At 37.1% G+C, this 72089-nt stretch overlaps 1 protein-coding gene and 1 long non-coding RNA gene across 3 annotated transcripts; one reads left to right on the forward strand and one right to left on the reverse strand.

The window, feature by feature from the left end:
- Positions 1–1736: 1736 nt before the first annotated feature.
- On the reverse strand, positions 1737–6682 carry LOC138921459 (uncharacterized). Its single transcript, XR_011434048.1, has 5 exons — positions 6460–6682; positions 5720–5796; positions 4085–4309; positions 3596–3832; positions 1737–2980 (listed from the first exon to the last, which is right to left on the reverse strand). It is a non-coding gene; the product is annotated as an uncharacterized lncRNA (long non-coding RNA).
- An 11867-nt stretch (positions 6683–18549) lies between these two features.
- AKR1C1 (aldo-keto reductase family 1, member C1) lies at positions 18550–57746 on the forward strand. Of its 2 annotated transcripts, NM_001081908.1 has the most exon segments (11): positions 18633–18738; positions 23255–23406; positions 37848–38023; positions 40020–40187; positions 40880–40996; positions 42295–42372; positions 42828–42950; positions 45623–45729; positions 46947–47112; positions 55722–55804; positions 57480–57746. In NM_001081908.1, coding segments are annotated over 9 exon segments (969 nt in total). In that variant the 5' UTR covers positions 18633–18738; positions 23255–23406; positions 37848–37939; the 3' UTR covers positions 57523–57746.
- Positions 57747–72089: the final 14343 nt, after the last annotated feature.

The following is a 72089-nucleotide window of genomic DNA, read 5'->3' on the forward strand; positions in this document are numbered from 1 at the left end:
TGTTCATGCATGTATGGATCTGCTGCCACCATTTCTTGAGATTGTGAATGCCACTGTGCTTGAAGAGTGGGACTTCTTCACAGAGTCCAAGGCTAGGCCACTCAATGAGACCCCAGCAAGATGGTGCTATCTCCCCCAGGCCAGGAAAGCATTTACATGTGTGCACAGGGCTGCCTGGTAATGGTAGAGGAGTGCTCACCTGTCTCAACCACTTCCCCAGGGGCACAGTCCATTCACTTTCAGATGAATAACCTTGTGAGTCTCTCAGGCATCCAGTTTTGCTGTGTGACTATCCTCAATTGGTCAATTAATTTACATTTAGTTGTTGCTCAAAGAGGGAGAGACAAAGGGAATATCTCAACCTGCCAAGTTGCTGACATTCTGCTATGTGTGTGTTTAAATGAGCATTTTAGAAAATATCCATGTAACCCAATCATTTCAGATTTATTCTGTGTCCTAACAATCCTTCACTCATTAGCTAGACATGCTCCAATCTTGGGATCAGGCCACCATGAAAGCTGAAGATACCTTCAATACTTTTCTTCCATGGCCTGTGTGTGGTTTTTTAACTCCCCTGAATAGATAGCTGCCTTTTGATTGCCTTAATATCCCCAAAACCTACACCCCAGCTTCTTCTCAGTGCTTTACTTGGACTATTCCATGTCTCCACCCTTAATCTCTTGCCACTGGCATCTGTGTGTCTATAGTTCTCCTGAAGCTGTAAGGAGCCATTCTAGTTGCTTTTTAGTTCAAGCTTAGAATTAGACAAAACAGTGATACTCTCTTTTAGGCAGGCTCAAAACAGGTTAGAACATTACAAATAAGAGGTGTTCCCTCTGGTTTGTGCAAGGTAACTAAGAACTGGGTTGATGCCTCTTGCAAACCATGCCTGCACTGTGAAAGACATGGGGAGGGGCAAGGTTGAGTAAAAGCATGGTGAAATTTCTTATCACTTTTAATCTAGCTTTTTCCTAAGAGGTTGTCTACTTTGTTGTTGTAGATCTTTGTTTGTCTGTTTTACAGATCACCTATAAAGTTATTTCAACTAGTCTCTCGTTCAATATTTATGTTTCCACAGGAGAACTCAGAGCTTCCTACTCCACCATTTGCTATTGTCACTATATGTGTTGAATTTTAAATCACTTCATAACATTCTACTCTACCTATGCTTCACATTTTCCCAAAGTCTTCCCAAATTAATGTAATTTAAGCTGTTTCTAGTTATTTCTTTAATGAATAATTTTGAGCAAGATAAAAACATTTCATAAAATGTTTATCAGCTTCTTGGTAGTTGCTTCATCATAGTTTTCTAAAAGTTGTATAAAAGTTCAGCACAAGATACACAAAGCCTAAGAATCTGTTTGCATAGTGCAAGTGATATCCAAAAACTGTTAATAATTAATACTACGCTAATCACTTTGGCAGAACTTTTTTTTTTTTTTTTTTTGCCTCCTTTCCAGGATTTCAGCAATGTTAGCATTGGCTATTCACTTAAAAAACAACGACAACAAAAACCAATTCTGTTGCTTGGAAAGGTATAAAGGCAAATTTTATTTCAACTTTAAGCTTTAACTCTTTATTAATGCTCAACTTTTTGAAAAATGTTCATTAATTATTCCTCTAAATTGTGCATGTTTTTGTGTGTGTATTTTCTGTAAGACAGTTTGTTGTTTCAAATGATATATGATCAAGAAGGGGATTCATCACGGCAAAAATAAGAGATTGGTATCTGCATGTTTCTTTTTTTAATTTTTTTTATTATTTTTTTTATTCCAGTAAGAGGGGTTTATAATGCAATATAAATTTCAGGTGTAAATCATTATATATTTCAATTTCTGTGTAGATTACAACATCTTCACCACCCAAAGACCAATTACAATCCAACACCACTCATATGTGTTTAACTATCCCTTTTGCTCTCCTGCCTCCCCCCTTTTCCTCTGGTAACCACCAACCAATCTCTGTTTCTAGAGGTTTGTCATTATTTTTAACTTCTACTTATGAGTGAGATCATACAGTATTTGTGTTTGCCCTCTGACCTATTTCACCTGGCATAATGCCCTCAAGTTTCATCCATGTTGTCACAAATTTTGTCACACCACACACAGCACCTTTGAGGTGTAGAATATATCTTCTCTTTTCATAGGACCATCTTCAGTTTTTCTTTGAATTGTCCATCCAACCTCCTTGTCATTATTATCCAAATGGATAGAATCAATATGGCAGAACACAGCATCTATAGCTAATTGGTGACCCCCACAGCTTTGCTTCTAGGAACCAAAATGGGCAGCTAGAGGTAGTAATTGGATATCCACATGACTCTGACTTCCCTAAGAGGTAGCTGTTCCTAATGTCTTAGGTTAGCTCTGTGTGTGTGCTGAAGATCCCATGGTAGTTTATCTGGGTCTTTCCTGGTAAGTAAAAAAATTGGGTCATCCCAGAAATCCCTTCAATCCTGGGCAATCACTGCTTCATCATTACCATCCAGGGTTTCCAAGACCACCCCCAGGTTCAGTGATTTGCTGAAATAATTCACAGGACTCAGCCTATAGTTGTACTCATGGATATGATTTATACTGTGAGAGATCACTAAGCAAAATCAACAAAAAGAAAAGGTACATGGAACATCTCACAAGAAATAAGCGGATTATTTCTAAGAGTCCTCTACCAGTGTAGTCATACAAAACATGCTAAATAAAAAGTACATAGAAATTTAAAAAGTCCATTATTATTAACTACAGTCACTATGCTGTACATTAGTTCTCCAGAATTTCTTCATCTCATGACCAAAAGTTTGTACCCTTTGACCAACATCCGCTCATTTTTCCCACTATCTACTCCCCCAGTCCCTGGTCACCACTCCTGTACTCTCTGCTTCCAAGTGTTTGAATTTTTTAGATGCCATATATAAGCGGGATCGTGCAAAGTTTGTCAATCTGTGTCTGTTGTATTTCACTCAGCATAATGTGCTCCAGGTTACCTATGAGGTTGCAAAAGGCAGGATTACATTCTGTTATAAGGCCAAATAATATACCATTTCTTTTTGAATATTTCAGAAGGTTTATTTTTTTCTTGATATTGCAAACAACTAGATAATTGTTCTAACTGCCCGTTCCTGGTCATGCACTTTCCTTAGATGTAGAGGAAAAGAGAGTTTTAACGAAGCTGAGGTTTCAATGGTATCCTTGACCCTTCTCTCACCTTCATCCCACTTTGCACTACAAAATAAATAAGTCCTGTGATCTATCCCTAAAACATCTCTTTGTATATTTCTTTCCATTTTATATATGAACAAATGAGACTCAAAGTTTAGGTGCTACTGCATTTTCATACAACTAAATAGTCTAAGTTCAAACTTTGAAAGCAATTGTGTGGCTTCAGTCTAGTATCTTGTCCTCTTTGCTCCCTCTTATGTCCAAGGTCCATCTATGCCTATTTGCTTCAATCAAAAGTACATTAACAAGGACCAAGAACTGAAACATTGCCCTGGAGGACAGTAGCTTATTATTTCAAATGGTATTATATTTTCCATCTGCGATAAATTCCCAAGCAGCAGGATAAGTATAAGGGAAACTACATGCGGAATCTTTATTACCCGGCACTTAGCAGTCTACCACACAGCAGAAGAGCAACTCTTTCCCACAATTTGTAATTCATCTCTTCACCATGATGTTTTATCAGAAATATTTCTCTGGATCACGTCTTCTTAAAAGAGAAAAGATTTCTTGAATTTCAGATATAGAAAGAGAAACTACTCCCATGAAATCATCCTCAAATTAAGTCAGCTGAAATTCAGTCTTCTTGACTGCTGATTTTCATCTCTTTTGCTAACCTAGAAAATAGATGGAAACTGTCAGGAAAACCCAGAATAATCTGTGGGTGAAAACATGGTCCGACCCTGATGCAGTGTGCACACTGACTACTTTGTCTCTTTGTATAAGGCATTACTCTAGCATGGTTACAAGAACCAAATGAGCCTCCTAGAATCACACAGGAAATCAATGACTTGACAATCCAGGTTAGTTTCCACTTATACCACATACATTTTATTTTGAATTCTCAACACCAAGACCACTATTGTTACCTTGTTGGGTGCATAGGTGTCAAATTCCAGTACAGGAATGAAGTAGCCAACATTTAGTTCCACACACCAATATTTGGGTTCCATTGCATCTTGCTCTTCTGTCTAAGCAGACTTTGTTTTATTCTCCTGCCTTTACAGATTGTGAACAGAAGGGAAGGGACACCCATATCTACTGTCCAACTATCAGCAAATGGATTACAGGAGGAGCAAGGTTAAAGTAGTTGCCTGTCAAATGAGAAGAGAATTGGAACCAGTTAACTTGCTTGTTTGTTTTTATCAAAAAGTAATCTCAATGAATTATTATATAAAAGTGATGAAATCATTAAACTCTTGCACAAGAAGTTTTATTCACGATTGCAAACATCAGTAAATGATTACAAGAGACTTACCAAAAAATTATTCACCATATGTTAGACTAGAAACCTCCAGATACCAATCTCTTATATTTTTGCCATGATGAAGCCCCTGCTTGACCATACATCATTTAACATACTTAATTATCTTATAGATCACACACATACACATATACACACAATTTAGAGGAATTAATAATGAACATTTTTCAAAAAGTTAATCCTCAATCAAATATTAAAACTTCAAATTGAAAGAAAATTTTCCGTTTACCTTTTCCATCAGCAAAATTACATTTCTTTTTTTTTTCCGTTGCTTTATAAAAAGAATATCCAGTACTAACAAGGGTGTAATCCTGGGAAGAGTGCCCAAAAGTGACATTCTGGCAAGACCTTTATTGGAGATTCAATTGTTAACAGTTTTTGGATATCATTTCCAGTATGCAAACAGGATCCTAGAGTGTTTACACATTTCATGCATTTATATAACCTTTAGAAAACTTTGATGATGTAACTACTAAGAAAACTGATGAAAATTTTATATAGTTTATCATACTCAACAGTATTCATGAAAGTGAAAACTGGAAAGAACAAATTACAATAATTGTGGGAGGATTTAGAGAAATTATGGTGCATTAATACAATATATTATTATGGCTTCCTTTAAAATCGAACATCTAGAGTGATGCCAACCAAATGATGGACTGTGAAGCTCTGGGTTCTACGATGGAAACATAAGAGGGCAACAACCAACCGGCTGAAATAACTTTGTAGGAGCTCTGGAAAATGGTCAAAGATCCACAGCAACAAAGTGAACAATTAGGGAAAAGCCAGATTCAAAGTGTTGGGAAATTTCATCATGTTTTTATTCACCCTTGATCCTACACCTACCTGGCACAGTGAAGGCTTGGTCTGTAAGATGTATCAGTTCAGTTCTCAGTTACCTCTCTCAAACCACACTGATTATGAAAGATCCTATTTACAATGTCCTAATCTATCTGGGGGCTGCCTGAATGACTGCTGTCTGTTTCACTTAACTCTAAGCCTGAATTGAAAATAATCTGGGAAGGCTCATCATGGCTACGGGGGATCTGTAGATGTACAGATGCCAGGGGCAAGAGATTAGAGTGTGAAGAGGTGGAATATACAATACAAATCCCCTGAGGAGAAGGTGGGCTGTGAATCTGAGGGATATCAAAGAATTCAAAAAGCATCCAGGGGAACTGAAAAAGCCAAACACAGACCAGATAAGACACCTGCTGAGCAAATCAATGAATACATTCACCTTTCATATTGTGCTGATCCCAAGACCAGGAGCATGCCAAGATAATAAGGGAAAGATTGTCAGGACATGGAACAAATCTGCAAAGAGTGGGAGAATTGGCTGTTTTTTTCAAATGCACAATTAAACACATACAAACGAACACATACAAAACACAAAAGAAAATAACAAGAAAATGTGATTCATTAAAAAGGAGAAAATACATTGAAAGAAACTGTTCCTGAAGAATCGCAGACATTGGACTTCTTAGATAAATAGTTTTTAAAAAGCTGTCTTATATATTATGAAATTGCTAAAGCATAAATTTGACAAAGAACTGAAAGAAATCAGGTAAATCATATAAGAATAAAATGATAATATTAAAAAAGTTATACAAACTGTGGAGCCTAAATAAAAGAAAAAGATGAAGAAATGTGAACAGACCTTAAAGGACTTATAAGATACCATCATGTGACCTATATACACATTATCAGAGTCCCAGAAGGAGTAGAGGGAAAAGAGTGGTACAGAGAGATTAATTGAAGAAATAATGAATAAAAACTCTCTATGCTGAATGTAAGACATGAATAATCAACAAATCCAAGAAGCTGATAGCTTTTCTAGGGCTATTCCCTAATGTAGTAGCTAATAGCCAGCAAAGTCAGATATTATGAGATTTGTCCCAGTTGTAGAGTCTGAAGGATGCTTGTAGCAGCATCACTCTCCTACTCAGGTCTCCAACTCCTCCAGGGAAGGCTGTGTACCTTACTGTTGCTTCCAGCTGGCTGGCCCTGAAGCTTCATGGCTCATGAAGGTGGCTTTTTTCTCTGCAGGGTGGAATTTCTGCCTTGTTGTAGGTGTTCTTTTAATCCAGTTTTCAGTTCTGTCTCAGGAGTAATTTTTCCAAAAATAGTTCTGACTTGGTTGTGTTCATGGGCAGAGGTGAGTTCAGAGTCTGCTGATGCCACCAACTTGTCTCCCTCTTCTGGATGTTTCTAGTCGAACAGATGGTCAATAATTGTTCAACAAATTTCTTGTAATAATTTCCCAACGTATGAGGATCCTGAATAAAATAATTACTTGTGCAATAAGTTAATGATTTCTTTATCATTATATAGAAATTGGTTAAGATTACACTTGAGAAAAAAATCAAAGTAAATGATTCTAATTCCCTTCTCATTCCGTCAGTTCATCCTTTATCCTTGGTCTTCCTAAAATCCATTTACTGACAGTTGAATAGTGGAATTGGGTGTTATCCTCCAGTAATTCACATAACCTGTGAAGGCGGAATAATTAAAAAAGTATCTACTGAGAAAGAGGAGCAACCAGTAATGTATTCCAAATGTTGATGTGTGGAACTGATGGCCACTTCACTCCTGGACTGGGATTCAGCACCCACGTACCTGAAGATGTACCGATTGTGGTCTTGGAGCAGAGGGTTCAAAAGAAAATAAACCTAGCATGAGTGGAATCCAGCTTGGTTTGTCATGACATTGAGTTCCTATGTGACTCTTGGAGTCTCACCTGGTACTTGTAACCAGGCTAGAAACATTCCTTATACAAAGATACGCAGTGGTTGGTATTCTTTCTGCATCAAGGTTTGTTGATGAGGTCACCTACAGATTATTGTGAGTTTCCATCCAGTTGCCATCTATTTTACAGGTTGTCAAAGAGATGAAACTCAGCAGTCAAAAACACTGACTATCAGCTCTCATGATTTGAGGATGATTGTCTTGGAGTAGTTTTCTCAGCATATTTCTGTAATTGAAAATCTTTTCTCCCACAAAGAAGACAGGATCCAGAGAAAAATTTGTGGTAAAAGGTCCTGGAGATAAGGGAATGACAAATGATGCAAGAAAGTTGCTGTTCTGCTGTGTGATAGCCTACTGAGTGGCGAGAAATAAATATTCCACCTGTAATCTCCCTCAAAACTCTCCTACTGCTTGAGAATTTGTACTTAATGGAAAATAATATATCATTTGAGGGAAAAAGCTACAATCTTCTTGGCCAAAGTTTCAATTCTTGGTTCTTGTTATTTCTTTTGATTGAAGAACATAGATAGAGTTGGAACTTGGACATAAGAGGAGCAAAGAATATAAGTCACTGGACTGGAAGCCAGAAGTTTGCCTTCCAATTTTGTCTTAGACTATTTAGTTGTGTGATAAGGGACTAGTACTTAAAATTTGAGCCCGAATTTCTCATCTATAAAACAGAAGGAAACATTCAGAGATTTTCTTGAGACTGTTTATAGGGCTTCTTTGTAGTGCAAAGTTGGATGAAGGAGGGGAAAGAGCCAAGAACACCACTGAAGTTTTAGCTTCAATAATCCTTTGGATACTCATACAACAAAGGTGAGGGCATGACCAGCAGAGGGCAGTCGACTGAATATCCCGGTCTTAGAAATATCACTGAGAAAAGAAAGTTTCTGAAATATTTAAAAAGAAATGGAATATTAGTGAACCTAAAAACAGAAGGAAATCATGCCAGTGGCAACCACATGGATGAACCTGGGGGACATTATGCTAAGTGAAATAAACCAGACACAGAAAGACAAATACTGAATGATCTCACTTTAATATGGAGCCTAACATATCAAACTTATGGAAGCAAAGAGTAGAGGAGTGGTGACCAGGGGCTTGGGGAAGGGGTAGTGGGAAAAATGGGGAGATGTTGGTCAAGGGTACAAGCTGTCAGTTATAAGATGAATAAGTTCTGGAGAAATGCAGAATAAGTTCTGGAGTGTACAGCATGGTGACTATAGTTAATAATAATGTATTATATTCTTGAGATTTGCTAAGGGAGTAGGGTTTTAAGTGTTCTCACCGCACACAAAAAGAGGTTAACTATGTGATGTACAGGATATGTTAATTATCTTAATTGTGGTAATCATTTCACAATGTATATGTATATGAAAACATCACATTGCGCCTCTTAAATACACACTTTTTAAATTTATATAGAATTTGTATTTAGGGTGTTCTCTGTGACTACACTGGTAGGAGATTCTTAAAAACTTTCACCTTGTTTCTTGAGACATTGTTACATGTACCTTTTCGCTTTGTTGATTTTCTTAGCAACCTCTCACAAAACAAATTGTATCCATTACTACAATTATATGCTGACTCCTGGGAGTTGTTTCTGCAAATCATAGAACCTGGGGATGGTCTTGGGTGGGTATTTTGTGAGTGGATTGTCATCATTATTAGCTGGTTATTTAACATATATTGCATGCCTACCACACATTTTAAGTAACTTCCATGCATTACTGTTAATTCCTAAACTCTCCTAGGTAAACTATTATTATTCTAATTTCTTACAGGTGTAAAATCTAAGCTCAGGCTGCTCTTCCTGCACTCATCTGCTGACTCAGTCAGAATCACTCTGCTTTTTGTTAGAAACTCCTGATTGGCAGTGGGCACAGGAGGAAAGGACAAGTAATGTGACTACTTTGTAGCAGCTTTGCTTTAGGTTTCTCAGGGCCAGAAGGATTTGCCAAAGAATTTACCAAATATTTCCATTATTGAAACCTTTTGTCATATCAAAAGCCACTATGATTCCAAGCATTAGGTGTTAGAAAGGAAGACATAGGAGACATAGGAGGCATGAAATAATAATGGAGAGAGAATTGTGCTTCTCATCAAATGTATTCTTCACACTTCTGTAACCCAAAGTTTGGTCCCTGAACCCGATGCCAATCCAAATAAGGAGAACGGAGTCTTGAGCGGAAGAGGAAAGGTTTTTTTACTCTGCCAGGCACAGGGAGCAAAGCAAGGGCTCATGCCTCAAAAATTGCTAGCTCCCCGATGAGGAACGGATAGGGATTTTTATTTGGGGTTTTGGGTTGGGGAGGAGGTGCATGTAGCTTCTGCAGGTCAGCTTTTTCCCACCAGCCTGTGTTGGGCCTTGAGAGGCTGCTTGCAGCAGGTCGGGGGGGATGGTGAGATAGGAGGATGGCAGGTGGGCATGATGCGGGGTCGGTGAGCCGAGGAGTCGAAAGAAAGATTTCTTAGACTCTCAAGATCTGGCAGTGGTGCTCTTTTATTTAGAGAATAGTGTGGAATAGCATGAGGACAGGGCCCATGGGCAGGCAGAGCTCCTGCTGCTGCCCCCACTGGCATGAGGACAGGATCCATGGGCAGGCAGAGCTGGTGCGTGGGGACAAGACCCACGGGCAGTCAGAGCTCCTGCTGCTGCCCCCACTGGCATGGGGACAGGACCCACGGGCAGTCAGAGCTCCTGCTGCTGCCGCTTCTGCTGCCCCCGCTGGCATGGGGACAGGACCCATGGGCAGGCAGAGCTGGTGCATGGGGACAAGACCCACGGGCGGTCAGCGCTCCTGCTGCTGCCCTGAGTTGAGGGTTAGGGCTAATTTTATAAGGCATGGGTACGTGACTTATTTTTACTGGAAAAAAAGAAAAGATGATGTAAAAAGTCATTAAATGATTTCAGTGCAGATGGGGTCTGGTTATTGTGCGGTCATATAACTTTAGATACGAATCTGGCCATATAGATCGGCATGTAGGTGAGGATGCCCTGGGCTTCTCTCCCTGGGGCGGTCCTAATTTATACCATAAAAAAAGTCCACTGGGTCGTATAGTTTGGCATGTAGGCCAGGTCACCTTGGGCTTCTCTAGTTGGGGCAGCCTTAATCCACATCAGGCATCTGTTGTCTCTTCTTCCTGTTTGAGGCGGGTTTGAGCACTGGGAGTCGAGGAGGAGTTGAGGTCTGGGAAGCCTCCGCTCCTTGATATTCTTGAGACAGCGGCTTTCCTGGCAAACTTCAAGGACACATATTAGCTGAACTTTAGTGTGCCTTCAACTCCAGGCCACCTGGGCTTTTAGTCAAAGGTTAAAGAAAAAGGTATTTACATATGAGTGGAGCTAGAGAAGCACGGAAAGGGCGTCCTGGGTTTTAGTTTTAACCCCATATACGCTGGGTTCAATGGGGGTGATCTGATATCAGGGCTGGTATTAAGAGCCTGTAACACTTCCACATGGTCGACTACAGTATATTTAAAGTGTCAACATCTAGTCACGGTGAGGTAGGGGCAACTTTGGGGTTGATTGGGAGGGATTGCCCCCATAAATGATGGTGACCAATATGTTCCATCTTGGCAGAGCTATGACATGAAGTAGCAATGGCTAATAGTTCTCAGAGAGGGCCAGTTTGTTTGCAATGACATAATTATGCATTGTATCCACCATTATATCTTAAGTGTAGAGTATGTTTTACCTATGTTATATCCTTTTTTATTACTGTTGTTAAAGACAGAAAAGGGCTACAGAAAATAGAACAAATAGTCCATGTTACATGGGTTCTTATAATGATAAAGTCAACTCTCTGCAGCCCTTACATGGTAATGCTATCTGAGGGACTGTGAAAAGAGATGGCAAGCTCATACAGAAAATTTATCAGTCTCAGTAAAGACAAATTGCTGTTCAAAGCTGAATAATATTCCATATATGTATATACCACATATTCTCTATCCATTCATAGATCAATGGAGACAGAGGTTATTTTCATATTTTGGCTATTGGGAATAGTGCTAAAATGAACATGAGAGTCCAGATGTCTCTTTGAGATAACGATTTTATTTCCTCTATAAAAATACTCAGAAGTGGAATTGCTGCATCATATGGTAATTCTAGCTTTAATTTCTTGAGGCACCTCCACTCTATTTTTCTTAGAGGCTGTACCACTTTAAATTCCCACTAACAGTGCACAAGGGTTCCCTTTTCTCTACATCCTTGTTAATATTTGTTATCTCTTTTCTTTTTGATGATAGGTATACTAACAAATGGAAGGTGATATCTCATTGTGGTATTGCTTTGTATTTCCCTGATGAATAGTGACAATGAGCAATTTTTTAGGTGCTCATTGGTGATTTATATGTCTTCTTTGGAAAAATGTCTATTCAAGTCCTTTGCCTATTTTTAAGTTGCTTTATTTACATAATTTTTGCTATTGAGTATTATGGGTTCCTTGTATATTTAGGATATTAACCCCTTTGTGGTTTGAAAATATTTTCTCCCATCCCTTTGGTTGCCATTTAATTTCTATGGTTATAAATAGGGATTTCTTTGCCCCACTGATCGGGTTGAATCTGGAAGCCCTGTAAGGGGATCATCAGAGCAAAGTCAAGAGGAGTTAGAGCTCCTTCTCAGGACAGCTACAGTTTGACCTCATTCTGTCTTTTGCATCCCTGTAAATTGGAGGTTCCATCTAAAGACTGGATCCCAAATATACGTCATTGTGAATTCACAAATTTTAATAAATATAATGTTTTCCTATCCAAAGTAGTTACTAGTCTTGTTGATGATCAAATTGTCACCATTTTATGGCCTCTTCCACTGAGCTCCTTAGTGCTTTAACATGACTTATTGTCCTTCATACCTTCTTTACTTTCTGGAGAGTAAGATGTTCTAGGCTCACTTTGTAGCATTTTTTCCCAGACATGGAATCAATAACTTTTCCAAGGAATCTTGGTTTCTTTCAGTAGGAAATGTCATTTAGAGGCCACAGCCTGGTTTTGAATGTCATTAGTCATTTTAAACATGGATAAAAATATAAGAAGAGAATCATTGTATCACTGTTGAAAACCAACAGTATTTGAAGGTATTTCAGAGGTCCATGGGTAAAAGTATCAACCTGAAACATAGTATATATGTTACTGTACTATTAGATAGTTCTTCAAAGGGCTGTTCAAATTACATGCTATGGCTCATGTATTGTGGTACCTTTTGGTCTTAGCAATTTACAGATGGAATGTCACCCTTACCTCAACCAGAAAAAACTGCTAGCGTTCTGCTAGTCCAATGACATTGTTGCAGTTGTTTACAGTGCTCTGGGTTCCCAAAGAGACCCAAACTGGTAATAAGAATATCAGAGTGAACCTATGTAAGCAACTCTATTGAAGAAATCCTTTTTGAAAATTGTTTTACATTTTATTATCTAAAATTTCAATCATAAAAAAGTGAACACAATTGTGTAATGATCAAAGGATTAATTGATAAAGATGAGGTGGTGTATATACACAATTGAATACTGCTCAACCATTTGTGAAAACATGGATTGACCTTGAGGGCATTGTGCTAAGAGTAATAAGTAAGCCAGAAAATGTCAAACACTATATGCTTTCACTCACAAGTGAAAGATAAAAACAACAACAACAGCAACAAAAATGGATACAGAGATTAGGTTGCTGGCTACCAGAGGAGAAAAGGAGGGCAGGATGGAGACAGGTGTCACAGGGCACATGTATACTGAAACGGATGGTAATTAGACTTCGGATGTAGAACATGATGTAATCTACACAGAAATTAAAATATAATGATGTACAATTGAAATTTATATAATTTTATAAAAGAATGTTCTCTAAATTAAGAAAAAAATAGTGTAATGAATTCCCAAGTACCATCCCTAAGCTCCAATCATCACCAAAATTCTTCCATTCTTGTTACCTCTACATGTGCACCTACTCCAAACCCCACTCTAAATATTACGTTTTAAAGTGATTTAATGGTAAAATTTACAAAGCTTCTCATGCAAAATCTTAGCTGTCCAATTTTGACAAAAGGATTTACGGTATTACCTGACACCTAGTATGATACAAAGACTTTCCATCTCCCAGCAAAGTTCTTTTGTGTTCCTTTCCAGAAAATTCTTCCTCACTCCATCACAATAATCTTTCTGATTTTTTTCAACTGTGATTAGCTTATTATGTTCTAGTGCTTCACATATAAAAGAAATGATAGAGTGTATATTTATGTGTGTCCCACCTCTTTGTCTCAGCATAACATCTGTGAGATTTATTTACCTTGTTGCTGGTATCTAGTTCATTCCTTTTTACTGCTGAGTAATTTCCCACTGTATGGCTATAAATACCAAAGTTGCTTCTCCATTCACTTGTCAATGGAAATATTAGCTCTTCCCATTTTGGTACAATTATGAACAAATCTGTACACGTATTAATGAAACTCTTTTTTAATCATACTGTATTGTGACTTACTTCTCTCAATTATCTGAGGAATTTGAGGAGAAGGACACTATATTTTCCATTGTACAACTTTTAAATATGTGTTTCCTGATTTCTTTTTTCAAAGTGGAAAGGGATAGACCATATCTCTCAGAGGATCCAATCTTGAATGCCATTACCAAGAAACACAGTTGAAACACTGGCCAGGTTGCCCCACACTATGAGCTGCACCTGGGAGTGGTGTTTCTGGCCAAGAGCTTTAGTGAGAAGAGAATCAAAAAGAACTTCCTGGTACAGGGTGGAGAGTCTCTCCACAGCGAGTAACAGGTGCTGTGTTGGGGGACATCTCCCTTTCATTTCAGGAAACACCCATGTTTATTCATCCCCATGCATCTCTCCCTATGTGTTATGGTGCCTCTTGGAAAGGAGGAAAGAGAAAACACTGACCTCAGAGTCTTACATTTTATGGCTTCCAGGCCACTTTTCCACATTTACAGTTGTGTGACACTGAGAAAATGTCACCTCTACTTTTTCATCAGTTGTAGCAGTCTTTTCATGCACTAAAGAACTTGTAAAAGCCTGGTTCCTCTTCTCTGGCTACTCTACATGATGATCCCCAGTGGGATTAGTGCTTTGTTTAATAAATCAAGACACACCAGCACAGTTGTTGACAACCATAGACCTAGCGTTGGCTCTGTTAGTTTTCCCATTAAACTAAAATTGTTTGTATATATGACCCTGTGCTCTCTAGACCACAAGACCTGAAATATAGTGACTACCTCTAGGTTCTCTTTTAGGATTTTTTCCCCAGCAGAGCTCATGACAGGTCAAAAACTACATATAAGTTTGTAGACAGATCAAATTAACAAACAAATGAATAAAGTTGTTGCCCAAATTCTCCCTCATACATCTCCTGGTCCCTTATCTTAATCAGTGGTCTTCAACTTATTTTGCTGTGCACCTCATGAGAATTGTGAAAAATTACTTAAGCTCTCTCTCCTTTTTAGGTGATGCTGAAAATTCCATCACGACTTTAATATTTGCAAAAGATGACATGGAGCATAGTATTTATAATTATTTTTTACTCTAAAATCTTGAAGCTACAGATTTAGTTCATTCAATTTATGTAAATATTGAATACAGAAATCTAAATATCATTGCTAAACAAATCAGAAAAAAATCAAATTTTATTTTGCAATTCAATTCAACATGTTAATGCATATTCCCATGCATGACAACCAAACCACTTCTGGAGTATATTTTTAAGATAATGATATGTGCATAGGTAGATGACACATACATAGATAGATAGATACATAGATAGATAGATAGATAGATAGTTTGCTAGGAAGATAAGGTACTGAGTTTTTCATGAAGTTGCCCCCAGGATGAAATTATGAGCTTCACAGTTTCATATTTCTTGCCAAAGATCTGTCTCCTTTGCTATTAGTGGACTCTCCATTAGGGGCTATGCTTTGTCAAATAGAAATATATCTCAACTTAAGAGAGACTTTTTTCAAAAGGGAGAACTCTCTGAATGTAAGATCTATAAGTGTCTGAAAGATCAATTAGAAACAGTTTTCTTTTATAAGAAGGAGTATACTCTCCTGGGAAGAGAATGGTGTTTGGGAGTTGTGATGAGCAGGTGGTCTCATTCCACAATTGATCAAGGAATGCTTTTTCTGGAGAGTGACAGATTCTTTGAGAAGTCTTCATGGGGGGTTGCTTTTCCTTCCAACACTTGCTTAAGCTAGTCTATCAAATATTAGAGAGTTATGGGGAAGGAAAAATCTGGCAAATGTTGTGTCAAATCAGCAGGTACTCTATCCAGAATGTCCAACTCTGCTCTTGTTTGTAAAAAGGGTATGATTTTCTTTTCTGTCACAAGCAATTCCCTTGGAAAGAATTGGGATTGATGAGTTATGAATCTTTCTTTTGTGAAGAGGAGAAAGGAGGATAGGGAGCGTGGAAGATGTGGAGAACCCAGGAAGAAGAGGTCTCAGGCCACTACCTCTGGAAGCTGATGACAGGAAAGGCTTCCCTGGATGCTCTCCTTACCTCCGTACAGCTGGATGGTCCTCAAGTTCCCAGGTAGAAGCCAGCTGCATGGAAGAAAGTTTACAGTGGTTGTCTCCTTCATTTCAGGTTTTTGACTTTGAATTAAATTGACTTCAGGAGACTTGAAAGCAATTGATGGCCTCACCAAAAATTTCCGTTATGCTCACTTACTCTTGTAAGTGACCTATAGGTTGTTTTTCACAAGTTGTTTTTCGTAGCATGCAGGTTGTCAGATGAACTAAGCTTCATTAAATCTGAAAGACAGGCCTGATTTCTGGTGTAGGACTAAACAGGTGCTTCCTGTACACCTCAGACCAGAGGTCACTCCAAGATTCAGTCTCTGACCCAACAGAATTGTGAGCAGGGCCCAGGACAGACCATAAGTAAAATCATCCGTTTTCATCGTGGAGAATTCACCAATTTCAGGGCCTTAATTTCTGTGTTTAGTGAGCTTCCACAAAGTGTTGACTTACCCGTTGACCACATGGAAGATACAGTGCCCAAGGCCCACTATACTTTTGGGAGCCTATAAAATGTTTCATCTTTAATACTTTTTAAAATCAGGAGAAAAAATGTTTATAGCAATAAAGCCTACATACTTACTAATTCAGCCTGGATTCTATTCATTTTTTCCCTAAAATAATAATACAATGTATTGTTAATATTTTGCAGGGAGGGAGGACCCAGACAGGCAAATGTGCATACGTGCTGCAAAAGTCGTACCATGGCTCTGCTTCCACTTCCTCTCCTAAGTGTCCAGTGGCATTTCTCCTTAATGGATATTGCTTTTTTAAGACACCATCCATTTCTTCCAAATTTATCTCTCCCTTGGCCTCTTTCCCCATCACAACTCTCATTTCCTCAGCCATGTGCTCTCACAAACTGAATTATAAATGGATAATGAAATTAGTTGACACTAATATTAGTGAATGATATGTCTCCAGTGGCACACACCAAGATGAGGTCCTCTGGATTGCTCTGTTTCTTGAATGAAGTCTTACTCCTTTGAACAAAGTGGGCTTTGTCTTTTAGGAGACTATCACCTGGGAGCCTCTACATCTTTGCCTTTACTTGTTCACAAGTATAACATTTGGTTGTTCAATTACTGCAGGAGCATCTCAGGATGAAGAGAAAGAAGACTTATCAAACTGAAAAGTGTGGAAGGGAGGTTAGAAATAAGGGGGATAAAATTTTAGTTATAGAATAAAGATTTAGTTCCAAGACAATGATCTTAAAATTCTCCTTCTTGTTTTCAAAACTATATCATGATTCTGCGAAAGTAACTTTCCTATTCCCAAAGGCTTTTATGTGTAAGTGTATGATCTCCTTCATTAGGCTGTGAAAGCCTGGTCTCACTATTTTTGTGGTCTTATGTCTACAGCACAGCTCCTGGCCCATAGAATTGCTCACAATGCAGTTTTCAATGAAATTGAATTGAAAAGGACAAATTTAAAAAGGAAAATAAGAACATGGAAAAAAGAAAAATGACACTAATGCTAATCATTGAATAACAACTAGTCTTATAAATTACTAATACTGGAAACAGTAATCTCCTTTTGTAGGTGTGGTTATGTAAGTGTTCATGTTGTCTCCTCAGCAGATTAGATGTTCCTTAACAGAAGGGCCCTTGATTGTTGAGGGTGCTCAGCACATATTTGTTGAGTGAATGTGTCAAATAGAGCAGCAAAATCTTTATCATGATCATTCTTATTGGCTATGGACAAAAGTTACACTTGTGGCTGAAATGACCACAGCATTTTAGCCATAGTTCTTACTTATACATAAATATAAATTTTAATCTTAATCAAACTACCTTTCACTTTTGTGTTGATATTACACAGCAATATGAGATTTGGGCATGTAGGTGTTGTTTGCACATGAGCAGGGAGCCTGCAAGTATGTGTATTAATGTAGAACGAGGGACACGGTTGTAAATTTAGTTTTCAGCCCATCCTGACTAGATCCTCAGAGAAATTCCCTCTTTGACGACGTGAAGACAGAATTAATGCATTAATATCCCTCTGCTCTTTCAGTGCTGTTGACATAACTGCTATTATCCATATTCTGAAGAATATTGAATGTGAGCTATGCACCATGAGCTCTACCAGAATTATCTGTCTAAGAGTGTGGAGAGTATTTCTGTAGTTGGTGGAGGTGATTCAAAGCAGCATCTCTAGTTTCAGACTGCCAGCCTCTCCTTTTTTTCAGGTTCATTACTTGTTTTTCATTTTAAGAAATAGTAAAGACTACAAAGTAAGGATGATTGCTTTTCCCGATTATTAAAATAATACATAAAAATTAGAGAAAACACGAAAATAAAATGGAGAGGATAGAGTGTAACAGTAACTTATAATTAGCTCATTTAAAAATTCCTGAACTTTTGGTGCATTTTCCTTCATGATTTTCCTATAGAAATGTGGAGCTTTGTGTTTATTTATAAATTGAAATAATGCTCAATATTTACAGATTGCATAATTTTTGTTTATTTACCATATTTTGCAAAGCTATCAAATATTATAAAAAATTCCAGTATTGTATTTTGTTTGTTAAAATCAGTTGTACAGAGTTCTTTGACCTCCCCATCTTCCAAGGACACTGGGCCTGGGCCACACACACCAAAGACTGTGTCTGGGCTTGGGGCCAAAGATGGCCACTTTGGCCCTGATTCTAAGGCATGAGTTACAAAGAATATGTCCTGCGTCATGTTCCTTGTCTGGGCTGGCCACCCTGATGGCCACCTGACTGGTCTTTAGAAACATCCCATCTGTGGGAGGAAAAGAGATAGAAGTACCCCATCCATGGGACAAGAAGAAATGACTCAAAGTATCCAAACGTCTGAAACCCTGAGTCAGAAACTAGAGAAAGCTTAGTATAAAAGGGAGTCACAAGCATAGAACAATTGGAAGTCTCACTGAGGAAAGGACGCTTTGCCTCAGACCCGGACAATCGACACTCCCACCAGCCCTACAAACTATTGGGACTTCCCCAGCTGATTGTGGTGTGGATGTTGTAAGTACCGATTTATTGTTCCCCTTTGTCCCTGCTCCTCGTTCTGTTTCCCTTTATCAATAAACTTCGATTACTTAAACAACCAAGTAGCCTTGGCGGTACCTGTCATTCCTTGCCTTTTGCGGCTGCAGACAACAGCAGTGTATCTTATTAATTTAATTCTTAATCATCTGCCTATGTTTTGGCATTTTTATTTGTTCTCATTTATTTTCCTATTGATTCATTTATTAATCCAGCAAAATCTTTATTGTACATTCTTTAGAAGCCAGACATTGTTTTATCAATAAATAAACTAGACAAGAATTAAATTAAGTTGAGACATGTCTTGGGTTTACAGGCTAGTGGGAGAAACAACCATGAAGGAAATAGGTACTTAGCTGTTCGAAATGGGTATGTGTGTGTTGGGAGATAATTTTCTAGAATCTGATACTTCAGTACCCCTGATAGGCAGAGGCACTGTCTCCCCTGCATTCTACAGTAGTTTTTCAAGTTGTTTGCCCAGTAAACAGCTTTGGGATGTAGAGATAGTGGCTCTTTCCAAAGAAATGAAAGGCATGCCTGCTTTCCAGTAACAGAAAGAAAATGTTTCCCTCCAGATAAAGGACAGGGATGCTCAGTGCCTGCTAGAAGGCATCCAAGTTCCCTAAACTCAGGTATTCCTCCTGCAAGTCAACCTGAAATTTCAGATGTCATGTGGGCCCCTTCAATTCACCCTGTAGAAATGGGGATCAAGGACCTAGCGCAGCAAACTTTCTTGTGGGAAACATTTTCATGGTATAACTGTGTATCAAATTACCGCATTGTAAATCTTAAACTTACACAATGTTATATATCAACTATATTTCAATAAAAGTGGAAAAATGCTCTCACTTTGTATACAGCTATTGTTATGAGTAATAAATAAACATTTCTTCTTCTGTGAGCCACAAGTTTCATGACTTCTACCAACATCCATGAAACCACGGCAAGTTAACTTGCTAGCTTGAAATTCAGGTTAAAATCTTAAATCCTTCATGAGGATTGACAGGGATATGGAGAAAAATTAAGCAGGCAGAAAAAGAAGCAGCGGTGGGCCGTGGGATTGTTATGTGGAATTTCAAATAGAATGGTCAGAAAAGACATCACCAGGAAGGCGACTTGAGCATAAATTTGAATGAGACAAGAGTTTGAGCTATTAACGTGTGTGGGAGAGTATTCCTGGATATTGAACAGAAAATGTGAAGGCAAAGAAAAAAGTGTGTTCCTATAATATGTATGTGATGGCAGGTGGCTAATGCAGGTTATGTGATGCTTAGTGAGCCAGGGAGGAAGTAGTGGAAGATAAGTTCCAGATCTACGAAGGGGGCCTCTGGCATGTAGGCTATCAAGAGAGCTTTGACATTTTCTCTAATGAAATGGAGAATGACTGCACAGTAGCTACATCTGTGGACTTATTTTAAAAGGATCATTGTGGGTGTTACATTGAGAAGATAAAGGGAAAAGACCCCTCTGATACCGCTCTTTAGAAAAATTCCATTGAGAGATGATGTTGACTAAGACCAAGGTATGAGCAGTAAAGGTGGTCAGAAGTTCTTAGAATATACCCATATTCCAAAATTTAAATATGCTTGCTGGCCCGCTAGTGTGGTGGTTAAGTTTGCATGCTTTGCAGGTTCGTACCCTGAACATGTGCCCAGCAGTGCTTGTCAATCCACATTGTGGCAGTATCTCACATAAAATAGAGGAAGATTTGCACTGATGTTAGCTACATGTCAATCTTCCTCAAGCAAAAAGAGGGAGTTTGGCAATAGATGTTAGCTCAGAACCATCTTTCTCATAAAAATAAGCAATAAATAAATAAAAAAATATAGTAAGAAAAATAAAAATAGACTCAACAAGGCTTTCTTACATACTGGATATTTGGTAACAGGAAAAAAGGAGCCAAATTTGATTCAAGATGCTTTGAGATAAGGAACTGGAAGGAAGGAGTTACAGTTTGCTGAGATGCAGAAAATGTAGGAGAGCAAATGTGGGAAGAGGATGAGTTTAATTTTAGGCATGTATGTTTGAGATGTCTGTTAGGTATCCAGGTGAAGATGTTCTGTAGACCATGGGCATGCAAATCTAGAGGTAGAGGAGGGGTCTAGACCAAATATGTATTTGATATTTGTCATACTATAGTTGTCACTCTAAAGCCATAGAGATGGATAATCAGAGATTACGTGAGTGAGTGTGGATGAGAACAGAAGAGCCATGAGGGTTTCCAACATTAAGAATTTATTAGAAAAGTGGAGGAACCAGAAGATGAAGCTAAGAAGGAGGGGCTAATGAGGTCCAGGGGAGAGCAGGAGATGGTTCTGTCTTGGAAGGCAAATGAAGGAACTGTTTCAAGGAGAAGAGTCAAATGCTACTAATGGAAAAATTAAGATGAGGACTGAAATGGATCATTGTATTTGGCAATTGACCTAAACAATGTCAAGAGCAGTTTTGACAGAAGGGTGGAGATAAAATCTTGAATAGACTGGGTTCAGGAAAGTGTGAGAGGAGAGCAATCAGAGAGAGAACATAGACAGTTTTCAAAAATTTTCTATAAAGAAGACAACAGAATTGGGCAGTTGCTGAAGAAGAAAATGAAGTCAAGTGAGGATTGTCTGTGATGGGAGAAATAATAGCATGCCCCTATGCTCTTAGAGCTTTCTAATTGAGAGAGGATAATTGATGATGAAGGAAATGGAGGGGAGAAGTATTGGAGTCATGTCTGTATTAATTTCCTGCTGCTATTATAACAGGTTACCAGAAACTTTGTGGCTTGAAACAACACAAATTTATTATCTTATATCTCTGGAGGCCAGAAGTTCAAATCAGGTTCCATGGGCTATAATCAAAGTGTCTGTGGGCCTGCATTCCTCGAACCTCTAGAGAAGAATCCATTTGCTTGTCTTTTCCAGCTTCTAGAGGACAGCTTCATTCCATGTCTCATAGACTCTTCCTCCATCTCCAAGCCAGCCACATAGCATCTTCCAATCTCTTATCTGTGCTTCTATCCCAGCATCTCCTCTTTGACTGAAACCCTCTGAGGTCCTACTTATAAGCATTTTGTGATTCCATTAGGCCTTCTCAGTTAATCCAGGGAAATCCTCCCATCACTTGATCCTTAATCACATCGACAAATTCCTTGCTGCCATACAAGCTGACATATTCAGAGGTTTCAGGGATTAGGGTGTAGGCATCTTTGGTTCCTCATTCAGCATACTACACTAGCTCTGTGGTTAATTTTGGGCAACTAAGACTCAGTTTCCTTATCCCTCTACTAAGAATAATTATATCACCAGATGATAAGTACTGAAACTCTAGATTTTCATCTCAGAAATCAAGTGGAAAGTCATATTAGTAAAAATCTGTCCTTTTAGGGGCTGGCCTGGTGGCATGGCAATTAAGTTCATGTGCTCTGCTTTGGCAGCCTGGGGTTCATTGGTTGGGAACCACAAGCATGGACCTATGGACATGGGCCCAGGTGTTAGCCCAAGTCTCAGCAAAAAGAAGAATATTGGCAGCTGATGTTAGATCAGAGCAACTAATACATAAATAAATAATTTTCCTTTTAATCTGGTATCAGTTTGATCCTACCATCTACAAGTAGTAGATCCTAAAAGGAGTAGGTACTTGTACGTCCATTCGTAGTTATAGTTTATAATTCCTTCCCAGGATATGTTCACATCATCCTTGTTCATGCAGATGTCTCAAGCTTCTCAGTGTTTTGATGACCTCAACACCTGAGTCTTTCAACTTGTACCCACACTAAAGGAGATAACTATTCCCCATGTTTACTTCTTAGAACTGCTTCATCTGTGAAACATTAACACTTTACAGACCCACCAATTCTCCTATTCTATGTTTTTTTTACCACACCTCAATCCAATAAGTTATTGATTCATCCAGAATTGTAATCACTGAGTATTTTTCTTTTTCATCCTTTAAGTTTCCATAGAAGTTTGCATATTCAAATTAAGTAATAAATTAAACAGAAGTTAAATCAGACTCCACTCATGTCTACATTTCTCTTTTAAACAGATTGGTGCTCAAACCTGCTGGCTTTTTCACTTCTGTGGGCAATCAGAGTTGGCCATCCTGAAACTTGTCTCTTTGGCTTTATTATTTTTCAGAAAAAAGATTCTGAAGGAAACTTTGATGCCCTCCTCAACTGCCTAAAGTAATTTAAAATAGAATGGCCTGTTCCAGGGAGGAGTTAATACAATAAGATAACAGTGCTGTAATTTAAAATGTGTCTCTAAGGTCACATTGTCCATAGTTGGCCCATTTGCATTTCCTTCTCCATATAAATTGCCTTCCTTCTCCTTCAACTCTAACTTCTACCCCCAACACCCTACTTTTTCTTTAGCTAAGAATAGTTTTTAAGGTGGCAACCTCAGCCATTTTGGTGAGTTGCTGTCTTCCCGAGTTTCTCCCATGGAAGCACGTTATAAAGCTTTGTTTAATTTTCTCCTGTTATTCTGTCTCATGTCAATTTAATTCTTAGGCCTGCCAGAAGGACCTAGAAAGCATAGAGGAATTCTCTTCCTGCCCTACAGCTTGGGGACTTAGTCAGCATCACATTTCACTTGCCGTACATTGTTCACTCCTGGACTACTGCAGGAGAGATCCTGGACCTCTGCCAAGAGCCAGCAGGAGGTAAGAGTTCTAATCATGTCAGTCTCCCAGATGTCTGCCTGCAGGGTACAATGGACATGAGAGTGGTACGTGTTTTTTTCCTTTCTAAATATCAGGAGAAAATATTGGTGAATCTAGCTTCTTGGACTCAGTGACTCTAGGATTTGGTTTGAGTACTCATTGGCCATTGATCCTCTTTCTCCCAGAGATAGTCACTATCTTTTCTTGTTTCTGTCTTTTTTGTCATTTGTTATAAGACACAGGCATCTCTACAAGCCGGTTGTCTGGGAATATGTGCATGAGGTGAAAGCTGTTGCTAAGGGCATCTTGGAAGCTAGAAAGGACGCACAATTGGTAGGCAAAGGTCAAGGAGTTAAGAGTGTTAGGGAACTTGTCAGCTCAAGAAGTCTCCAATGACAGGATAAGTTGGATCATGGAATGAGGTAGATGACAGACCCTGTCAACTTCAAAATGTCTGTGTGATAAGGTACTTTCTAAAATCACACACAGCCCCATGGCACCTCTCTTCTAGTTATTAATTTGGCTCCAAGAGACCCAAGGCTTAGCTAAAACTGTTAGTGTGCATATAAAATGAGTTTCTTTTTCTTTGTCTTGTTCTATGTCTTGAGTTTGGCTTTGTGAATCTTTCTGGTTTCTGCCATCAGGAGGATGCACCAACTGACGTAAATCTTGGTAGCCAGTCAAATACACTGAGGTTCTGAGGCTCTTTCTTTGTTTACTGTGTCAGCTCTCAGGGAAATTTGTCATAAAGGGTCCCAGTTGTTTTCATAAGGGGACTTTGTCATCTCAACTTTTGTTTCTTTTAGTGCAATGATGACCTTGGCTTTCTTACACTATTTTTGGGAAGTGAACTTTCTGGATATCTTTTGGGGATGTGTCATGTGTCCATCGTTAAGTTTATCAGTATGAGTCATTTTTAAGATCTACTCATCATTGTGGCCAGATGATGGATCACTAAATTAGAAAAATTTCTAAATATGGAAAAGAATTTTTTTGAGAGCTCTGAACCTAATCACTTTATTGGTACCTATGAAAAAGCCAAATTAAAAAAGAAATACAAAAAAGAAAAAGAATGACTAGCCTTAAGACCTTGATTCAGGTTACAATTAAATTGATAAAATGTAAAAGTATAAGTGTTGCTATGATTATGAAGGTTGGAATGTCTCAGCTAATTTTATATCAAGATGTTATATCAACTTCTCCTCAGTATGTTTGAAAATATCTGACTGGGACAGCTTCCCCTGCCCAATAGTATAAGACCGAAAACAGTTGATAAAGTCCTAATGAAATGTATGATTAGAGGTATAAGAGTTGATGGAATTCAATGCAATTTTGTAGGAAAATTGATATATTCACAGGTTCTATGTGAAGTGATCACATCTCTTTTTGCCTGATTGTATTATAAATTGTATTGTAAGGATAGGCATTTTCTCTCACTGGGAGATGTTTCCCCTACCTGATCATAATCCAACATATAAATATGCTCTTCAGACAATGTTAATTAAACATAACAAACAGAAGTCAATAGGGTTTCCTGGGCCTAGACCTTATGAGATGAAGACTAGAGGCTAATATCAAGTGCTAATAAAAGAGATAATAAAATCTCTCCCAGGTAAATTGGTCTAGTGTTGAACTGTACACTTAGGAAAAAAGCCTTTGTTAAATGCTTTGTGCAGACTTTTAAAATTCTGATACATTGTCCTAAAGTTTTATAACATGAGCATCTTTTGAGTCACCTCTTAAATTAAAATTTTCCCTGATGCAAAGAAGGAATTGTAAAAATCTAGTTGGAGTGGGTGTTATCCTCTTTTGTCATTTAAACTGTAATCCAGTTCCAGTAAACATCTTTGGGTCTTTGGCTTGCAAATCTCTGCAAGGCGTGTGGAGGGAGTATGGCTCTAGAAAGGAGTTGAAAGTTCACTTGCCCTCCCATGTTCCTCTAAAAATGCTCCTAGATATTGATTGAAACATTAGAAATTGATAATTTCTGTGTTATATATGTTCTACACATATATAAATATGCCCCAGAAACTCCATCTTGAAGAAAACTTGATGGCTTTCTCTATTCCTTTATGATGTAGATTCTCTATTCCCATCTTCCCTAGGATTTAAAAACCATTATTTGAAATCCAAATTTTTCTCATAAACCAGTGAGTTTTGTAATGCAACTGATTCATAACAAAAATTTAATGGAAGCTATATTGTCCTGCCCATGTCTACCTGTGTACTGATGTGTGTCTATAGATGTTATATATGTGTGATATTTTACCTCCAGATGGTATGGCCAGAATTAAGAGCTTTTTTTAACTGGCTTAAACTAAGTGCTTACATAAATTAATTGAAAATATAATAGAAACAACCCAAATGTCTTTCAAATTCACATGATAAGAAATAATCTTTGATGAATAAAAGATTATTTAAATTTGTTGGTTTGATTGAAATAGACATGTTATCAGAGTTATCAGCACTGGATCTGATGCAAACATGCAGTATCGGGTTACTAGTGAAATAAGTTTATGTTATCTGTTACAAGTTTGTCAGCAAAAATAACAGTTTTAAATGCTAGCTAATTTTGTCCAGTTTTTCACGACATTTTAAGGTGTAATCAAAACACATTGTTTCAAACAAATGATTTAGCTAGATGAAAATGAGTAAGAGGTTTTGAGTTCAATAATTGTTTTATGTTCTGCATACATGAAAAGAAATAGCTTCCAAATTCTTTTTGGTTACTCAAAACTTTAGAATGTTGCTAGGTTAAACTAAGTGCTAAAAATTCATTATCTAGATAAATTCCAAATAAGATAAAATACCGAAACATTAATTGCTAAACAAGTCTAAGTTTACCTACTTTTGTCTTATTACAGAGAAACAAAAAATGTTTGGATCTATTAGTAAACATGTTTTCTTTTATATTAAAAGATTGTACCATGAAGTAATGTTTCTAAAGATTATGAAAAGTGTTTATAAATTTGCCAAGCTACAGAATGATAAGGTAAAGGAATGTTTATGATTGCTTACTAAGTTTTTACATAGAAATTAAGGTTTATAAAGTTTAAAAATTCTAATATGTGATTAAAGCTACTAAATGTTAAGGAAAATATGTTTGTATTCAATGATAGCAAGATATATGTGTTCAGTAAAGAAGGTATAAAGAATGGAAATATTTTTGGTTAATAAAGATAAATTTGTCCTAAAGTACTAGGAGGAAAAAAAAAAGACATGGCACAAATTCTGAATGAAAAAAAGGTTATAAAATATTTGTGGAGGAAGAACCCTGAGAAAAGAGTTGTGCATGGTCAAGTTGGCTAAGAGGGAAATAAATTCAATTAAGTAAATATATTTTGATATCAAGTATAACATGATGCAAAATTAGAATCTATTTTTTCCCTCTCCTAGAAGGGTAATTTTCATAAAGTTTTAGTCTGCACTTAATGAAGAGACTATGGAAGGGTTTTTCTCTGAGTGGTCTACCAGAAGGGAAGGGATTTCATGTTCTATCAAAACAAATTTCCTGTGTTGTTTCTATTAGGCCTTTAATCACAGGTGCTAAGGTTTTTCTTACAGTTGTTTAATCTTGTGCATTTGCCTTAAAATCTTTAATTGTCATCATGGTTACATGGATAACTAGGCATTATTTCATATGGACTTAGGATATCATGTGGGTAAATGTTATTGATTCAATTTTTTTAAAAAAATTGTAGAACATTCCTAAAATTCTGATCTGTCCTGGTTATCAGTCATAATTTTAGTTATTATATTGATGTTGCATGTCACAGAAATAACCAACTTTCTTCATCAATTCTTATTTTTAAATATTTTGTCATTTACAGACAGTTATTTTAGAGAGATGATTTTGCAAATATTTTCATCTATAGAGAGATTCATGGAAAGAACTCTGACACTTACTCTAAAATGCAGGTTTCTGATAAACTTTCAGATCATAAAACTGAAATGGGTAAGAAATTACAGAACTCTAATAGGGAAACTGATGACTTCATGAAATTGCTAATGAAAGATCAACTATCTTTCCTCTGAAGCAAACTATGACATAACAATTTAGTAAATTATACGTTTGTAAGCAAAATTGAAACATTTACCTTCCTCTCCCTACCTTATCTCTGCAGAATTTGAAATCTTTTAGTGAATGAATATTGTTATTTTCATGGCAATACAGTTATTTGCATAAGTTCAATAAGAATCTGTTCTCTCTATAATAGGACACAATTGGCATCATTGTGTATATTATCAAAGCTTTGACTGGAAGGTCATATTTGAGAGAAGCATTGATAGTCTAGATATGATAAGACAGCTTTTGAGGAACAAAGATTGGATTTTATGAAATAAAGCCTCTTGGAAGTATTGGCCCAGTACCTTGTTTACAGGGTTGCCAGCAACCTTAACACGTGAGTAAAGAAGGTCGCTTTTATGGCAGGCACAAGAAACTTCAAAATATTTTGGGAAACCTCAAGAGAAGGCATAAATTCACCCAAATCTATATCTCTTGCAAGAGAAGTCTGACAAGTCCTTGACTTGGTTTCCCTGACTTCAAGAGGCCTATAAAGTTCAATCAGAGATTCTTTATAAAAAGTTCCAGCAAACCAGATTTAGAAGAGCCTATATGATCAATTGTTATTCTTGCTGTACTTATGTAAATAATTGGGCCAAATTTATTGAAACCAGACTTACTTTACAAACCAATTAGTCTTAATGAGGTGATCTTGGTAAAAATGAGAGTGATTTTAGAGACAAAAATTTTATTTCAATAAAAACTATAGTACATGCTTCTGGATATTAGATCCTTGTTCACTTGTCTTTGAGGTTTTTGTTTTCTACCTATAAACGTGACTAGAACTTGAATTCTTTGAGTCTCCTTAAATATCTGGCATCAAATATCCAAAGTAACATTTTCAACTTTTTTCCTATCATTTTTAAATCATTGAGAATTGAAACCAGCCTTGTTCCCAAAACTCTGCAAACTGATGTTGGGCAAATTGATATAAACTTAAGAGAGATCACCATAATAGCATGCTTATTGTCTTTTAAGCCACTCAAAATGATACCTGAACAACCTGAGACATCATCAGAGGCAATTCAAGCTGTAAAAGATGCCTCAACACTTACATCTAAAAGTCTTCTTGACTGACAGTCCCTTGAGCTCAGAGACTTTTTTATAATTTGCTCTACTAACCTTATTTTTTTTCATAAAAATACTTCTTATTAAATACCTGATTGCTTGCTTCCATAATACAAGCCTAATTTTGGGAGCATGCCTGCATCACCACCTCCTGAAATGAATTTACCCAGACTAATCTATCATCAACTATAAAATGTGCTCAATGAAATGGAGCATTCTCCCAACACGGCTTCTGGAGTATGAAAATTAAGATTCAGAGGGCTGTGAAACCTCTTAGGTTTCAAAGGTGGGACTGTGGGGGATCAGATAGGCCAGCCCAAAATGTGTCTCTTTGGCTTGACTATTTAAAGAACAAAAGATTGAAAGAAAATTTGACACCCCCTCCAAATGCCTAAAATAACTTAAAATAGAATGACCTGTTCCAGGAAGGAGCTAATAGCATAAAATAACTGTAATGCATGGTAACATATTTCTCTAAGGTCACATTGCCCATAGATGGTCCATTTACACTTCTATTTCCATTTAAATCTCCTTCTTCCCCTCAATGTCCCAAACCACTATCCTCAATACCCTCCTTTGGTTTGCCCCATGTATAAATGTTATAAAGTTTTGTTTGATTTTTCTCTTGTTATTCTGTCTCATGTCAATTTAACTCTTAGGCCAGCCAAAAGGACCCAGAGAGGGTAGAGGAATTCTCTTCTTTCTCTATTCCTCTTAGTCTGTCCTTGTACCAGCCATATAGGGCAAGTGTCTTTAAAACCAAGACAATTGCTCTGCTTTTATGTGGACCCTTTTATCTTAAGCTGAGACTCAAACTCACTGCAGATTCTCATTCATTTCACTGTAGTAATGCCTAGGTATCCCTATGTTTCAGAGCTAATGAAGCACTTCTAATTGCGGCCAATATATGAAACATCTAATCTAAAGACCATCAGGATCTCACTATGATTTCAGTGGTCAAGGTGTTGACCTTGCAAACACCTACTGTACTCCAAATGATTTGTTTAGATCACTTATGTAAAATCCATTGCCTTTGACATGTAATAACCTTGGGAAGAAGATGATGACCCAATCCTGGTCAATGACACATGAGTGCAACTGTCCTCGGGAGCTTCTAAGAGACATACCCTCAGTCTTAAAACAGGTGGCCCATCTCCTTCAACTGGATATGACCTTTTGAGATGTGGTATCTGAAATTGCTGCACTGTCTTCACCCAAGCCAAAGATGATTATACACAGAAGAAGGAAGAGCCAAAAAAATATAAGAGAAGATCTGGACCTCCTGTGGCCAATTCAGATTTGGCTAACCTTCTGGGCTTCTTCTTATAGGGGTAACACATTTTTGTGGGGCTTAAGCCAATTTGAGATAAGTTTTCTTGACCCGGTTGTACTGTAAGCACAATAACGATTGAAGTTAATGTTTTTCTTTTTACAGTTTCCTGCACCATACACGAGCCTAGAATTTCACAATCTGTGAAAACTGTTGAGTCATTCTCTGAGAGCGAGAGCCTCAGTGCATTCTAAAGCTTTAATGATAGTGTTGGGTGATATCAAAATAAAAATGCAGTAGAGGCCATGATCTCCAAACGAGCCTCAGCTTCTCCTTCTCTCATCTTGAGGCCACATTCGTGGCACATTTTGTTCTTTAGACAGAGCCCAGTCCATGAAATAACAGTGAGCAAAGTAGATTGTACTTCGAATTCCATGAGTTATGAATTTCATCATATATCATATTTCAAACTTCATAAATATCTCCTTAAACATCTCTATTTTTACCCAAACTTTCTCCCAGGGCAACAACTGTGCTCCATATTCTCTCTGCATCCTCCCTCCCTTCCATCCCTCTTCCCACACAGCCTCTACCCTTTTTTTCCAAGGCAAGGAAGTCTGATGTTTGGCCTGTGCAGCCCCTCAGGCCCCCACCTTAAACCCAAAGGCCTCTGTGAAGTTCAAACTTACTCTATTTTTTTCCAAAAGAACATCGCGTTACCCGACTCCTCCTCCCCAGAGAATTCATTAACAAAACAGGACACACTCTTGGGGTTATTTCTACTGGCAACATAATCTTTTTTTTTTTTTAAACCATATCAATATACCCTTTGCCAAGAAAATATTTGCTGTTCTCTGTACACTGTTAGTCCTCTCGTAGGGAATAAATGAGGAGAAAAATCTGGCAATTATTCACTGGTGAACACAAACACTACATATTTATAATTCAAGGATTCCTTCCTCCTCTCCCTCTCTTACAGGACTGGGAAATCCTGAGGTCTCTTGACATGCAAGCTACTTCTTCAGTCTGATTGTGTAGACTGGGGAATTTTTGAATCCCTATCAATTCCAGTAAGCCAGCCTGGTCAAGCACAAGCCACAATAAACCATCCAGTTTCTCCAGTGGAAGTTGGGATGCTTGAGAATTCTAACTGTTCGTTGAATTAATCGGGAAATGTCCACCCTTGGCCCCATGTGATGTATAGTCTATTCTACAAGTCTGAGCTTATGCACAAGTCTCCAGTGGAGCAGCACACCAGGGCTCAGGCCCCTTTTGACCTTCCCTCCCAGTTTCTGGATCTGGTGAAGGCAGAAGTTCTTTAATGTCCCAGGCTTTCCCCATCGGCATCCAGTCTCCACCAGATGCCTTTGCTTCCCACAACCTATGTAATTTCTCAAGCTTCCAGCAGTCCCTGCTTGTTCTTTTTCTGCACAAGTGGGACCAGCATGTTATGGAAGGGGTGACATTAGTGCCTGATAGACATGGTTGTATTGTTTGTAATGAAATTTTCAGGATTTGAAACAAACTAGAGTATGTAGCTCCTGGCCAATGTCCTGGCTTGCTCAAGGAGTCCTCATTGGTGAGGAACTTGGTTCTCCTGGTATCTCCCTAAACCTGCACCCCATCCAGTCCAAGCCCACATAGGAGCCAAATCCACACACAGTTCTTGTTACCTACACATAGCTAGGGTCAACTCCCTGGTTATTTTCTCCTAAATCAGCAGCTAGACACACACAAGACTCTAAACTTTTATAGAAGTTCAGAGTTGGGTTGAATGAGGCTATTTTGTAGACTGATGTTTGCAAATTTCTTTTTAAAGACTTTGAGTGTTTTATGTTTTTTCTTTGGAAACATCCAATAATTCTTACCAGGCATGTTTTATAAGACATTCCCTGTCTCCTTTTTAATATTCCTGAAGCAATGGGCTGTTGGCTGACTCTTCCCTTTTCTAACATTTGTCCAGTTCACACTGCATTCTTCACTAGTTTCTGAATAACCTTAAGAAGGAAGCAGTGGTTGGGATGAGGTAAAAACATACCAATTCAGAACAAGTATCTATAGCACTAGGGTGTAGAGAGTGGGTGGGGGGATTTGCTAAGTTGGTGCAGGCTGTGTCTCTGACATTGGCACTGACAATGAGAATGGCAGAGCAGCTGCGCACTAGGCTCCACATATGTTGTATTTCAGAGGTTGCTGTTCAGGAAACTGAACTGATTTCTTCACCTTCGTTATAGTTGTAACCAGAAATTCTCTCTATTCTATACTATTAGAAATTATATATAATACTCTCTACTCCAACTCTTGCACATAGTCAACTGATATTCATTTTTCCTACGTCAGTTCTAAAGTATCCTCTTGTCTGTGTTTACTGTTGGAAACCTACTTATCAATACTGCTAACTAGGAGCAAATATGCTCTATGAACCCAATAATTCAACAGAAAATAAAGAGATTAAAAACTTCGATCTTTCCTTCTTTTCAGAAATTAATTAAAATAGCAACAGCCATCCCTTCCCAAAGCATAGAAAGTGGACCATGATTCAGCAGTTTGAAGGAGTAGAGAAAGAGAGAAATAATTTTAATATTAATCCAGACACACTCAATATATATATTTCAACACCATAACAAGTATAGTGTTCGTCACATTAGGACCTCATCTCAACCAGTGCTTCCTTCCTATATTTATTCAGAAGCTAATTCTCAGAATCCAGTGAGAATGGAGCAAAGGTTAGAACAGGGTTATGGTTAGACCCTAGGCCATTGCATCAGAGGATGTTGAATTCCTTAAAAAAGGAGAAACAGGTAACCTTAAATTGCTACTAGAAACGTAATTCCTATTGAGTGTGTCTCGATATTAAAATCAAACAACATTCTGACAGGATTCCTGCCATTTTGATGAGTGACTTTCAGTGACAGATGACAGGGGAGTTGAATAATCAGAGGGTTGACTAAGGAAGAAAATTCAGCAGGTGAAATTCAGATAACATCCACAGTCAGAGAGGGCACAAGGGTAGGTCAGACTGTGGAACTCCAACCACTATATTCTTGATCTCAGTGTCATCAATTTTTGGTGCCTAAAATGGAGATCGTGGGGCAAATGTTGAACACCCGAAATTTGAGGTAGTCACTAAGGTCGCCCAATTCTGGACAACCTCTTCACTGATCATGAAAGACCCTGAAACATTGAACCTGATGGCTCTCAGTCACGTCATTGCATGTGAGTACAGGAGATCCACTGTGAGAAGAAAGAATCTATAACTGGCTAATGGGTTATACACAGAATCCATTGGATGTCTAAATAACTTTGGTTAGTATTGTCATCTTAATATTAAGTCTTTCCCTTATGAACATGATTGTATTTGCACATGTTTGTGTCTTCTTTAATTTCCTTAAAAAACTTTTATTAATTTTAAATGCCCGTCTTTTGCCTCCTTACTTATTACTCTTAGATATTTTATTGCTTTTCATTCTATTATAAATTGAATTCTTTTCATAAATCTCCTCAGATTGTTCATTGTTAGTGTAGAAAAATGTAATTGATGCTTCTGTGTTGAATACGTATCCCACACTATTTCTGAGATTATTAGTTTAAAAAGTTTGTTGTTTGATCTTTAGGGTTTTCTACATGTAAGATCATGTCATCTTGGAACAGAGATAATTTGACATTTTCCTTCCTGTTTTGGATGAATCTTATTTATTTTTCTTGTCATTACTGTAACTGAAACTTCCAACACTATACTGACTCTAAGCGACAAAAGAAGACAGATTTTTCACATTATTGCTCTTAAACAGAAATACTTTCAGGCTTTCACCATCCAGTATGATGTTAGTTGTAAGTTTTTCATATATGGCCTTCATTATATTCAGGAAGACTCTTTCTCTTTGTAGCTGATTCAGTGTTTTTTATCGTAAAAGGGTGTTGAATTTTGTCAAGGGCTTTTACCACATCAACTGAGACCATCATGTTGTTTTTCTTTCATCCTGTTAATGTGGTGTATTGCATTTACCAGGCATTTTTCTTGAACAATCCTTTCATTCCAGAAATGAATCCCACTTGGTCATGGTGTAAAATTTTTAGTATGATGCTGAATTCAGTTTTTGAGGTGTTTTGTTTTTTTTTTTTTTAGAATTTTTAACTCTTAAATCATATGGAATACTTGTCTTCAGTTTATTTTCTCATACTACCTTTGGCTTTGTATCAAGGTAATACTGTCTTCATATAGTGAGTGAGGAAGTATTCCCTCTTCTTTAATTTTTTGCAAGAGTTAAGAATTATTGTTAATTCTGCTTTAAATGCTTGCTGTAATTAACTAGTGAAACAATCTGGTACAGGTCTAGTCTTTATTGAGAAGTTTTTCTTCTTCTTCTCCCCAAAGCCTCCTAGTACATAGTGGTGTATTCCAGTTGTAGGTCCTTCTAGTGCCTCTATGTGGGAAGCTGCCACAGCATGGCTTGATGGGCGGTGTTAGGTCTGTGCTCAGGATCTGAATCAGTGATACACTGGGCTGCTGAAGCGGAATGTGAACTTAACCACTTGGCTGTGAGGCTAGCCCCTATGGGAAGTTTTTGATTACTGATTCAATCACTTTAATGGTTAAAGCGACTACTCAGGTTTCATTCCTTCATGATTCAGTCTTTGTAGGTTATGTTTTTCTAGGAATTTTTCATTTCATCCTGATTTTTCCAATTGTTCATATACAGTTTTTCATAGTACTCTCTTTTCTATTTTCTTATTGATCTTCTGTCTCATTGTATTATCCACTATTGAAAGTGCAGTGTTGAAGTTTCCAACTAGTTTTGTAGTGGTGTCTATCCCTCCTTTCAATTCTGTCAATGTGATTTTTTTTTTTTTATATTTTGGGGGTCTGATGTTTGGTACATATATGTTTATAGGAATTCTATATTCTTGGTGGATTGACTCTTTTATCAATACATAGTAACCATTTTTTCTCTCATGACAATTTTTGTCTTAAATTTTTTTGGCTGTTACTGGTATAGCCACAACAGCCACACTCTCTTCAGGTTAATATACATGAAATTTCTTTTACTATCTTTCCCTTTCAACTATTTGTATCCTTAGATCCAAATTGGATCTCTTATAGGGGACATATACTTGAAGCTTTTTGTTTTTTAAATCCATTCTGCCAATCTATATCATTTGTTTGAGGCTGTTTATTTGCATGTAAAGTAATTACTAGTAGGGAAAGACTTGCCTTTTTATTTCTTTTTCTATGAATAAATTCCTTATTTCCTCCATTAACATGTTCCTTTGTGATTAGAGGATTTTTGGCTGTGTCACATTGTATTTCCCTTCTCATTTTAAATTGTGTATATTCTATTGTTATTGTCTTTGTGGTTCCAGGAGGATTACAGGCAATATTGTAAAGTTATAATACTTTTTTCAAGTGACAACAATTTAACTGTAGTGCCATATAAAAAGTCTACTTTTATACAGCTCAATTCCCCTCTTGCAATTGATGTTACTGATATCACTGATTTTTTTATACATTGTTGACATGTTAACATAGATGCATAGATATTTTTATACATTAATCTTTTAAATATTGTAGAAACGAGAAGTTAGAGGTATAAACCAAAATTGAAAAAGTACCTAATTTTATACTTGTCCCGTATTTACCTTTTCTGTAGGTCATTATATCTTCATATAGCTTTAAGTTACTGTCTAGTGCCCATTCATCTGAACCTGAAGCACTTCTTTTACATTTTCTGTAGAGCAGTTCTACTGTCAATGAACACTTTTAGCTTTGATTTGTCTGAGATTGTCTTAATGACACCATCATTCTGGAAGGATATTTTTACCTGATATAGAATTCTTTGGTTCACGTTGTTTTTTTCTTTTAGCCTTTTAAATACATCATCGCACTTCCTTGCCTCCTCAAGGTGTCTGATGAGAAATCTGTTGACAGTTTTATCCAGGATCTCTTGTAACTGATGTGTCATGTTTCCTTTGCTACTTCAAGATAGTCTCTTGTCTTTGTTTTTCAACAATTTGAATATATTGTTTGTAGATGTGGACATTTTTGAGTGTTTCCTACCTGTAATTCTTTGAGATTCTCAGATTTATTGATTATTTATGTCTTACATTCAGCTTGGGTAGTTTTGTTCATTATTTCTTCAGATAATCTCTCGGTCCCACTTTCACTTTCTTCTCCATATGGGACTATGACAAAATGTATATCAGTTCACATGCTGGTGTCCTCTAAGTCCTTTAAGATCTGTTCATATTTCTTCATTTTTTTAACTTTCTTTTTCTTAGGCTTCATAAATTCTATGACTTTTTTGATATTATCATTTTATTCATATATGATTCACCTGATTTCCTTTACTTCCTGTCAAATTTTTCCTTTAGCAACTTCAGCATATATGAGAGAGTTGTTTTATAACTCTCTATCTTTTCCCAATGCTTATGTTTCTTCAGGAATGGTTTTGACCAATTTTTTTCCTTTCTAGAGGATAATGGTTTTGTTTTTTTCTGTATGCTTGTGATGGTACTTAGTGGGGCATTAGAAAAAAGAGCCACATCTCCTACTCTTCTCAGATTTGGTCTGTGCCCTAAAAATTCTTCACTTATCAGCATGTCATACTGCTAGTCTTGGGAGCTGCCCAACATGAAACCTGAAAATCTATTCCGTTCTTTTCTGAGCATGCTTCTTGCCTAGCATGTGTGTGAAATTTTAATTCCTCTGAATACATGGCTGCTTTTTGAATGTCTTAATAGCCCCAAAAGACATACCCCAGATCCTCCTGAGAACTTTATGTAGTCTATTCTATGCCTTCATTCTTAGTCTCTTACTTCTGGCATCTGCACATCTGTAGTCCCCCTGCATCTATAACGAGCCATTCCAGATACTTTTCAGGTCAAGCTTAGGGTTAAGCAAAACAGACAGCTGTCTTTCAGGCAGCCCCCACAAACGTTAGAACATTGAAAATAAGAACTTCTGTGATCACTTTGGTCTGAGACAGGTAACTGGTAACTAGGATGATGCCTCTTACAGACAAAGCCTTTACTGGTCCAGGCAGGGGAAAGGGCAAGAGTGAGTAAAACATGATGTAATTTCCTATCACTTTGAACCTGGCTTTTTCCTAAATGGGTGTTTACTTTGTTTAACTCTTTTCCAGATTTCCTATAAGGTTATTTCAGCTAGTTTCTGGTTGTTTCCTTATGTTCCCATGAGGGAACTCAGAGCTTCCAAGTGCACAATTAAGTTGACATCACTCTTTGTATTAAATTTTAAATGGCTTCATAATATTCCATTGTATCAATGCTGCATAATTCTCCTACGTCGTCCTAAGGTTGTTGTAATTTAAGTTGTTTCCAGTTTTTTCTTTCATTAATCCTGTTGAGCAAGATAATAAATTATAGAAAATATTCATCAGTTTTCTGGCAGTTAAATTATGATAGTTTTCTAAAAAGTTATATAACTGGGTAAACTTTACAAACACACTATTATTCTGTTTAATGGTCTGATAATCTTCTTTCCAAAATGTCTTTTTGGGGCACACTTTTCAGGATTTCACCCTTGTTCAGATGGGATATTCTTTTGATAAAGCAAAGAAAAAACAAATTTTGCTGATGAGGAAAGTAAAAAGACAAATTTGGTCTCAATTTGAAGTTTTAATTTTACATTGATGATAAACTTTTTAAAAAATGCTCGTTAGTGATTCCTCTAAATTGTGTGTGTGTGTGTGTGTTTGTGTGTATATGGCATAAGATACTTAATTGTTTCAAATTATGTATGATCCAGAAGAGGCTTCATCATGGCAAAAACAAAAGAGAGAGATTAGTATATAGAGGTTGATGGTCTAAAATATGTTCAATAGTTGTTCAGCTAATCTCTTATAATAATTTACTAATGTACTTAGGTCCTGAAGGTAAAATTTACTTGTCATTATGTAATAGTTCATTAAGATTCCTCTTTGATAAAATCAAACCAACAAGTTAACTGGTTCCAATTCTCTTCTCATTCCATGGGTTACTGCTTTAATCTTACTAAATTTACATTCTATTTTATAACAGTTGGACTGTGTACTTGCGTGGCACCCTTCTCTTATCCATATAACCTGTGAGAGCAGAAGATTAACAGATTCTACTTAAAGAAGCAACAAACAATGGATCCCAAAGGTTGGCATGTGGAACTAAATGATGGCCACTTCATTCATGCACTGGGATTTGGCACTTATGCCCCTAATGAGGTAAAAATAGTGGTCTTTGGGTTGAGGACTTGAAAGAAAGTAGATCTAACATGAGTGGAAGACTACTTGCATTATCAAGTCCTTGAGTTCCTTTCTGACTCTGGGAGGCTCACCTGGTTCTTGAGGCTAGGCTAGAACCGTTCCTTATACAAATAGACAAAGTAGTCAGTGTTCATTCTGCATCAGAGTCTGAGTGTGTGGCCACCCACAGATTATTCTGGGTTTTCCTCCAGTTTCCATCTATTTCCCAGGTTGTCAAAAGAGATGAGACCTCAGTCAAGAACACTGACTGTAGGCTGCCTTGCTTTAAAGGTTATTACATGGGAGTGGTTTCTCTGTGTATTTCTAGAATTCAAAAAATCTTTCCTCTGACCAAGAAGACATTATCCAGAGAAATACTTGTGGTAAAAGGCCCTAGATATGAGTTGAATAATAACTGATGGGAGAGAATTGCTGTTCTGTTGTGGGGTAACCTGCTGAGTGCCAGGAATTAAATAATCCACCTGTAGTTTCCTATGTACTTCTCCTACTGCTTGGGAATTTATCCTGAATGGAAAAATTTAGCATCATTTGAGGGAATTAGCTACAGTCTTCCAGGCCAAAATTTCAATTCTTCATCTTTGGCATCAATTTAATTGAAGGAAATAGGTAGAGTTGGACCTTGCACAGAAGAGGGAGCAAAGTGGATGAGTTGCTAAACTGGAAGCCAGAAGTTTACCTTCTAAAGTTGGCTTTAGACTATTTAGTTCTATGACCAGGGATTAGTACTTAAAAGTTGAGTATCACATTCTCATCTAGAAAACAAAAGGAAATGTTCAAAGAGATGTTTTGGAGACAGAAGACAGTCGTTGTTTACTTTGTAACGGAAAGTGGGGTGAAGGGGATGGAAGAGTCAAGGATGCCACTGAATATTCAACTTTGGTCACTCTCTGAATGTCCTCTACATCTAAGGACTGAGCACAACCAGCAGAGAGCAGTTAGAACAAATATCTAGTTCCTAGTAACATCATTGAATAAAGAAAGCTTATGAAATACTTAAAAAGCAATGGAATAATACTCACCCATAAAACAGGTGGAAATTTTGCCATTTGCAACCAGATGGATGAACCTGGAGAACATTATGCTAAGTGATATAAGACAGATACAGAAAGACAAATACTGCATGATTCCACTTACATATGGAATTTAAAAAAGTCAAACTCACAGAAGCAGAGAATAGAGGGGTAGTTGCATGGGGCTTGGAGAGACAGCAGTTGTCAAAATGGGGAGATATTGGTCAAAGGGCACAAACTGTCAGTTATATGATGAAGAAGTTCTGGGGAAATAATGTTCAGCACGGTGACCATGGTTAATAATACTATATTACATTCTTCAGATTTGGTAAGAAGGAATATCTTCAGTGTTCTCAACACACATTCACACAAAGCAGTTAACTAAGTGATGTGAGAAGTATTTTAACAGCTTAATTGTGGTAATCATTTCATGATGCATAAGTATGTCAAAACATCAGACTGTACAACTTAAATATATAGTTTTTAAATTCACATACAATATTTATTTGGCATTTCCTGTGTGACAACACTGAAAGAGGGCACTTAGAAGTGATCACTTTACTTTTGGAAGTTTTATTCCATATAGCTTTTCCCTTTGTTGATTTTGCTCAGTAACCTCTCACAATATGAATAGTACCCATGACTATAACTATATGCTGAGTCCTGTGATTTCTTTCAGCAAATCACTGAACCTGGGGCTGGTCTTGGGCATGTTCAATTCTACCAATCAACCAGTGAATGCCTGAGATTGAAGGAGTTGTTGGGATTCCCACTTTAGTTAATTACCAGAAAAGACCCAGGCAAACTGCCACGGGTTCATCAATACACATGCAGAAATGACCCAAAAAACAAGGAAAAATTAATTCTTAGGAAGGTCAAAGTTGTGCCATAGCTATCTGTCAATCACGTGGATATCCAACTACTACCTTTGGTTGCTCATCTAGGTTCCTAAGAGCAAAGCTGTGGAGGCCACCAAATCAGCTATAGATGCCGGCTTCCGCCATAGCGATTGTGCTCATTTGTACGACAATGAAAAGGAGGTTGGATTGGCTATCCGAAGCAAAATTCAAGATGGCACTGTGAAGAGAGAAGACATATTCTGCACTTCAAAGGTGCTGTTTATTTGGTGTGTGTTTGTGCACAGATGTGACCGTGATTGTGTGGAGATGACAATTGTATGTTGGGACCAGTTGTGTGGAGAATTTTCCTTATTGGTACAACTTTGTTCACACATATTCATGTATTAAGACTAGTGTCAGGGGCCAGCCAGGTGGTGCAGTGGTTAAGTGTGCACGTTCTGCTTTGGCAGCCCATGCTTCGCAGGCATGAGCACTTGGTGTATCAAACAAGATATGCCTATTTCTATAGATACAGATAAAGATATAGATGGAATTGACCCCAGCACATGTTAATATGTTTGAAGCACTTTTTATCTAAAAATGTAATGCTATTTATTCTCCAGAGGAATGAATATCTTACAGAATTAGGCTGTTTGTGAACTGCTTTGTAACGTCCATCAAACAGAATTCAGATAATGGACATGGTTATTATTTGATAACACTTTTTATCTTTTGGTTCATTCCCTTCCATTGTTAGTAGAGGTACTAATGATAAACCCAAATGAATAACAGAGTATCTAAGAGTAAGTCAGATCAAAAGACAATGAAAGCAAGAAAAATGTATTTTTCCTCTGTAGTCATCAGTTTTCAACTGTAGAAAAATGTCTATTTATTAGGTGAAACAAGAAAAACAAAACGGACTGAAGTATTAATCCAATGCAACTTCCATTCTTTAACCTCTGCAGCTTTGGGCTACTTCTCTTCGACTGCAATTGGTCCGGCCTGCCTTGGAAAAGTCTCTGAAAAATCTTCAACTGGACTATGTTGACCTCTATATTATTCATTTTCCTGTGGCTGTCAAGGTTGGCCATTTGCATGATCACATCTATTTTACTTCTCGTGTCAGAATGTTTTTCAGCTTGCATGCATGTCTGAATCAATATTTTGCTTAGAAGGATGTAGGGATTATTACACTAGAGAAGAATCCCCAAAATAATAATTCCTGATCAGCTTTTTGTGTACTTTTTTTGAATCCTTAATTACTTTTCCATGCCTCCAAGATAAAAGAGTTCAGCAATCTCAACACCACTGCCTCAAAAACTTGAGGAAATAAAAATAGGAAAGCTCAATGTGCAGTCCTGTTTATGACTCCAGAGTCTCTTAGGGATGTCACAAACAGAGAGATTCACACAGATGTAATGATCAATGAAATTGCCTTATGCTTTTGCATATGAGTTGTTCTCCTCATTCGTCATTTCTAGTGGAAAGTAGATATGATGGTACTCTCTTTGGGTGGGTCTAACACTAGTAGCTGTCATGGGAACTTGGGAGACCTAGCCTACACCACTGGCTATCTTCAGGATGGAATTTTGTAGATTGCCTTTAGCCATTATGGATTGTCTTATGCAGGATTCTTGATTTTAAGCTATAGAAAGATACTAAAGATATCCTTTGCAGAAGAGTTTATTGGACTATGTAATGGAAAATCCAAGCCATTGATAGTTTTAAGGATTTGGAATAGTCTTCGGAAAAGTCTCATTTTCCCTATCCCTTACCTTTTCATTATTATTGGTTTGCTTTATTTTTGTTGCAACATTTTCCATTGGTGGCAAATATAGCCCTGGGGCATGTTCAAGGCTCACAGTCATTAACACTTGAGAGTATCTCTCATCCTCTAACATTCATATTAATCCTTAAGAGAACCTTAAGTGACCCTGTTTGGTTCGTGTGCCTGCCCTTGGACCATTGAATGTTCAGACGGATAAGGAAGTCTGATTATCTAGCCAGGGTCAAGATTCTAATTTTTTTTCTGTAAATAAAATCATGTAATTTACTGTCATTTTCAGTGTAAGGGAGGCTTTTTGCTAGAGTAAGGTATAGGGCAGACAATGGTAGCATAAGTTACTCTGACTCCCCTTTAGGATCTAGGAAAATGACATTTATTAAAACGTAATCAGCATAAGAAATTAGTCGAAACCTGTGACCTAAATGCATTTCTTACAACTCCATATGCAAACCATGTTGCAAATATTAGTATCTAAAATGTTACACCACCTAACTCACAGAGGTTTAGTGTTCTGGCCCTAGATGTACCTGGCAGCATTGCTAAACGTGGAGAAATTATTTTGTGACATCACTAACACGGCTGCTTCTATTCCAGCCAGGGGAGGAACATCTTCCACAAGATGAACAAGGAAGAATGATATTTGACACAGTGGATCTCTGTGCCACGTGGGAGGTGAGTGCTTGGAGGAGAGGCCACAGGGGAAATCAAGAGAGGGGCAGTCTTTTTTCCCTCTCCACTTTTGAGAATGGGCTATGTACCTTTGTATTCAACAACTCATAAACTTTAAAAGAAGGGGTATGCTTTAGTGGTGTGGAGGAAATCGTTACTGAAATGTGTATTGAGAGAAATAGGGCAGAATAATTTGGGACAGGAATGATAGGCATCTCTTTCCTTCTATGTGCAATAATCTTTCACATTTTTCTCAGAAGAAGACAATAATTCTTATCCTTGTTGTCACTATATTCTTTCCCTGTTTAATTTACTACTTTTTTCTCTTCTCATTAATCAAGCCAATTGGCTTCATTGTCATTTCTTGACAGTTGTTCCTTTCAACAGATTTTTCTTGCATTTATTCTTGATCTATAAGTGATTGCACAAATGACTCCTCACCAACACTTCCTCTCCAGGCCATGGAGAAGTGTAAAGATGCAGGATTGACCAAGTCCATCGGAGTGTCCAACTTTAACCGCAGGCAGCTGGAGATGATCCTGAACAAGCCAGGGCTCAAGCACAAGCCTGTGTGCAACCAGGTGAGCACCCTTGGATTACTCTCCCTTCTGTTCTCCATCTCTTTCTTCTTGCACTCTGCCAGATGTCTATTTGCTTCCCCTCCTATTCACCCTACCTTTACGGTGCAGACGATTCCAGAAAGCAGAGCCTCAGTGTTGATGGACATGGATAGAAGTGATAATGTATCTCTTTTTGCAAAGTCTTAGTGAAAAAATTATTGAGACTTTAGTTCTAAGTTTTCTATAGGAATTCAGGGAAAGTAAAAGAATTACTGGAGAGCTAGAATATTTACCCAGACCTTAGAGGGAAGGTGACATTTCGCTGAGCTGTAAGTGATAGTCAGAGTTTGGTGGAGTGAAAGTGATTTGAAGGGAATTGTGTGCAGGAAGGAAGATCGTGAACACATGGAATTGGCAGTAAATAAGGAAAGAGTGAAAATAAGGTGAGGTAGTTAGGGGTTTGTATGGGGTTTGTATGTCTGAGTCTTTTGTCTTGGTATTTCTGCTTTCAGGGGTCTTTGAATAGGAAGCATGGATACAAGAAAACTTAATTGGAGTCTATGAAACTCATACAGGCTAGAGGGATGGTTTCTGGTGATATTAATGGTGGACAAATTCAACATTCTGTAACATTTTCAGGAATATAGAGCAGATCTTATTATTTAATCAGTCTTAGTCTGGTCCTCCTCATTGATTTTTACGCTTAAATGAACTGTTCATACACATGATTCTGTATCTGGTTCTGTACTGTTACATTTTTTGTCTATTTTTATTTTGCTAGCATAAGAACACAACATGGGATCTACCTTCTTATAGAATTTTGAAGGATGCAACACAATACAATACAATATTGTTAACTATGGGGACTTACAGAGCAGATCTGCATAACTTATTCATCTTGCGTAACTGAGACTCCAAGGCCACAGCGAACAACTCCAGGCTTCTCCCTCCTCTCCACTTCTGGCAACCACATTTCTTCTCTCTGATTCTATGAGTATGACTAACTAAGATTCCTCACATACGTGGTATCATGCAGTACTTGTCCTTATATGAATGTCTTATTTCATTTACCATAACGTCCTCAAAGTATAACTTGGAGTCAAGAAGAAAGCATCTTCTGTTGGAAAATGTGACATAAAATTCAATAATTTGACATATAGTGATATAGCACTTCTGATTTTCAATTATAAATGTTAAAACTTTCATGTGATACTAGCATTAGTTTTACTCTCAATTTTTATTATGAATTGAATAAAATGAATGAATAAAATTATGAATATTATTATGAATATTCAGATAGTAAGAGAAGTCGAGTATGATAGAGAACATCCATGTTTTCCCTCCTACATTCAAAATTTTTAACATTTTACCACATTGCCAAATATAACTCTGTAAATATATATATATGTGTAATTTTTCGCAGACCCTCTTCAAAGTAAGTTGTAGATATGACAATTCCCCTTACAAACCTCAGAAAGCATACGATCTAGCATTCAATCCATATTCAAACTTTCCTATGGTTTTCCCAATGGCTTTTGTAGGCCTTTTCTAATCAGGAGCCAATTGTGGACCATATTTTACTTTCATTCATGTTTAATAAGCTTTCTTAAGCAAAAATGGTCACTCAACCTCTTTTGTACCATGACTTCCAGACAGATTTTTGTTGGATATTCTGAATTTTTCCAATTGTTGTCTTGTGATATTAACTAACTTGTTTCTCTAGTCCCAGTTTCTATAAAACTAGAAGTTAGATCTGAATGCCTTATTGCACTAATGTTAAATATTTATGGCAAGAAAATGTCCTTTGCATGCTGTGTCCCTGAAATTGCACTCTGGTAGGCAGCCTGTCATGACAAATTGTCCCAATGTGAAGGGTGTTAGTTTGTTTGTCTTGGTTAAGGTAGTTGTAGTCAGGCATTCTCTTTGTAAATGTATATTTTCCGCTTTGAAATTATCTAGCAATCTGTCCAGTGATAATTATATCAGTGAAAGTCATAATGCACTCAAGTTTTCACATAGTGGTTGAGTAGCCATCAATTATTTTACCTTCAATTAGTTATTTCATTGGGATTTGTAAATAGTTATTTTCCATTTTAAGCATTATTTTATAATTTTTTTTACCTGGAATTTTATCATAAACAGAAAATTCCCTCAGCTTACTCTCTCTCTCTCTCTTTCTCTCATCACTGTGCACTCATGGTTTTTACTTACTGTATGTGTTATAATTGCTTTTAGTCATTATTCCCTTTGTTGCTCAAATCTACCATATGTCACCATTTTAATCCCCATCAAAATGGTTCTTTTGTCCTTTAGATATCTTTTCACAAGTCTGAATAATTTCTTGCTTTCTGGCACTATTTGATGTCGAAGGCTCAAACAGCTCTTTTCCTATCCAAGATCTAGAATTAGCCATGTCTTCTTGCATTATACCATGGTATCGAGTAATCAAGATCTGATCCATGGAGTCACTTGTTCTCAGGAATGTCATCCTTTTTCGAGTTTTTTTTTTTTATGCTTTTAGAGAACAGAGATATAATATTTATTTTTAAAAAATAATTACTTATCTTCATATTTCCAGTTTAAATTTGATAATACACAGATTTTTATTCAGCTTATTTTTTGCTTTTAACCTGTTTTATTTTAATATTGTCATTTCACATAATCTGACACTCTTCTATCTTGGTATTCTGCAGGTGGAATGTCACCCTTATCTCAACCAGAGCAAACTGTTGGATTTCTGCAAGTCAATGGATATTGTCCTGGTTGCCTACAGTGCTTTGGGAAGCCAACGTGAACATTGGTAATGAAGACAACAGGGAGATTCCCTAAAACACTATTTTTGATGAAATAGTTTTAATGATACCCCACTCAGTTTTCCGGAATGAACTCTCAATCAATTTGGTGGAGAAAGAGGAGGGATGGAAAAAAATCCTTGTCCGTTATCACCCCATCACCCTGCCAATTCTTTACTATTGTATGTAACTGCTTAATCAATAGCAATTGCCTGCATTAACATCTGTATATGATCCAAAAATTCAGACAAAAGACATGTTTAAGTCATGATTTATTTATTTACTAACTAATTAAGCCATTTTCAGTAATATACTCTCTAAGCTTCACTTAATTTATGTCTAAAATCAGAATGGTAACATATAACTCCCAGGGGCTGGCCTGGTGACATTCTGGTTAATTTCACACATTCCACTTTTTGGCTCAGGGCCCTCAGGTTCGGATCCCAGGTACAGACCTACATGACACTCATCAAGCCATGCTGTGCTGGATGGCATCCCACATGTAAAAAACAGAGGAAGATGGGCAGAGATGTTAGCCCGGGGACAGTCTTCCTCAAGCAAAAAGAGGAATATTGGCAATGGGTGTCAGCTAAGGACCAATCTTCCTCACACACACACAATATACATATATATGTATACAATATATGCATATATGTATATGTATATATAGCACCCAGGTTTATCATGAGAGAAAAAATTATAATCTGAAACATTTTTGCAAACTTCTATAGAAATATTGCACACTATGAGTAACGATAAAAGAAGTAGTTATCATCATTTTGGGACTACTCAACTTTTATCAATATCTTAGAAAAGGAAAATAAAAACTATCCTATACTTTCCCTTCCTCTTTCTCCTTTCATACCTTTGTTCTTACTTTGAGGACTAGGATCAGAGAAGAAAGACAGCCACTGAGAAGGAGTAAGAAAAAATTCATGATTTGGAAACATCAGTCTGAACTCAAGCCTGCATCTAAATGACATGGAGGGATTTGAAAACACAGAATGTTAGGTGCTACATCTTAATTTCTGAATCAGGTGGTCTTGGAGGAAGTGATGGAATTTGCCTTCCTGACAAGTTCCCAGATGATAGTGATGCTTCTGGTCCCAGGACTACATTTTGAGAAGCACTGGTCCAGAGTGGACTTACTGAGTCTGTTTTGGAAGTCTCCCAACAAACTGAGTACTGAGTCTCAGGTCTTCAACATTACTGCATTTCCCTCCAGGATAGACCAGAGCTCCCCAGTCCTCTTGGAGGATCCAGTTCTTTGTGCCATGGCAAAAAAGTACAAGCGAACTCCAGCACTGATTGCCCTTCGCTACCAGCTACAGCGTGGGGTGGTGGTCCTGGCCAAGAGTTACAATGAGAAGCGGATCAAAGAGAATGTGCAGGTGATGAGTGAGGCTGTGGGCATAGGTCTTCTGCATAATATCCTTCATGTGTGTTCTTCTTTGTAAGGCTCTCAATTCATCTTTGGGCTCAGATGAGTTATCTGTTATTTCCCGTGCATGTATACCTTATGTTTATTGCCACCGGTTTTCTCCTGCTGTTGCCACAGTAAGAGATTGGACAGAAAAGAGAGATTTCATTTCTAGCATGAAGTCTTCAATGTACTCTTTAACCCTATGAAAGTAAATCTCATTTCTTGATTCTAAAATGAGGGAAATGGATTAGGGGATTTTCTTTATCTATTTAGGCTGCTATAAGAAAACACAATAGACTGGAGGTCTTGTGAACAACAGAAATTTATTTCTCACAGTTCCAGTTGCTGGAAGTCTGAGATCAAGGTGCCAATGTGGTTGGATGATAGCTTCCTTCTGGGACTCACATTTCTCATTGTATCTTAACATGGTAGAAGCGGTAATGGATCTCTTTCTGGTCTCTTTTATGGAGGCATTGATCTCATTCAAGAGGGCTCCCCTGTCATGACCTAGTTAACCCTCAAAGGACATACTTTCTAATGCTACCACAATGGGGGTTAGGTTTCCAACATATGATTTTGGAGGCATGCAAACTTCAGAATGTAGCAGTGATCTTCAATCTCCAAATCACTGTGATTTAGTTTGCATTTCCTTGAATAATAATGTACTTTCATCTTCATGTATTTATTCTCTCTGAGTTTCCACATTTGTGGAGTCCCCGATCAAGTCTTTGTCCATTTTTATTAAGATGTTATTCATTTTATTTATGTGTAGGGAGAGCATTAGCTATAGCTGCATAACAAATGATCCCCAATTTAGAATTTTACTACAAAAGCTGTTTATTTGGCTCATGATTCTGTGGTTTGACAATTAGCCTGGGCTCAACTAAGCAGTTTTCTTAGCTGAGGTTTGTCATGTATTTGCAGTTAAATGACAAATAACTCTGCAGCTCAGCTTTACAAAGTTATTTTGGCTGTTGTCAGTGGTGGTTAAACTCTGTTCCTTATAACCTTTCACACGATGGGCTAGACTGGAGACAACTAGCCTGTACTTCATCACATCACAGTGGCAGGATCTCAAGGAAGTGAGAAGATACTTGCAGCGTCTTTTCATATGTAGTCTCAGAATGGACTCACTCCTGCTTCTGGCAAATTTTATTGTCCAGTACAACTTACAGGCCAGGGCAGATTCAAGGATTAGAGAATCTTGCAAAAGTGCTTTTGTCTTCTCATTCAAATTTGGGTCTCTAATACACCGAATTAATTTTTTAATATGATGTGAAAATGGACTCAAATATGTATATGTTTAAATGGAAATCCAAATGTCCATATTTTCCCACAGATTTGTGTTGTCTTCTCTGTCATATATCCAATGTCCCTCAGTCTATTTCCTGCCTCTTTATTTTATACAACTACTTAATTTTCTCTACTGTCACATTATCATGGAAAGTAAGTCTTGTTTTTCAGAATTTTAAAATTTTTTCTTTATTCCTTTTTCTTAGTTCAGAATGTCTTGGCTATTCTTGACTAGTTGTCCTATTTTTATTTTTTTTCTTCAGTTCATAATAGTTTACATCATTGTGAAATTTCAGTTGTACATTATTTCTTGTCTGTCACCAAGAAGGTGCTCCCCTCCACCCTCTGTGTCCACCCCCCCCCCCCACACTCCCATTCCCCTGGTAACCACTGAACTTTTTTCTTTTTCCATGTGCTTGTTTATATTCCACACATGAGTGAAATCATCTGGTGTTTGTCTTTCTCAGTCTGGCTTATTTCACAAAGAATAATTCCCTCCAGGTCTTTCCATGTTGTTTCAAATGAGATGAATTTGTCTTTTTTCTGGCTGAGTAGTATTCCATTATTTTTATACCATATCTTCTTTATCCAATCATCATTCAATGGGCAGTTGATAGTTTCCATGTCTTGGCTATTGTGATTAGTGCTGCGATGACCAAAGGGGTACATAGCTTACTTCAGATTGTTAATTTCAAGTTCTTTGGGTAGATACCTAGCAGTGGGATAGCTGGGTCATATGGTAGCTCTCTTTTTGATTTTTGAGGAATCTCCATACTGTTTCTCATAGTGGCTGCACCAGTTTTCATTCCCACTAGCAGTGTATGAGGGTTCCCTTCTCTCCACACTCTTCTCTCCAACATTTGTTATTTTTAGCTGCAGTGATTGTAGCCATCTTAACAGGCATATGGTGGTATCTTCGTGTACTTTTGATTAGCATTTCCCTGATGATTACTGGCATTGAACATCTTTTCATGTGTTTGTTGGCCATCTCTATATCTTCTTAGGAAAAACGTTTGTTCATATCCTCTGCCCATTTTTTGATTGGGCTGTTTGCTTTTTTGTTGTTCAGTTATGTGAGTTCCTTTTATGTTATGGAGATTAACCCCTTATTGAATATATGATTTGGAAAAATTTTCTCCCAATTGGTCAGTTGTCTTTTGGTTTTGATCCTAGTTTCTTTTGCCTTGCAGAAGCTCTTTATCCTGATGAACTCCCACTTGTTTGTGTTTTCTATTGTTTCCTTAGTCTGTGAAGACACGGTATTCGAAAATGTCCTTTTAAGTTCAATGTCAAAGATTCTACTACCTATATTATCTTCCAGGACTTTTATGGTTTCAGTACGTATCTTCAAGTCTTTGACTCATTTTGAGTTTATTTTTGAATATTGCATGAGATAATGGTCCACTTTCATTCTTTTTCATTTGGCTGTCCAGTTTCCCCAAGACCAGTTATTGAAGAGACTGTCTTTTCTCCATTGTATGTTCTTGGCACATTTGCCAAAGATTAGTTGTCTCTAGATGTGTGTTTTTGTGTCTGGGATTTCAGTTCCGTTCCATTAATCTGTGTGCCTGTTTTTGTACAAATACAATGCTGTTTTGATCACTATGGCTTTCTCATACATTTACAAGTCAGGGATTGTGATGCCTAAGGCTTTGTTCTTTTTTCTCAGGATTTCTTTGTCAATTTGGGATCCTTGGGTGCACCATATGAATTTTAGGATTCTTTGCTCTATTTCTGTGAAGAATGTCATTGGGATTCTGATTGGGATTGCATTGAATCTGTAGATTGCATTAGGTAGTGTGGACATTGTAACTATGTTTGTTCTTCCAATCCATGTGCATGAAATCTCTTTCCATCTCTTTACGTCATTATCTATTTCTTTCAATAACGTCTTATATTTTTAATGTATAAACCCTTTTCCTCCTTAGTTAAATTTATTCCTAGGAGCTTTATTCATTTTATGCCATACTAAATTGAATTGAATTCCTTAGTTCTCTTTCTGCAAGTTCGCTATTGGACTGCAGAAATGCAACTGATCTTTCCATGTTGATTTTGTATCCCACAACTTTACTGTAATTGTTAATTATTTCTAATACTTTTCTGGTGGATTCTTTAGGGTTTTCTACGTATGACATCATGTCGTCTGCAAACAACGAGAGCTTCACTTCTTCAATTACTATCTGGATTCCTTTTATTCCTTTCTCTTGCCTAGTTGCTCTGGCCAAAACCTCGAATACTATGGTGAATAAGAGTGGTGAGAGTGGGCATCCTTGTCTTCTTCCTGTTCTCAGGGGGGTGGCATTCAGCTTTTTCCCATTGAGTATGATGTTGGCTTTGGGTTTGTCATACATGGCCTTTATTATGTTGAGGTAATTTCCTTCTATCTCCATTTTGTTAAGAGTTTTTTTTTTTATCATAAATGGCTGTTGGATCTTGTTAAATGCTTTCTCTGCATCTATTGAGATGATCATGTGGTTTTTCTTCCTCATTTTGTTAATACAGTGCATGACATTGATTGATTTGTGGTTGTTGAACCATCCCTGTGTCCCTGGAATAAATCCCACTTGATCGTGATATACGATGTCTTTGATGTATTGCTGTATTCAGGTTGCCATTATTTTGTTTAGAATTTTTGCATATATGTTCGTCAGCGATATTGGCCTGTAGTTTTCCCTTTTTGTGTTGCCCTTGTTACGGGTTGGTATCCGAGTGATGTTTGCCTGGTAGAATGTGTTAGGAAGCGTTCCATCTTCCCTAATTTTTTGAAATAGCTTGAGGAGGATAGGTATTAAATCCTCTCTGAAAGTTTGTTAGAATTCCACAGGGAAGCCATCTGGTCCTGGGCTTTTATTCTCTTGGATTCTTTTGATTACTGTATCAATCTCTTTACTTGTGATTGGTCTATTCAGGTTCTCTATTCCTTCTTGATTCAGCTTTGGGAGGTTGTAAGAGTCTAAGAATTTATCCATTTCCTCTAGATGGTCCATTTTGTTGATGTGTTCTTTTTTGTAGTTTTCTCTTATAATCCATTGTATTTCTGTGCTGTTATTTCTCCTCCTTCATTTCTAATTTTATTTATCTCAACTTTCTCTCTTTTTTTATAACACTGGCTAGGGGTCTGTCAATTTTATTTATGTTCTCAAAGAGCTGGATCTTTGTTTTATTTACCCTTTCTACTGCCTTTTTTGTTTTAATAGCATTAATTGCTGCTCTGATTTTTATTATTTCACTGCTTCTGCTGACTTTGGGCTTTCTTTGTTCTTCTTTTGCTAATTCAATTAGATGTAGCTTGAGATTGCTTATTTGAGGGTTTTTTGTTTGTAAACTTGAGCCGGTATTGTGATGAATTTCCCTCTTAATATGGCTTTTGCTGCATCCCATATGATTGGTAATTACATTTTCATTTTCATTTGTCTCCAGATATCTTTTGATTTCTTCTGTAATTTCTTCAATCATTCATTGGTTGTTCCATAGCATGTTGTTTAGTTTCCACATCTTTATCCTTTACTCAGTTTTTTTCTTGTAATTAATTTCTAGCTTCATAGCATTTTGATCAGAAAAGATGCTTGTTATTATTTCAGTCTTCTTAGATTTATTGAGGGTTGCCTTGTTTCCCAACATATGGTCTATCCTTGAGAATGTTCCATGCACATTTGGGAAGGATGTGTATACTGCTGTTTTTGAATGGAGTATTCTATATATGTCTATTAAGTCCATCTGGTCTAGCTTTTCCTTTAGCTCCACTTTTTCCTTACTGAATTTCTGTCTGGATGATTTATCCATTGATGTGAGTAGAGTGCTGAGGTCCCCTACTATTATTGTGTTATTGTTAATGTCTTCTCTAAGGTTTGTTAATAATTGCTTCATGTACTTTGGTGCTCCTGTGTTGGGTGCATGGATATTTTTGTTATTTCTTCTTGATGGAATGTCCCTTTGATCATTATATACTGCCCCTCTTTGTCTGGCTTTACTTTTCTTATCTTGAATTCTACTTTGTCTGATATACATATTACCACACCTGCTTTCTTTTGTTTGCCATTAGCTTGGAGTATCATCTTTCTTCCCTTCATTCTGAGGCTGTGTTTGACATTGGAGCTGAGATGTGTTTCCTGGAGGCAGCATAGTGTTGGGTCTTGTGCTTTAATCCATCTTGTCACTATGTGTTTTTTTATTGGAGAACTCAATCCATTTACATTTAGGGTTATTTTGGATATGTGAGATCTTAATGCTGCCATTTTATCCCTGGTTTTCTGGTTCTCCTGCATTTCCTTATTTTCTCATCCTGTGTATTTTGGTCTACCAATTGAGTTATGCAGTTTTTTATGTTTTGTTTCTGTGTTTTCTGCTTCTTTATTATTTGTGTCTCTGTTCTGCTTTTTGTTTAGTGGTTATCCTGAGGTTTGCATTCAAGTTCTCATGGATAAGATAGCCCTTTTCTGATGGCTTCTAATTTCCTTAAACTAAACCGATTCAGTCCCTTTCCTCTTCCCCTCCTAAATTGTTTTTCCCACATCGTACTTCATCTTGTGTTATGATTTTGTGGTTAAAATGACAAGATTTTCTTTGTTTTCTTCCCTTTGTTTTTAAAGCTATACTTGAGTATTTTCTATCAGGCTCTGATTCTGTCTACCTATTTAACTCCTTATTCTGTGCTTTGTAACCCCTTCCTCCGCCCCCCCCCCCCCCCTTTTCTTTTCAGATATGAGGACTTTCTTGAGGATTTCTTGTAGGGGGTGTCTTGTGGCTATGAGCTCTCTTAGCTTATGTTTGTCTGGGAAAGGTTTTATTTCTCCATCATATCTGAAGGATATTTTCCCTGGATAGCATATCCTTGGATGAAAGTTTTTGTCCTTCAATGACTTGAATATGTCATTCCAGTCTCTCCTAGCGTGTAAGGTTTTTGCAGAGACATCTGCTGAAAGTCTGTTGGGGGTTCCTTTTGTAGATTATTTTCTTCTGCCTTGCTACCCTTAGTATTCTTCCTTGTCATTCAGTTTTGCCACTTTCACTACTATATGCCTTGCAGTAGGTCTTTTTACATTGACGTAGTTAGGAGATCTGGCAGCTTCTTCTACATGAATTTCCTTCCCTAGGTTTGGGAAATTCTCTGCTGTTATTTCTTTCAACAACTTTCTACTTCATTCTGCTTCTCTTCTCCTTCTGGAATACCTGTAATTCTTATGTTTCTTTTCCTAATTGAGTTGGATAGTTCTTGGAGACTTTCTTCATTTCTTTTTACTCTTGCTTTTCTCTCTCCTCTTCTATCTGGAGCATTTCAAGATGTTTATCTTCGATTTTGCTGATATGCTCCTCTGTGGTGTCTGTTTGAGCATTCAGAGAATCCATATTTTCTTTTATTTATTTCATTGTATCTTTCATGTCTTACATTTCTGACTGGTTCTTCTTTATAGTTTCTATTTCTTTTGTGAAGGATCTCCTGAACTTGTTGAATTGTTTCTCTACATTCTCTTTTACTTCATTGAGTTTTTTAATGATAGCTGTTTTGAATCCTTTTGTCATTTAGATTACATATTTCTGTGTTCTCAAGCCTTATTTCTGGGTACTTGTTATTTTCTCTCTGGTCTGGAGTTATAATATAGTGTTTCCTATTGCTAGAGGAGGTGGCTCAGTTCTTATGCATCCTGGTGTTATTCAGTTACAGTTTCCACCTATTGTCAATTGGTTGGTGTCAAAAGCCACATATTCTGAGTCTTCTGCCTTCAGGTAAAATCCCAGGGACTAGAGCTGGCATTGAGCAGTTGGGGGGAGGTGTGCTTTCTCCTGTGTGCTCTCGGGGTTTTCTCCCTCTCCTCTCTTGGGGTGTTGGCTTGGTAAGGTCCCTCCTAGTGAAAACTTTCTTTCACCCCTGTATAGGGCTTCTCTCTAGGTTGCAAGAGTCCTTTGGAGTCCTTGAATTTCCTGTGAATAAACATCTCCTTCCCACTTCCTTCCATCTAGGAGGCCTCACATGGTCCCAATTGCAGTCTTTAAGGGAGGGAACAAAGATTTCTCTTACCTCATCCTCCTCCTCCAAGGGGGATTCAGCCTCTCTGCCCTCCATCACATAGCTGCATAGTCACTGTGACGTTTTTTATGTTGTATGTGGATGTCATCTGTTGGAGCATGGATTTATTTTCATTGTATATTGGAAGTGAAAGATTTCTGAGAGACCTCACTGTGCCATGATGCTGACATCACTTGACTAGTTGTTATTTAATGTTAAAATAATGTCACTTATCAATTTTCACAAAAATAAAAGCATAAATCTTCCATTCATATTGCATTCAAACTATAGATAACTTTGAAGAAAAATGTCTTCTCTACAATATTAATATCTCTAAACCATGATCATAACATTAATTTTAATCACTTTGGTATTCATTATATATGTTTAATAAATTTCATAACTTTTTCGACAATGGCATTTACATAATTCTTTTGTTAGCTTTATTCATAGATAAGTGATAAATTAGATACCCTTTTGATAAATTTTTCCTAATCTTTTATTTTGAGGATTTTCAAATGTGCAGGAAAGTTGAAAGAGCAATTGCAATAAATGCATGACTTAAATACATCAGTTGTTATATCGTTGACATTTTTCCTACTATCTATCTATCTATCAATCAAATTGTCCATCTCTGAATCTATCCTTCCAACTACTGTATGTATTGCTATGTTAGAACATTATTATGGATTGATGGATTTACTTGTTTCAACATATTAGCCATTATCAACACTCTTTTTGGTGCTTAAAGTGTCCTCCATTTAGATAGTGACATCCCCTTCAAGCCAGTTACTGTGTCCTTTGAATATGACATCATTAGTTTTTCAAAAATTATTGCTTTAAATGACCTTGGAAAAAGTTTCTCCACATTCTAACTCTTTATTGGTGGGCTTTAGAAATCCACATGTATTATTAAAAATTACCAAATTATATGTTTTATTTTCAAAATTTATTTCTAGATTTTTCTGGATTTGCTGAGCTCATTACCCTATCTCTTTGAATAATGTCAACTTTGATACTTCAGCTTTTAAAAAAATCTCCTTTTGTCTGTTGTCTTGTGCAGTTTTAATATACTCTACCTAGGGATGGATTTCTATTTAATTTTTGCCTTATATTTATTACCACTTGAGTATTTTGCTGATGTGTTTAAAAACTTGTTTGGAAACTTGTGAGACATTTTGAGTGTTGCCTCTGTACCATTCAATCCGATTTGCCTGAATTTTCTGGATTGGTATTTACGCAATCTAAAATTTGTGAAAATCTTTCTATTTCTGTGATAGGCTTTTGGGTTCCAGTTGACTTCAGAGGACATGAAAGTCCTAGATGGCCTAAACCGAAATCTGCGATATGTTACTTTAGAAATGTAAGTGACTTTGGTCAACATGTTGGGCTCAATTCATTTTCTGATAATGAGTGTATGATGTTAAAATTTACCTCAATACCAGGAGGACAGAGGCCAGTTTGAGACAGAGATGGGACAGGTACTTTCTAGAATGTCATCCCAGATTCACTCCAGAGCTTTGTTCACTGTCACAACAGCAGGGTGAATGGATCAGGGTAAGCTTGAACTTTCACACATATGTCCTGCCCTCATCACTCCAAGGAACTTTCCAAGAAGCTAGATATTGCTGAATCTACATCTTCCATGTATGCCTACCATTTCTACAACAATCCAGTGGACATACACTGTGGATATCACCAGTGTAGCCTAATTCAATGTTTACAAAACTGTGTTTTTCATCTTCTTCTCCCAACTTCTCAATTCTTTATCAGATTAAAAGATTCTCCATAAAGTTTGTGGTCCATGCCAGAAATGCCCATCAGTCCCATATGGTATCTTCATGAGATCCTGCTAAGTTTATGTCCTTCACAAGTTTCCAAATTTCTTCCTTCTTTTTCAATGCATGTTTGTTCAGAACCCAAATAATGCATTTCCCTCTAGAAAGGCTAGCCTTGTGGGATCAATTAGAATTCTTGGTTTAGATTTTCTGAAAAACTAAGATCTCAGTGAAGAAGACAAAGCTTTTAAGAAGAGAGATTTAAACCATTGGAAGTATGTGGAGGCAAAAGTACCACTGTTGGAGAGAATTTTTAGCCAATAAAACGTCTTTATGATTACTTCATGCTCTAAGCTTCTGGAATTTTGAGAAAAGGACTTCAGTATTAATGAGCGAAAGAGAGTGCACATTTTTTCTGCCTGTGAGAATTTTAATTCATAATTGTAATAAATGTGATAATGTATGGAAAAGGCATAATGGCAAGTTGTGCATATTGAAAACTTGGTAAATATATTTTTATCCTTGCTAATATATTTATCAGTATAGATTCAATTGAAGAATAAGATAGGGAAATTATGCAAAAATAAAGAGAGAAAGGTAATCAATAAGTCATACTTCCAATAAATTAGATATTTTAATAAGAAGCCATTATATTCTATCACTTTCTCTTTTGGCCTGTTAGCGAATAGACAGCTTTCTACTGTACAGTAAGCTCCTTGGAGATGGGACCCAATTTTTATGTGCAATTCTTTAGATTTATGATTATAACTTAGTATGTTTTCTGTGGTGGGGAGTTAGTAAATAATTAATAAACTTTAAAAATTGAAGTGAAATTCTACTCAGTAACCTGTGTTAGCTTAAATTATTTCTCATTTCTGAGCATGTGGCTGGACATGTCTTCTTCAAAACACGGCACAGCCACTCTTTTCTCCCACTGAGGATTTCCAAAAGAAAGGAGAGGTGACCTGGTTGTTTTCTTGACAGATGTAGCTGTGAAAAGGAGGTCTTTGAAGTTTTGACACTACTTCTTCTGTGTATTAATATCTGGGCAGGGAATACCATTTAAATAATTTAATTATTTATATCATTATTTAATATTATGAAGTCATGTTTGTGAAAGAAAGAAAGGCAGACTTCATGCCCAGTTAGGAAATAAAATGTTTAACTTTACCCTAATGACAGCTTCATAGAAATCACTTCTGTACCACCCTAGAAACAGAGTCATTGAATCCATTCATGTATTATATTTTTTCATTTTAGGTTTGCTGGCCACCCTGAGTATCCATTTTCTGATGATTATTAACTTGGAGGCCTTTGTCCTGATCTCCACTAGAAGCCCTGTGTGTGGATAGTGAGGCAAGAAATGTCTCAGATGTTGGGAATTGCATACATCAGCATGAATTTCATCCATGTTGTTTAGAAACACATACTCAGCAAGATTTAAGTCCATAGGTCAGGAAAGAAAGGCACTCAATATTTGTCACATCCTGTAACAATTAAAAATTTTCCCCACAAATCTCTTTCCTATTCCAGTCTTGATATTTTCTTTCCTCCTGACTCATTAGAGCAAAAAATTGATTTACCTAGAATTTCTGTGTGTGTGTGGAGGTGGAATGGGATACAATAACAGTAATTTTATAGATACTTCTGGAGAGGACTGGATAGAGTTTTCATTCCCTAGGGAAGTAGTAGTTAGCAGTCATTTATGAGTCAGTGATCCTTTAGGAATTCAAAGACCAAGAGGACACATTCCATACAGTCTGGATGGTGAGAAACATATTGAAAGGATGATCAGCAATGCATAGGCTCCCTTTCAGCAGCTCAGGGGATCATTAGACCAGGAAATCCCAGAACGAGGTAACCCCGTGTCAGGGTTGGCCCAGGAGGTGGGAGGGGAGCCAGACTGGAAGGATGACTAGGAGTCAGATATATTGTAGTTTTATGAGTGGGGAGTTGAGCACATATATGTTTGGGAAACTTTGGGACATGCTGCTTTGCTACTTCTCTGCTGTAGACAAAAAGAAACTTTTCACAATATTTTACCTCAGAACCAGAGCTGAGAGTCAGAGCTAGACGGTTGCATGTGCCCTGGAAACAGTAATGAGCTTGTAGGCTTGTATTTTGGCACTAATTTGGCAAGAAACGACTGATCAAATCACCTTGAACATTAGCTCCATGTTTATCATAATTTCTTAGGTTCAAAAACATATTAATTTGATATACTGGATCCTTTTAAGTGTCTCATACACAAAGCAAGGCACACTTACAGATAGAAAACACAAAACATTCCTAGGCCTTTAAATATTTTTGGTATAGCCATTGTGAATGTGACAAAAACACTTAGTAATTCCAACTCTTCTAAATTTTCAAATACCATTTCAAAATACTGCAATGAAAAATCACACAATGTTTACAACATTCATTAACTTTTAGGAAAAACTTTTTTTAAACATATACATCTATCTTCCATAAGTTTTGTGGGTACATAGTCAATCACGTAATTGTAAGGAACTATATTTTGAACTGAAATTACATTGTTAAAATTTGAGACAATCGTGGACCAAACAATGATAAAGAATTTTGAGACTAAAAGTTGTTCAAAACCTGGGTACACTTTCTAATACCTATACCTGCAATTGTTTCTTCCTCTCATGGCCACATTCTTGTGTCATAACCACTAGGCTTTCTGAAGCCATGCTCTTCAGCTGGGACAAAATCAAAAACCCACAGTATTTCCTAAAATAATTTATCATTTAAATTAGAAAAGGTCATATATGTTCCCAGATTTTTGTTCACATTTGCATAACCTTATTTCATTAAGACCCACTTAATAATTATTGGGGTTGAATCTTATTGGCAGGCTGTAATTGTACCCTTTTCTATTTATAATGCCTCCTTAGATATCTTTTTAGTCATTTCGTTAAAATTCATCCTAAAGTGTTCCTCCCCTGGGAAAATCAGTGTACATGATAAAAGTGGCCAAGCAATCTCCCTAAGCCTATTTCAGGCAGGAAAAAGAAAATGAGAAGATGCCAAGCCTCAAGAAACTATACGGTCTAATGAATTCAGAACTGTTCAAAAAAGAGGGCCAAACTTTAAAAACATTGAAAAAGCTAGAGTTTTGATTTCTGGTTGCATAGATAAAGGACTTGAAAGTCAGCACTTCCTTCCTCATATCAAGAAAAAAGATAAACAACCTAAGAATGAACTCTCCTTAGGTCCACCAGAAAATTGAAGTCACAGGGCAAACTGCAGATCTAAAATTGGAGAGACAGGTGGTTACAGAATAGCACAACTCCATGAGAGCAAGACAACAACAAAGTTACTTGGCTGACGTTACTCAATTTCAGGGCTTACTAGAAGGCTGCAGCAATCAAGACAGTTTGGTGCAGGGGACACACAGACATGCCGATCAATGGAGCAGAAGAGGGAGCACAGAATAGAGCCAGACAAATGGAGTCGAAACATCTTCGAGAAGAGAACAAAGGCAATGCAATGGAGAAAGAACAATCTCTTTAACCACTAGATATCCACATGCAAAAAGTGAATCTAGATTCAGACTTTATACATTTCAGAAAACTCAAAATGATTTATCGACCTGAGTGCAAAATGGAAAAGTATAAGACTTTACAAGACAACACAGGTGGAAATCTAGATGATCTTGGGCATGGTGATGACTTTTTATTTAATTTTTTTCAAATTGAATTGCCAAGTTACTTTATTAATAAAATATTGTCATAATCACCTTTATAAGTTTGAAATACCAAGCAGTATGGGAACCCTCAACAGTTTCAACAGTATTGTGTGCCATCTATTTTACATTGCTGACATTATTGATTTTTTGATACATCATTTGCCTCTTTCATCTTGGGAACTAACATAGTTTAGTCAATTGCCTCATCATTGCTCCTTTTAGTAGATATTATTTCAATACACCACACTTCAGGGAAATTATCAGATATTGGTGGGCTTGAATCTTTTGCTTTAGTTTCCTCCAAAATAGCTTTGTATATTAGGTCATAAAGATTTCCTGAAACTAAATCGACACATTCAAGGGAAACAGTATTAAAGGCATGATCTATGAAAGAAAAAAATATGTTAGACTTCTTTATAATGAAAAAAATCTTCTCTGTGAAATATACTATGCAGAGAATGAAAAGACAAGCTTTATACTGGTCAAAAATGTTTGCAAAACATATTTATAATAGATCAGTATCCAAAATATAAAAAGGGCTCCTAAAGCTATGTAGTAAGAAAACAAACAACTTAAAAATTAGCAAAATAACTGAACAGACACTTCACCAAAGAAGATATATAGATGACAATTAAACATATGAAAATTTGCTCAACATTATTTGTCATTAAGGCATTGCATATAAAAACCAAAATGAGATACCAAGGATTGGATGTCACCATCATGGCAGAGTGAAGTCTCTCAGAAATCTTTCCCCTCCAATACAGAACAAAGTAAACATCCATAACCCAACAGAGGTCATCCAAACACAACATAAAAAAAGTTGGAAAAACCCATGCAGCCATATGATGGAGGGCAGAGTGGTTGGAGCCCCCCTAGAAAAATTGGAATGGGGTGAGAGAAATCTTCACTCCTTCCCCTTAAAGACTGCAATCGGGGAGAATGGGAGGCCTCCAAGAAGGAAGAAGCAGGGGAGGGGACGTTTCTTTGTGGGAAAATCAAAGAATCCCCAGGGCCCTTGCAGCCTAGAGGTAATCCCTCAACTGGGGCAAAAGTTTTCATGGCAGGTGACTTTATCAAGCCAACACCTCAGGAGAGCAGCAGGAGAAAACTCTGAGATTATGCAGGATAATCATAAATATTACAGATGAAAGATACAGTGGGAGAAATAAAAGAAAATCTGGATTCCCCAAATGCTCAAGTGGAGACCATAGAGGAATGTATCAGCATAACGGAAGATAGACATGTTGAAATTCTCCAGATAGAGGAGGAGAGAGAACTAAGACTAAAAAGAAACCTTGAAAGTCTGAGAAATATCAGACTCAATTAGGAAATGCAACATAAGTATTATAGGTATTTAAGAAGGAGAAGAGAAGGAGAATGGAATAGAAAGCTTGTTGAAAAAGAATAATAGCAGAGAACTTCCCAAACCTAGAGAAGGAAATCCGTGTGGAAGAGGCTGCCAGATCTCCTAAATATGTCAATGTAAAAAGACCTATTGCAAGGCATATAATAGAGAAACTGGCAAAACTGAAAGACAAACAAAGAATACTAAGGGTAGCAAGGCAGAAGAAAATAACCTACGAAGGAACCCCCATCAGACTTTCAGCAGATGTCTCTGCAGAAACCTTACAGGCTAGGAGAGACTGGAGTGACATATTCAAGTCATTGAAGGACAAAATCGTTCAGCCAAGAATATGCCATCCAGTGAAAATATCCTTCTGATACGATGGAGAAATAAAACTTGTCCCAGACAAACATAAGCTAAGAGAGTTTGTTGTCATGAACCCCCTCACAAGAAATCCTCCAGAAAGCCCTCATACCTGATAAAAAAGGGGGAGAGAGGGGTTAAAAAGCATGGAGTAATGAGTTAAATAAGTAGACAGAAGTAGAGCAGGATAGCAATCAATGAAGTATACCATTAAAAACAAAGGGAAGGAAAACACAAAAAACCGAGGTAATCATCTCATTTCAACCACAAACTCATACCACAAGATGAAATAAGATGTGAAAAAAACAACTTAGGAGGGGAAGAGGAAAGGCAGTGAATCGATTTAGTCTATGGAAATTAGAAGCCATCAGAAAAGGACTATCTTATCCCGACATCTTGAATGCAAACCTCAGGGTAACTACTAAACAAAAAAGCAGAACAGACACACAAGTAATAAGTAAGGAGACAACAAAGAAACACAACATAAAAACTACTTAACTCGATTGGTGGACCAAAATGCACAGGCCGAGAAAAAATGGAAATGCAGGAGAACCAGACAATGAGGGATAAAATGGCAGCACTAAGCCCTCAAAAATCCATAATCACACTCAATGAAAATGGATTGAATTCTCCAATAAAAAGACACAGACTGGTGAGATGGGTTAAAGAAGAAGACCCAACAATATGCTGCCTCCAGGCAACACATCTCAGCTTGCATGACAAACACAGGTTCAGAGTGAAGGGATGGAAGAGGATACTCCAAGTTCATGGCAAACAAAAGAAATACTGTGTTGCAAATACTTATATCAGACTTATATGCTTATATTAAAGCAGAGTTCAAGATAAGACAGGTAAAAACAAAGAGGGGCAGTATATAATGATCAAGGGACATTCCATCAAGAAGAAATAACACATAAATATCTATTTGGGATGCAGCAAAAGCCACATTAAGAGGGTAATTCATCACAATACAAGCTCACCTTAACAGAAAAGAAAAAAACAGAAATCTGAAAGTACACCTAAGTGAATTAGAAACAGAAGAACAAAGGAAACCCAAAGCCACCAGTAGGAGAGAAATAATAAAAAATCAGAGCAGAAATTAACACTACTTAAAAAAAAAAAGGCAGTAGAAAAGTCAATGAAACCAAGAGCTGGCTCTTTGAGAAGATAAAGAAAATTGACAGACCCCTAGCCAGTCTTCCAAAGAAAGAAAGAGAGAAGGCTCAGATAAATAAAATTAGAAATGAAAGAGGGGAAATAACTGATACCACAGAAATACAATGCATTATACCATAATGCTATGAAAAGCTATATGCCAACAAAATGGACCATCTAGAGGAAATGGATAAATTCTTAGACTCTTAAAACCTCCCACAGCTGAATCAAGAAGAAATAGAGAATCTGAATAGCCCAATCACAAGTAAAGAGATTGAAACAGTAATCAAAATCATCACAGAGAATAAAATCTCAGGACCAGATGTCTTCCTTCAGGAATTCTACTAAACTTTCAGAGAGGATGTAATACCTATCCTTCTCAAGCTATTCCCCAAAAGTAGGGAAGATGGAATGCTTCCTATCACATTCTACGAGCCCAACATTACTCTGATACCAAAACCTGACAAGGAAAACACAAAAAGGAAAGCTACAGGCCAATATCACTCATGAACATAGATGTAAATATCATCAACAAAATTTTGAAACCAGAATACAGAAATACATCAAAAAGATCATACATCATGACCAAGTGGGATTTATTCCACGGACACAGAGATGATTCAACATCTGCAAATCAATCAATGTGATACACCACATTAACAAAATGAGGAATAAAAACCGTAGAATCATTTCAAGAGGCAGAGAAAGCATTTGACAAGATCCAATAACCATTTATAATAAAAACTCTTAACGAAATCAGGATAGAAGAAAATTACCTCAACATAATAAAGACCGCATATGAAAAACCCACAGCTAACATCATACTCAATGGGGAAAAACTGAACTCCATCCTTCTGAGAACAGGCACAAGACAAGGATGCTCACTATCACCACTCTTATTCACCATAGTACTGGAGGTTTTGGCCAGAGCAATTAGGCAAGAGAAAGGAATAAATGAATCCAAATATGGAGTGAAGTGAAACTATCATTGTTTGCAGACGACATGGTCTGATATACTGAAACCCTTAAAGAATCTGCTGGAAAACTATTAGAAATAGTTAACAACTACAGTAAAGTTGTGGGGTACAAAATCAAGGTACAAAAATCAGTTGCATTTCTGTACTCCAATAATGAGCTTACAACTCAGGAATACAATTCCATTTAGAATGGCAAAAAAAAAGCATAAAATACCTAGGAATTTAACTAAGGAGACAAAGGACTTCTACGATGAAAACTGTAAGACATTATGGAAAGAGATAATGACAGAAAAAGATGGAAAGATCCTCCATGCATATGGATGGGAAAAATGAACAGTTAAAATATCCATACTACCCAAAGCAGTCTGCAGTTTTATTGCAATCCCAATCAGTTTCCCAATGACAGTCTTCACAGAAATAGAGCAAAGAATCCTAAAATTCACATGGGGCAACCAAAGACCCCAAATTGCTAAGCTGATCCTGAGAAAAAAGAAGAAAGCTGGAGGCATCACAATCCCTGACTTCTAAATGTATGAGAAAGCCATAGTGATCAAAAGAGCATGGTACTGGTACAAAAACAGGCACACAGATCAATGGAACATAATTTAAGGCCAAGAAATAAAAACACACATCTACGGCCAGCTAATCTTTGACAAAGTTGCCAAGACCACACAATGGAGAAAAGTCTCTTCAACAAATGGGGCTGGGAAAACTGGACAGCCACATGACAAATAATGAAAGTAGACCATTATCTCGTGTCATACTCAAAAATAAACTCAAAATGGATCAAAGACTTGAAGATAAGTCCTGAAACCATAAAAGTCCTGAAAGATAACATAGATAGTACACTCTTTGACATTGAACTTAAAAGTATCTTTTCAAATATCATGTCTTCTCAGACAAGGGAAAGAAAAGAAAAAATAAAGTAGTGGTATTTCATTAGACTAAAGAGCTTCTGCAAGACAAAAGAAACTAAGATCAAAACCAAAAGTGAACCCACCAACTGGGAGACAAGTTTTGCAAATCACATATCTGATAAGGGGTTAATCTCCATAATATATAAGGAACTCACACAACTGAACAACACAAAAACAAACGGCCTGATCAAAAAATCGACATAGGATATGAACAGACATTTTTCCAAAGAAAGCATACATATGGCCAGGAAACACGTGAAAAGATGTTCAACATCACTAATCATCAGGGAAATGCACATCAAAACTACACTAAGACATCACCCTATGCCTCTTAAAATGGCTATAATCACTAAGGCTAAAAATAACAAATGTTGGAGTGAAGGGCATGGAGAGAAGGGAACCCTCATACACTGCTGGTGAGAATTCAAACTGGTGCATCCACTATGGAAAATAGTATTGAGATTCCTTGACAAATGAAAAATGGAACTACCATATGACTTAGCTATCCCACTACTGGGTATCTACCCAAACAACTTGAAATCAACAATCTGAAGTAACATATGTACCACTATGTTCATTGCAGCACTAATCAGAATAGCCAAGACATGGAAACTACCCGAGTGCCCATTGACTGATGATTGGATAAAGAAGATGTGGTATATATATATACAATGGAATACTACTCAGTCAGAAAAAAGGCAAATTCATCCCATTTGCAACAACATGGCAAGTCCTGGAGGGAATTATGCTTATTGCAGTTGGCCAGACTGAGAAAGACAAACATCAGATGATTTCACTCATATGTGGAATATAAACAAGCACATGGACAAAGAAAATAGTTCAGTGGTTACCAGGGAAAGGGGGGTTGGGGGCGGCACAGGGGGTGAAGGGTAGCACCTATGTGGTGAAAGACAAGAAAAATGTACAATTGAAATTTCACAATGATGTAGACTATTATGAACTCAAAAATAAAATGAGATGCCACTACATATGTATTAGAATGTCCAAAATCCAAAACAGTGACAATCACAAATGCTGGCGAGGATGTGCAGCAATAGGAACTCTCGTTACCTTTGGGAATGCAAAATGTTACAGCCACATTGGAAGATAGTTTGGCTGTTTCTTTCCAATTGAGTTGTACTTTTACCATATAGTCCAGCCATTGCAGTCCTTGGCATATACCTAAATAAGTTGAAAATTTATGGCCACCAAAAAACTTCACACAGAGTTTGTAAGAGATTTTAATAATTGCCCAGTTGTGTAGGGTGGTTCATTTGATGCAGATACTATACTGTATCCAAAGAGTAGAATCTTATTCAGCGGTAAGAAGAAATGAACTAGCTAGCCATGAAAAGACATGGAGGAAATTTCAATGCATATTACACAGTGGCAAAAGCCAGCCATAAAAGAGTGTATGATTCCAACTGTATGACATTCTGGAAAAGGAAAACTATGGAGACAGTAAAAAGATCAAGGTTCCAGGGTTTTGGAGGAAGAAAGGGAAAAATGGAGCACAGAGGACTTTTAAGGTAATCAAACTATTCTGAATGCAGACAGTAATGGTGGATACAAGTCAATATGTGTTTTTCAATTTTCATGGAGCTTAACAGCACAGAGTGCACCCTAATGTAATCCATGGCCATCATTTTATTATAATATATCAGTATTGGCTCATTGGTTGTCATAACTGTCTTACAGTAAAGGCATCATGTTAATGATAGGGATAACTGGGGTTTGGGCAACAGTGGGGAAACTCTCTGCACTTTAGGTGTAAGTTTTAGTTTATTCCGGTTAATTTAACTAATTTTTTGGAGCACCTAAATGTCAGATTTTGTAACTGTCTTATGATACCACTGTTAAAGGATCTGATACTCACATAGTCATAATGTTGGTAATTCTGATAGTTCTGAGGTCTTTGAAGGTGAACTTGGACAAGAGATGAGTTCCTTTTCTGATAACCACCTACATCTTAATGAACTAGCTTAGCAGATTTCCAGACTTAATCACATGAGATTGTGTGGAGACATTTTTGGGGAACTGGTTTTCAGAGGCATATTTCCTTTATAAGGAAAGTGGAATCAGACCTCAAGGGACCTTCCACCTCTGTGAGTTGACCTGCTTATCTCTGCAGATTAGTGGCAACTCTCCTAGGCTAGACATTTTCTGCCTGCACCACATTTAGAGATGCCAAAATTCTTTCATAGTCTTCCCAGAAAGTAAAGATTTCATTTCATGTGGGCTTGCAGTAGCACAAAGGTAAAGAGCAGATATTCTCTGGGATTGTAGGCCAGTTCAGACATGAAACTGGAGAGGGCATGTTCTGCGAATGTCACATATACCAAGGGGAGATTGCAAGACAGAGCTGTAGTTGTAGAACTGAACCAATTGGGCAAAATTCCAAGCTCACTAATAATTTCTGCATTGTGTAGAAGTGAAGCTGTGAAAAATATTCCCTGCCAGTAAGAACCCAGGAAAATTGCTGGTTCAATCGCGAAGGGAGTGGAAAACTCACGGGATCCATTACATAGGTTCAGCTAAGATACTCCAAGCAAAGGCCAAAGAGTTATACTAATATTAGTCTATTGGAATCAATGTCAGGATATCTGACTTTCAGAAGGAAGGGTGCAATAATCCTGAATCCTATCCTAAGAACTGTAACCACAAGAGTTACCGCAAGACCCCAAGTCACACAGTTACAAGACTGCTTCTCAAATCAAAAATAATGAAGCAAACAATAAAATTGACTGCCATGAAAAAGAACCAAGAGACCCAACAAATAGGAAAAAAACCCACAAGAAATATAATAGTAGAGTCATTTGAACAAGACATGAAAATAATTGGCTTAGCACTTTCAAAGGAATTAAGAAGGGAAAAAATATTTTGAAAGGACAAAGAAGGTAAGTAAGAAAATACAGATGGGATAAAGAACTAATTGGAAGTCATATAGAAAAATAAATTATTTGAATGCAAAAAGGGAAACCTCAATGGATTCAATAAAGAGGAGAGTAGACACAACACAAAGAATTTTTTTTAAATTAGTGATTGCTTTTAGAACTTAGTTGATTTCCCTTTATCTACCAAAGCTAATGACAACAGTGTATTCCAATGTCCTCCTTGTAAAAGAAGTTGGTCGTTGCTATTTTCCCAGTAAAAATCATTTTGCCTCTAATGTGTCTTGGTGTTTGCTTTCAATTTTAAGCCATATTTACAAATATTTAGGCTTCAATCTTTATATAATTTGTTATATAGTTTTCAAGCTTCAACCCCATTCCATTTATCGATATTACTGACTAGGAGCATATCTGCTCTACCAACAGTATAATTCCACAGAAAATAAAGAGCATAAGAACTTTGATCCTTCTTTCTTTTCATAAATTAATTAAGAGAACAATCATCAGCTCTTCCAAAAGCCTGGAAAACGGACCATGACTCAGGTCTGTGGAGGAGTAGGGAGAAAGAGAAATAATTTTAATATTAATCCAGGCACACTCAAAATAAATATTTCAACAGTATAATAAGTGTAGTATTCATCAAATTAGGACATGATCCCAATCAGTGCCTTCTTCCTATGTTTATTCAGAAGCTTATACTCAGAATGCAGTGTGACCAGAGCAAAGGTCAGAAGAGCTTTATGGTCATACAAAAGCCTTTCGCATCAGAGGAATGTTGAATTCCCTAAAAATAACAAAGAGGTAACCCCAAACTGCTACCAGCAGCACTATAATTACTCTTGAGCGTGTCTGGGTATTAAAATCTAACAGCATTCTGGCAAGACACCTGCCATTTTAATGAGTGACTTCAGTGGGACAGATGGAAGGGGAGTCGAATCATCAGAGGGCTGACTAAGGAAGAAAACTCAGCAGGTGAAATTCATATAACATCCACAATCAGAGCGGGCACAAGGGCAGGACAGGCTGTGGACTATCAACTACTATGTTCTTGATCTCAGGTTCATCAGTTTGTGGTCTGTATAAGTGAGACCATGGGGCAAATCTTGAACATCCCCAATTTGAGGTGGTCACTGGGTCACCCCACTTTGGAACAACCTCTTCACTGGTGGTGAATGACCCTTGGAATTTTTAAACTGAAGGCTCTCATAGGGTCTTTACATGTGGGTGCAGGAGATCCACTGGGAGGAGTCAATCTACACACAGGTGTTGGAGTATATGAGGAATCCATTGAATGTGTAAATCACTTTGGTTAGTGTTGTAATCCTAATATTTGGTTTATGAACGTGATTATCTTTCCATGCTTTTGTGTCTTCTTTAATTTCTTGAAACAATTTTTTATAATTTTGGTTGTACAAGACTTTTGCTTTCTTAGTTAAGTTATGCCTAAGTATTTTATTCGTTTTCAAGGTACTATAAATAATTTTTTTTGGTAGTATAAGCTCAGGACCTTTTATTTATTTTTTAAAACTTTTTATTGAGATTATGATAGTTTACAATCTTGTGAAATTTCAGTTGTACATTATTGTTTGTCAGTCGTGTTGTAGGTGCAGCTCTTCACCCTTTGTGCTCATCCCCCAAACCCCTTTTCCCCTGGTAGCCACTAATCTGTTCTCTTTGTGTACATGTTTAACTTCCACATATGAGTAGAGTCATACAGAGGTTGTCTTTCTCTGTCTGGCTTATTTCACTTAACATAATACCCTCAAGGTCCATCCATGTTGTTGTGAATGGGATGCTTTTATCCTTTTTTATGGCTGAGTAGTATTCCATTGTGTATATACACAGCACATCTTCTTTATCCAATCATTGGTTGATGGGCGCTTAGGTTGCTTCCACATCTTGGCTATTGTGCATAATGTTGAAATGAACATAGGGGTGCATGGGACTTTTGGAATTGCTGATTTCAAGTTCTTTGGGTAGATATCCAGTAGTGGGATGGCTGGGTCATATAGTATTTCTATTTTTAATTTTTTGAGAAATCTCCATAGTGTTTTCCATAGTGGCTACACCAGTTTGCATTCCTACCAGCAGTGTATGAGGGTTCCTTTTTCTCTACAACGTCTGCAACATTTGTTACATTTTGTTTTGGTTAATTTTGCCATTCTAATGGGTGTAAGGTGACATCTTAGTGTAGTGTAGATTTGCATTTCCCTGATGATCAGTGATGACGAACATCTTTTCATGTGCCGTTTATCTTCTTTGGAGAAATGTCTGTTCATGTCTCCTGCCGATTTTTTGATTGGGTTACTTGATTTTTTGTTCTTGAGTTGTGTGAGTTCTTTATATATTATGGAGATTAACCCTTTGTTGGATATATGACTTGTAAATATTTTTTCCCAATTAGCGTGTTGTTTTTTTGTTTCAATCCCATTTTCCCTTGTCTTGAAGAAGCTCTTTAATCTGATGAAGTGCCATTTGTTTATTCTTTTATTGTTTCCGTTGTCTAAGAAGATATGGTGTCCAAAAAGATTCTTTTAAGACTGATGCCAAAGAGTGTACTGCCTATACTTTCTTCTAGAAACCTTATGTTTCAGGTCTTACCTTTAGGTCTTTGATCCATTTAGAGTTTATTTTTGTGAATGGTGAAAAAGAATGGTCAATTTTCATTCTTTTACGTGTGGTTGTCCAGTTTTCCCAGCACCATTTGTTGAAGAGACTTTCTTTTCTCCATTGTATGCTCTCATCTCCTTTGTCAAAGATTAGCTGTCTGTAGATGTGTGGTTTTATTTCTGGGTTTCAGTTCTGTTCCATTGTTCTGTGCTCCTGTTTTTGTACCAGTACCATGCTGTTTTGATTACTGTAGTTTTGTAGTATGTTTTGAAGTCAGGGATTGTGGTGCCTCCAGCTTTGTTCTTTTTTCTCAGGATTGCTTTAGCGATTTGGGGCCTTTGTTGCCCCACATGAATTTTAGGATTCTTTGTTTCCTCCTCAGATGGTTCATTGCTAGTGTATAGAAAAGTAATTGAGGGGCCGGCCCAGTGGCGCAGCAGTTAAGTGCGCACATTCCACTTCAGCGACTTGGGGTTTGCTGATTCAGATCCCAGGTGCAGACATGGCACTGCTTGGCATGCCATGCTGTGGTAGGCATCCCACATATAAAGTAGAGGAATATGGGCATGGATGCTAGCTCAGGACCAGTCTTCCTCAGCAAAAAGAAGAGAATTTGCAGCAGTTAGCTCAGGGCTAATCTTCCTAAAAAAAAAATAAAAGTAATTGATTTTTCTGTGTTGATTTTGTATCTTACACCTTTGCTGAAATGATTTGTTAGTTCTAACAGTTTTCTGCTTTACCTTTAGGGTTTTCTACATATCAGACAATGTAATCTTGGAACAGAGATAATTTTACTTCTTCCTTACCATCTTGGATGTGTATTTCTTATTTTTATTGTCTAATTACTATAACTGGAACTTCCAATGCTATGCTTACTATGAATGGCAAAAGCAGGCAAATTTTTCATATTATTGATCTTAATGGGAAATACTTTCAGTCTTTCACCATCAAGTACTTGTGAATTTTGCATATATTGACTTGCCTATCTTGAGGAGGATTCTTTCTCTTTCTAGTTAGTTGTTACCGGTAAAGAACTTGGAATTCAACATTTCCATCCTCATGACAAGAAAAAAGACAAACTGAAAATCAACATCTCTCCTTAGATCCATCAGAGAATTGAACTCACACAGCAAATTGCATATCCAAAAATTAGAGAGACAGGTAGATCCAGAGAATCATGACTTACTGGGAACAGGAGAAAAACAAAGTTAGTTGACTCACATTACTCAATTTCAAGGCTTATTAGAAAGCTACAGCAATCTAGACAGTGTGGTATTTGTGAAAGTACAGACAAATCAATCAATGGGACAAAATACAGTGCCTAGAAATAGCTCCACACAAATAGAGTTGTGATGTTTGACAAAAGAGCAAAAGAAATCCAATGGAGAAAGAATAGTCTTTTCAACAAATGATATTAGAACAACTAGACATCCACAGGCAAAAAATGAATCTAGACTCAGACCTCACAACTTTCACAAAACTCAACTCAAAATGAATTATAAACTAAGTGTAAAATGCAAAACTAAAACTACAAGACAACATAGGTGAAAATGTACATGACCGTGGACACAGTTACGACTTTTTAAACGTAACACCATAAGCACAATCCATGTAAGGAAAATATTGCTAGACTTTAAAAACAAAAATAAGTGTTCTGTCAAAGGCATTGCAAAGAGAAGCGAAAGACAAGCCACAGACTATGTGAAAATACTTGCAAAACTCTATCAAATAAAGGATCAGTAGCCGAAACATACAAAGAACTCTTAAAACTCCAAAATAAGAAAACAAATAACTCAATTTAAAAATGTGCAAAAGACCTGAATAAACACTTAACCAAAGAATATATATAGATGTGAAATAAGCATATGAAAAGTTGCTCAACATCATTTGTTTTTATGAAATTTCAAGTTAAAAA

Source organism: Equus caballus, chromosome 29, assembly GCF_041296265.1.
Source record: "Equus caballus isolate H_3958 breed thoroughbred chromosome 29, TB-T2T, whole genome shotgun sequence".
Taxonomy (NCBI): domain Eukaryota; kingdom Metazoa; phylum Chordata; class Mammalia; order Perissodactyla; family Equidae; genus Equus; species Equus caballus.

What these genes read in the sequence shown, in the direction of transcription:
- AKR1C1 (XM_023631879.2), top strand. Translation starts at nt 37,940, where the DNA reads ATGGATCCCAAAGGTTGGCATGTGGAACTAAATGATGGCCACTTCATT. An exon ending in ACAAGCCTGTGTGCAACCAG is followed by an intron (nt 42,951 to 45,622) that starts GTGAGCACCCTT and finishes GGTATTCTGCAG; the next exon opens with GTGGAATGTCACCCTTATCT. An exon ending in GGATCAAAGAGAATGTGCAG is followed by an intron (nt 47,113 to 55,721) that starts GTGATGAGTGAG and finishes TTTCTGTGATAG; the next exon opens with GCTTTTGGGTTCCAGTTGAC.